The sequence below is a fragment of the Leptosomus discolor genome, chromosome 3, assembly GCF_034619465.1.
Source record: "Leptosomus discolor isolate bLepDis1 chromosome 3, bLepDis1.hap2, whole genome shotgun sequence".
Taxonomy (NCBI): Eukaryota; Metazoa; Chordata; class Aves; order Leptosomiformes; family Leptosomidae; genus Leptosomus; species Leptosomus discolor.
Genome location: NC_141393.1, coordinates 46142289 through 46212985, shown reverse-complemented (window position 1 = coordinate 46212985; position 70697 = coordinate 46142289). Strand labels below are relative to the sequence as shown.

Sequence of the window (70697 nt, the reverse complement as noted above, 5' to 3'; positions counted from 1 at the left end):
TGCAATTTTGTGAAAATGGAGTAAGGACTTTTTTAAAGGTTTAGTGCTTTTTATAAAAGCCTGGAAACGGAGGCCACATTGACCAAAGGAAGGAGATACCGTATTGAGAAAGTTCTGTTTTTCTTTAATTTTTCTTTAGACTGTGAGTTAAATTGTTTGGAGAGGCTGTGCTACTCTTATGTCTCTGCAAAATGAGTCCCCAAGAGAATCTTCCCATATGATAAATTGCACTTATACTAGAGATACAATTGTGGAAGCCTCCTGGGTTTTACTAAGATGCTTGAGTTTGCACCAGTATGGCAATGGAATGTCCTCACGTAGCTTTGTCTTCAGAAAAGGTAGTTTGGTGCCTCCCAAATGCTGTTCACTGTGGTATCAAGAGGAGATATCATTCACAGTGAGTGGTGTGGAACAATGTGATGCCCCATGTGCTCAGTTGTCAAATAACTGATGAAGCAGCTAATGACTTTTGACATGTACATGGCTGTCGTTGGACATCTGAGTTAACATCATGCAGATAAATGGGATGCTCATCACCCCACAGCTATTGTTTCAAGCTCTCTGAAAACTCCCAGGCGTTGTGTTTTGCTTACAGTCTGCTTGCATTTATAACTTCCTAATAACTGTCATGGCCCACGATGGTATGTTTGTTATATGCACATTTATAAGTGAAGGGCAAGTGTAAAAGGTGAGCGTCAGGGTGGCGATGCATCCGGAGGGCAGGCAGAGCACGGGTTGCCAGCACCATTTCAGTGGCCAGCAGCCACCTGCATGTTCCGAGGAGCCCCACTCGGGATCGCAGCTGGGCTAGTAGGAGGTTTCAGCTCCTATTTTCTGCTGCTGAACGTGCCATAAGCTGCTTTGTCAGGCTGTAAATGGCTGCTGATGATGGGGTGCGTGTTGGCTGCTTCTGTCTCTTACGAGTCTAGAGGTGACACAAATAGCCAGAAGGCTCAAACATCACTGCAGCCAACTCTGCCAGCAGTGGATGGACCTTCTGAGAGGTATTGCCCCAGACATTTGGAGATGATGCTTCTGATGCCAACCACAGCACATGTGGGGACTGGGTTTGGCTGTACGTGCTCTCTTACGGAGTCAGGAGCTCGTGTGACATGTAAGTGACAATGAAGAAGGAGGAAATAAATTGTCATTAGAAATATATCTCTATCAGTTCCTGTCACTTAGTTAATGCTACAGTGGTAATTTAAAGCTTTTTTTGCCTGACTGTATCACGGGTAAGTTGCTTTGTCAAGGGAGAATGGGGTTTACCCAGTGTGACAGGGCAGGAAATCAAAGCTGCCTTTCCTCACCGTGTTGAGTCCTGGGTGGAGCGGCTGAGACACAGTGTCACTCAGAACATCAGTGAAGGCTTTGCATCACTTATTTTAAGACCTACAGAAGTAAGTTTGCTTTTAATTTGTGAATTTTGAAAAATATTAAGTGAAGTGGGGACTTAGTTTAAGAGCTACTAGAATTATTCTCACTGTAGAGATTTCTCAGGAAGCAGGTATGTAAGAGGGGTATATATGCATGTATTTGAAGCTTTTTTTCTTGGGCTTATGAGTAAGAGCTGGGATCAGTGAAAGGTGATAACTATTAAAATCAGTATTTTATGGTAGTATTACCCTGTAAGTACTGAAGTGGGTTTGGGGAGTTTTGCATTCAATTGCTAGCTTTGTGCCTAGCCTGCATTCTGACAGTGGGAAGTAGCTTGATTCCTTGATTCCTGTCTGCCTTTCTTCCCCATCTGTGTAAGGGTGGTAATACAGCTGATAAGTTTCCTCTTGTAGAAAAAGGTGATAGAATATTTTATTCTGTGCAGAAACCGGTTTCGTGAAACTTTGCGTTCCTTTTCAGAGAAACCTGAAGATTAAATGTTTCCATTCTGGAGAGTTTATCTTCATTTTTTCCCCCCTCATTTCTCCTCCTTTCTGTGACAAAGCAGGAATGGGGAATGGAAGAAAAAAAAAAAAGGAAAGAGGTAATCCAGAAATTCTCTCGCCTCACAAGAAAAATTTCCCATCAAAAAATGTCTTACATTAAAAAAAAATTGAAAACCAGTTTAAAAAAATTGAAAACCAGTTGATTTTTAAACTTGCAGAATATGAAAAAGGTTATTATTTCTCTTGAATGACCTGACCTGTTTGAAAGCCAAGGTTTCTTGCTTGTATTGCTGTGCCTATTTAGTGCAAAATCTTGAGAGTTCGTTTGTGAGAGGAGCCTACATGTAGGTCAGCTGCTGGCCAGGCTTGTGCACAGTAAAGATAATGATAATCTAATGGCTGATTTGTCCTCTGTAAAATGACTCATTCTCTGGTTAGCTCCTAATGGATGTGAGCTATATCCTTGGCAGACATTACATTTGTTGACAGTACTAGAAGATAAGAAACTAGGGACTGAACAGCCTCGGACAAACTTGTGCTGGAGATTCAAGGCTCTTCTCACCAGCATGTGGCTTGAGCTGTAAGGTAGAGAGGACATGCAGGTGTTTTGAGGCCAGATGACATGGGGGGATATAGTGGCAGTGCTCTGCCTGTGTTTTAGCTTTGGTGCCCAGCATAGCAAGGTCTTGAGCTGAACAGCTGGTACTTTTCAGAAAAAGTGGAGCATAGTACACGTCTGAGTGTCCCAAACTCCCCAGCACTGAGTGCAAAACCAAATAAATTCCAAAATATATTTAAGCAACATAAACTTCCATTTTTAATCGTGCGTGGGAGGTTTATTTTCAAATCCTTCAGCACTCAACAGGTGCTAATTTTCAGATGGGCTCTAGCACTAACCTGAAATTTTAAAGTGTAGAGGAGCTTTACCAGGCTCCATCCCTCCCTGTGGCATGGCATAAGCCAGTCCCTGAGCCCAGGACCGCAGATTCTCCTGGGAACTGGCTGCTCTGTAATTGCCACCTTGAACTGTTTCTGGCACTGTTGGTGACAGGATGTTTGGTTTTATGGCTACGTGCCCCCCTCTTTTCCCCATGTTCTGTGGCAGGGGTAGCTATCAGGCTTGGGCATTCCTTCCTACCCTACTACTATTCTGGGTAGCCCTTGTTAGTGCTAGAGACAGATAGATGGACACCTGGTACAATACAGATGACATGTATGTTGAGACAGAACTTGTCACTGACTCCTCAAACTGACCTAGACCATTTATAAACTTTGTGGCTGCAAAGTACATACAAGAGTACATTTCAAGGAGGCTAAAAATAATATCCTCAATTTTAATTTATTTCTCCCACAAGTATTCAGTCAACAAGAAGGAAAGGAATTAGTTTGTCCTTTTTTTTCCCATGCTTAAGTGTTCAACTCTCAGAATGGAGCTGTAAGTTTATCACAAGTTATTGGCCTGTTAGTTGAGTTGGCTTAGTGTACAGATCACGTTACTGGAAAGTGGAATCTCTTGCCAGAACTGCCTTTGCTTTTCCATTTCCCTTTCCATCTCCCAATTTTGTATGTTATCTGGTAGCAGCACTGAAGGCCAAACTCTCACTGAAATGATTGGAACCAGGAGCTGGCATTCTACTATTCCACCTCCTTCTGCCAAAAGCCAGTGTTCAAAATAAAGACTGTACATTCAGACTCCTTACTTGAATACAATTTATAGTCATGTAAAATACCAGAAGATCAGTACAGCAAAGCTCTGGTTCTCCCAGTGACTTAGTGTGACCACACGGTGGATAAAGTTGAGTACATTCAACAAGTCTTCATCCCAGGAAAAGGGGATAAGTGATGGCAGCTTTTAAAAAGGAGTAATGAAATGTTTTTGTGTTGGTTTTTTTTTTTTTTTCCTTTCTTTTTTCAGATGTAGTTGGAAATGACTCCTTTGGAAAACTTCAAACTAGCTAGATGTAAGTGTAAACCTGAATCCAGATGTTTAGGACTAGCAATATAAATCCCTAGGGGTACTCAGTAGTCCTGAGTATTAGTTGTATGAAGCTAAAAGTGCTGCCTTAGCTGTTTGAGATCTTGGTCTTTTGCTGTGTGTTTTTTCTGTTGATCAAGAATAATGGTAATTGGTGAAAAGTGTAGCAATCTGATGTTTTCTCCTGTGAATAGAAAATCAGCTGCGTGTATCAAATCTGTAAATCATATCTCTGTACTAGATTATTTTCATGAAAGACAGAAATTACAGAAATCTTTTTTCCAAAATCTTCAGAGACCATAAATCTTCATAAAATCAAGTTGAAATTAAGCAAATAGTTTCAGTCAACAAAAGGGTTACACATATGTATTTGTAAACATCAAAATATTTACTTCCAGATTATTTTAATGCAACATATTTTTGTTTTAGAAATGCCAAAGCTGATCCTTTCAACATTTAAAAATGAAACCCACATTTTCTTACTAAAATTTGGTCCAAACTTTTTATAAAAAGATGTTTTGGTTGGTTTGGTGTGGTATTTTAGGGGGGTTGTGTGTGTGCGTTTTGTTTCGGTTTTTAAGTTAGGAAATGTAAAAAAATAAAGTTTCATTTTAGATTGAATAAAACTTGGGGAGTTGATGTGAAGGTATTTCTTTTGTTTTGTTTCAGAAGAAAAATAAAATCTTCCAGTTCAAACTGAAGCAATTCTTCCCCTCAGGTTTGTTTTGTTTTGTTTTGTTTTTAATTATTTTTTTTACCCAAACAACAAAATCTGTTGATCATCTTGCCATGTTCTTTCTGATGATACTGACGCAGAGTAATTTTTCTTGGTTTTTGCTAATATAAAATTTATTTGTGCTCTGTTGCTGGAAGAGTTTGGGGTTTGTCTGGCAGAAGAATGACTATTAGGGCATTACTCTTGCTTCCGCTGATGAGTTGCTTTTGTCGCTCACAGTTGCAGGTAGCCTGTTTGCTGTAGCTTTTCTTGTTCCTATTTTCCCGTCCACCTCTGAGTTACTGGATACTGTCAGTTGCAAGTCAAGGAATAAAGCATGAGTGCTCTCAGTTATCATTAAATGTTTTCTTTGCTAATTCTCTTTTATTGTGTCCCAGTGACTTGCAGCTGAGAATTAAAATAACTGCCCTTGGCACCAGCAGTAGGCTCTGTTTGAAACCTCTGAAGGATATTGTTTGTATTTTGCCTCTCTTGTCTGTATCCCTGGTACGATGCCTTCCCCAAGGAGCAGCAATCTCCTCCCCATCCCAAGTGATGCTATTACTGAGGAATGTTGGACAGATACCATTATACACATAACTGGAGGTGCCCCCAGATTTGGGGTTTGAGCTTGATTTAAAGGGGAGGAGAGACAGGGAGGAAATGTTTTTAATAGGGACCTAGTCTGTAGTGCATTGCAGAACTGTTTTAAATATGCTCAGCAGGCGGGGAGGTCTGTGGGTGCAGGGGAGGGCTTAGTGAGCTTTTCAGATGTTTCCATGCGCTGCTCAAGGCTGCTGTCCCAGGCACGTACTTTCATTAATGCTTCTAGGAAAGGCATTCTGGGAATAATCAATCAGCATTGCTTTGGGTGTCTTCTCAAATCAGAGCTGCTCTGTCATGTCTTTCAGTGCTGCTTGTTTTGGTTTTAATTTCTGAACGAGGGATTGGTTTACACAGACTAGCACCAGGCAGAAGAGTTTGGTCTTGCAATGTGCTAAGCCATCCGGCCTCTTTTCTCTAAGGCACTTAAATGGGTATTTAAAGTTGTAGGTCCTAGAGAAGCCAGTGGTGGTAAGGCTTTGCTGAAGCATGCTCTGAATGTCTCGGTGGTTTCCTAGATCAAGATGAAGTTGTCCCCTGGATCTTTGCTGTCACCTCTGATCTGGAGCACTCCTTGTCTCAGAAAGGACTACCATGCTTTGAGTTTGCAGAGGTGCCATATTGCTGACCTGCCCCTTTCCCCATCTTTCTTTTGTCTTTCCTCTGTCTGCAGATTCTTTGTGCAACTCTGCCACAGTCAACTGCTCGTTGTCTTCTTGTTTTTGTTGAGGCAATATTGCAAAGGGCTTGTTGGGGAGCGAAAGGCCGTAAAGAAGATTTATGTGATTCAAGACAGTCTTTATACATGTAAAAATTGGGGGCGGGGGGTGAGCTGGTTTGACGCAAAAGATAGAGAACTTTGCCTTCCCTCCGAGTGAATCAGTGAATGAACTGGGGTTGGAATCCAGAAGCGCCTGATACCAAGGTTTCAGCTCACACTTCTGACTTAAGGAAATTGCTGTAAGATTGGTGTGGTTGGCTAGGGAGGACACACCTGGTATTGCAAAGGATCTGGCCTTGTGGGACTAGCGCTGCCCTTTGCAGCAGTAGTGGGGATTGCATGCCATGAGGACAGCTGTGTAATGTGCACTTTGGCCAGTCCCTTCTGATGTTCCATGTCATTGTTCACAAAGGAGCAAAGAAGTGCTGTACTTTTTTTTTTCCCCAGAGTTCAGCTGGCGGTGACGCTATATTCCAGGGAGGTCATTCTTTACCTCTCTGAATGAATAACTTTATACTGTGCTATCTCCTACAATAACAGCTGTCACTACTAGAAGGAAAAGAAGCTATTTTCCAAGGCCGTGAGGCTGTATAAATTAAAAGAGGAGGGAAGGCATGGGCAGGGAACTGGGATTACAGCAGGAACCATGAGAATTCCCAAGCTCCAAAGAGTGCTCCTGATTTTAGCATTTTGTGCACCCCTGTGTAGTGTTTGTTTAACATTTCTAGTCATGGTGAATTAAAGCAAAAATCCCAACTGGGTAGTCTTATCAGCACTGTGACAATGAGGAAGGTTAGACTATCTGTGGTTTGCTGTACAGTGTTGTATCATGAATGATGTTTATGGCTCAGATCCTCAAATGATGGCAAGGAAAGTGGGAGTGGGCCATTGTGGCCAGAGGGCCAGAAGTGACCTCTTTTTTTGGACTAGACATAGGTTTCTTTGAATTAAGTCTGGTTTGAGTCAGGGCATCTTAATGCAGCAATTTGTCATACATTTCTTTCTTCTATTCATGATCATTCTTCCTTGTATGTCCGTATGGCAGCTCTAACAGTTGTTTGAGAGGCAGCTGAACACTACAGAAGCTCGAGGAATATACTTCCAGTTCTCTGTTAAATAACTTCATCCTCTGCAATCGGTGTTTTCACTGCCAGTAGCCTGTAGGTCATCTGTGAATTGAAGATGCTCAGGGACAAGATTTGTGTGGTTTTTAGCTCTTGTCCGTAGCTTTCTTAGTTCATGGTGTTTTTTGGTCTTTCCTCAAATACTGACTCTCCACCAAAGTAAGACTATCCAAGTCTGTGTCAACTTCAGCTGTACAGGGGAGGAGAGTGGAACAGGGTGTTATGAGTAAACCTGCCCAAAGCACCGTGAATGAAATCTGGATGTCACTGAAATTAGTGGTAATACTCACCCTCTCCTCACTGGCAGTAGAAGTTTATCCCCTTACCAATGAAGAACTTTTCCCCTTTGTGAATGTAAGGATTGATGAATCGTTTGGTGTCAGCTGACCTTTTCTCCCACAGACCACCTTTGAAGCCTGGTGATGTGTGTGCATGTCCATTAATCACAACATTGGTAGATTTTGGCAGGCCAAAACATACCTCCAGGAACTGAGACTGCTACCTATAAATGGCTAATAAATTTGGAAAGTTCCTGCACTAAGAGGAGGTGGACCTAAGCGAGAGCATACACTCTCAGGCGAGTGCAGAGAAATAAAAGAAAAAAATCACAGTAAGTTTTACAGACTGTCCCTGGCAGTCTGGGAGCAGTGCTGGGAAAGCAGGCAGCCCCAGGGAGACCTGGGAACGTGTTTGTTGTCAGAAGATAGTTGGAGATCTTGCTTTACTCCTGCCTTTGCTCCTGAACGTTGGAAAAGCCCCTTCTCTCCCACACTCTGTGAAGTCAGGGGGTACCTGCCCCAGCTGGGCCTCCTCGGCACTGCAGATCTCTGCAGCACCTCAGTAATGCCCCCTTGCCTGGGTACAGGGCAGCCCTGCACCTCAGCCCCAGCCTGCCCTGCGAACAGGGGCAGAGGGGAGCAATGAAGCCGTGAGCACTTGGAGGCAGAAGCGTTAATCCACCTGATGCAGCTTGTAAGCTCAGAGTTTCCTTTCACTTTGCTATCGTTATTATTATTTATCATTGTTATTGATAGGAGCAAGTGCAGCCCAGCTGCTCAGTGCAGAGATCTGAGGGCTCCCACAAGGTGAAGCGTTTCATGCCACTTAGAAAACCAGCCCTTGTGCTGTCTCTTGAACAAGCATTTTATTTCACATGCATGTTCTGAGCCTCCTGCTGTTGCTCACACTACAACTGCTGACAAGTAGCCTTCATGGCAATGTGGCATCAGAGCCTGTGAGCTGCCTTCCCTCTGTCTGAGACCCTGGGAGAGCAATATGCAGAAGACAGTGACTGTTGAATATTTAAAATAAAGTATTTCCTCTTAAACATGAAAATGCTCTTTGTACTTCATACATATCACTGCTTGGTGACAGCGATTGGCCAAGTCATGCATTATTCCTGTGTTCAGACAGGACTGTACTAACCGCACTGTGAGAGCTTTCTCCTCTCGCCTCGGCTGAGCACAGGAAAGCTCGTTGTTAGCAGGATGCCCTGTTGTACAGCACATACGTAAATGTCTATGATCTTCACTAACTAGGATCAGTCAAAAATAATTTCAAAAAATAGTTCATATTGTAATGCTACGGTTTTTGCTGTATATGTCTGTAGACCACTGTGCTGTTTCAAATAGCACTTGACAACTGTGTCAGTGAGCATTAGTAAAGTAACGGTAATTAACCTTTAGATTGAGATAGCATGCCATATCTCTAATAATGAACCAGGGTTTGAAGCACTGTAAATGTGCATTGCAGAAGTACTGTCTGATCTAAGAACCATCCATTCAACTTTAATATAAGATGAGAAATCAAATTAGTATAATGCGTTGGGGGGGGGAAATGAACACCTGAGCAAAGCCACATTGAAGTCAATGACATTTCTGCTGACCCTACTAGGCACTGGGTATGTTTTTAAATAGGTTCCGTGTCAGGCTTCTAAAAACACATTATAATAATGTCTGTGGCATGGAGCTGAACAATGGACATGAAGATTGGCTCATCTTCATTACTGAAGGAGGACAGCACCTAACTTTGAGCTAATATTAGAAACAAAACTGTTGCAAGACTGAAAACCTGCAGGGCTTCAAGACAGATAGCAGAAGGTCAGGAAACTTGGAAAATATTATTTATGCAGATGTTTGCATCTCTGCAAAATAAGTGCAAAGAGATCGATGACACAAGCGTATTGTTCTGATGTGGCAGTTCACACTTTTTATTTCTGTTTACACGTCTGAAGAATGGCAGAGGATGAAAGATGAGGCTCACAGAGACTCCTTGCGAGGCGACTGTTGAAAGGCCAGGCTGAAGGTTAGAATCTGCTTTGTCTTGGCTCTCTGTGTGTGTATAAATATGCATATATACATACACATGTATGTATGAAAATATGCACACAAAGCTACTGATTGTCAGCAAATAACAGCATTTGCAGAAGCTGTAAGCAGAAAGGACAAGCCCTTCTCTCTCCTACTGAAAGCAAAATTAGACATAAAATTGCTATAGACTGGTATATGGGTTTTGTCATATGAATTGTTTATTCCTCTCTTCTTTCTGTCTTCATAAATAAATTTGCTAGGTGTTTTACCAGCTCATTTGTTTAGTTAAACCAAGTACATGCTAACTAAGGTATCAATAAATGCTATATCTTAATCAGATTTGAGTATTAATATCCCTCTGACTTGTTGGATTAAGCAATTTACACCATATAAATTTTCCTGTTTAAAAGTAAAAATGCATTCCTTTCTCTTCCCTGCTTTTTTTTTTTTTTTTTTTTTTTTTTTTTTTTTCTCTAATATAGACAGTAGGCAAAAGGGCTGCATAATTTCTGGAGTGAAAGAGTGAATGGGAGGAGTGTGCACTTTGGTTCCTGTTGAAATGAAGAGTGGACTAACATTTTTGGGAACCTTATTAGTGTGAAGGAGCTTTAAGAGACAGTGACCAGAATGGAGATTGAGATTCTTGCCTCTGTAGACAGGTCTGCATGAATGACAAGGCTGGGCTGAACATCAGCTTTATTGAGAGAGTAAGGAATCATCACTACTCAACTACCTCTCTATTGGAAAAAAACCCAACTAGCCAACTACGGTAATAAGTGGTGTGATAGGAACTGATTGAACATGCGCAGTATTGAAACACTGAATTAAAAAAAAATGGACCTGATTTCAAGTTCTGTTTTAAAGAAATGTTGGGAGATTTTTTCCACAGCACATAAAATAGGTAGATCCAAAGTCTATAAAGAGCTTGAAGTCTAGTCTCAGATTTTTATTGCATTGTGGATTGGTTGAAGGAAAGAAGTCAGAGAGTTGTAGTCAATGGGACAGAGTCTAGTTGGAGGCCTGTATCTAGTGGAGTCCCTCAGGGGTCAGTACTGGGACCAGTACTATTCAATATATTCATCAATGACCTGGGTGAGGGAACAGAGCACACTGTCAGCAGATTTGCTGATGACACAAAACCGGGAGGAGTGGCTGACACACCAGAAGGCCGTGCTGCCATTCAGAGAGACCCAGCCAGGCTGAAGAGCTGGGTGGAGAGAAATGGAATGAAATACAACAAGGGCAAGTGTAGAGTCTTGCATCTGGGAAAGAGCAACCCCATGTACCAGTGTAGGTTGGGGACTGAGCTGTTGGAGAGTAGCGTAGGGGAAAGGGACCTGGGGGTGCTGGTGGGCAGCAGGTTGACCATGAGCCAGCAATGTGCCCTCCTGGCCAAGAAGGCCAATGGCATCTTGGGTGTCTTAGAAGGGGTGTGGTCAGTAGGTGGAGAGAGGTTCTCCTCCCCCTCTCCTCTGCCCTGGTGAGACCGCATCTGGAATAGTGTGTCCCGTTCTGGGCCCCTCAGTTCAAGAGGGGCAGGGAACTGCTTGAAAGAGTCCAGCACAGAGCCACAAAGATGATTAAGGAGGTGGAACATCTCCCTTGTGATGAAAGGCTGAGGGAACTGGGTCTCTTGAGCTTGGAGAAGAGGAGACTGAGGGGTGACCTCATTAATATTTATAAATACGTAAAGGGTGAGTGTCAGGAGGATGGAGCTGAGCTCTTCTCAGTGATGTCCAATGATAAGACAAGGGGCAATGGGTGCAAGCTGGAGCACAGGAGGTTCCACATTAACATAAGGAAAAACTTTTTCACTGTGAGGTTGACAGAGCACTGGAACAGGCTGCCCAGAGAGGTTGTGGAGTCTCCTTCTCTGGATACATTCAAAACCTGCCTGGACACGTTCCTGTGTGACCTACTCTAGGTGGTCCTGCTCTGGCATGGGGGTTGGACTAGATGATCTTTCAAGGTCCCTTCCAATCCCTAACAGTCTATGATTTAGTGAATCCACAGGTACAGTATTCTCTAAAGAGTTTAGCAATTTGTTGAGCTTCAGATCCTTTGGGAAACTAAAAATATTAAACAGACCAAAAGGCAGTGCCAAAAGAGGCATAATTCTTTTTGTAAGGTTAAACAATTAACCCCTTTTTCTAGATTCAGCGCCATTCAAGATTCAGAACTTAAACTAATGAAAGGGAAATGGTACAAGATTAGTGGACTATTAACTGCTGTCTTTCCCTCCAGCTGTGGGACATCAAAGATGTATAAGCCTTCATTTTCTGTGGCTTTATTGAAAATGGTCTCTTATCATTCTGAGTGATGTGGAAGGGATGGGATCTTACAGCTGCATTTGGGTGTGGACTCAGTGCATTTTGCTGGAGTTCTATGACATTGCAAAAGCTTCTTTTGCCCATTATTGGGTTTTTTTGTTGTTGTTCTTTGACAATTTGCCTGGAAAACAGGTCTTGGTTGCCTTCAGGGTGATTTGTGTGATAATGATGAGCTAATGTAGAGGCAACATCATATATGTATGTTTGGAGTTGGGTTAACTGAATTAAATTTTTTAAATGACAGTATATCAGCCTATCAGAACCAAACCCACCCTGACATCACTAATTAGAGGAAAATAATTAGGATTGAATGCTAAATTTAGATTCAACTGTAATTTACAGGAGGGTTTGTTTAAAGAAGAGCCAAGAAAAGGAATTTTGGCTCTGAGAATCACCAGGAAAAAGCCTTTTTAGAGAGAGAAAGAAAATAAATACTTTTTTGTGGCTTCTGGATCTGGATGCTTCTGTGGTTACTTTTGGTTCTTAAGCAATGCCAGCCTGGGCTGCTCAGTGTCACTGGCCCTTTGCCTCCAAAGCGAGCTGAGGCTGGTCAGTGGAAGGAGAGCCTGAGTGCAGTGCCCCAGCACTCACCCCGTTGCTCTGGGACAGCAGTGCAATGGGGCCTTGCCAGAGGCAGATGGGTAGATCTGACAGGGCAAAAAATTATGCTGTTACCTTGATGGGAATTTCTGAGCGGGTAGTTACTATCCATGCTCCCTGTAGAAGCTTTCTGCTGTTTCTGGTATATCAGTAGGCCTGCAGCTGGTTTTGGTTCTGCCTCTTGAAAACATGGATGTGTCACTGCATTGCAGTTGGAGAGTATCTTTCAGTGTCCAGTCGGAGTGCTCTGTGGAAGATGCTAAGATCTAGCTAGTTACTGGAAGATGTTAAGATCTAGCTAGTTGTTTTATATACTATTCACTCCAGTACTATTTTTTCATCTTCAGTTCCCAAATGCTTCCTAACCTGTACACAATGGAATTGCAAGTGGCCTTTTGAGTAGGGACATAAGCGAAACACTGATGCCTTTCACTGAAAAGCATTGCTTTCCAGTGTCGAAAGATTGGGAACGTTAATCTGTATAAAACATTGCATCATCTTTAAGTTAGGGTCAGGGAGAAAAAGTGTGTTCTGTTTCACCTATCTCATGATGTAGGTTTTGAAATTTTAGGGAGATGCTCTTCTCTTCTGTTGGTCCAAAAATATAAACTCTGCTATAGTTTTAAGTAAAGAAACAAATAAAGATACAGATCTCTATCACTACAAGATGCGTTCTCCAAGAACCACCTTCCTTTGGCCTGGTGAAATTTTTAGGTCAATAGCCTAGCAGTTGGGTTGCTTGTGTTCCCTGGTGAGAACTGGGAGGACGAGGAATGCCAGCCTGAATCTTCTGTGTCCCAGGTTAGTGTCCCAGGTTAATGCCCCATCAACCACATCTCTGGGTAGTTAAAACTTTCCCTCTTGTTTTGATTAAAAGTTCCATCCTGAGTTCACAGAATTATCACAAAATGCCTGTTTTCAAGTCTTAAAACAAAATGAAGCAACAATTCTCTCTCCTCAAACAGCAAGATTCAGGCTTCATCTGGAAAATGCAATAAACTCTCAGGAAGCCCATGATACTCTGTCCTGCAGAATGATAGGAAATAGATGAGTAGTCCCCCCAAACTCAGCACGCCTAGAAATGCTGTGTAGGTAGTTGCATTTGGTTAGAGTTCTATTTCGTGTAGTTATGAGAAAATAAGCAGCTGTTCCTGTATCAGAAGTTCATATATGAAGAGCCCTAGATAAGCCTGAGATTTCACTGTGCAAAATCCCACTTGCACAGAGTTTATACTGGAAGGCATTTTCTTTTTAGCTAAATAGAAGCGTAAACCTGAGTTGTAAAGGTGGGTTGGGCAGCAGAATACAAAAAGATGAACAGGTTTCAAGAAGTTACAAAATATATCTCAGAGCTCATGTTTTCAGCTTCTGGCTAAGCTGTCTTACAAAAAAGTGGCAGTTCAACCTTTTTTTCTGTCATTTTTGTTTCTGCTGAGGAAAAAGAAAAAAAAGCTAGTGAAAGCACATCCCTTCAGATAAGATCCGTCTCTTTATGCCACCTATATTGCCAAGGTAGGTTTGTGTTGTGTACAGCCCTGGGTAAAATTAACTGGATATCCAGCATACCCTGGGAACATGCTTGCTAGGTTGACTAATAATGAAGAAAAGATGAACTATGCTCTTACAAACTGACTGTTCACTGTTCTTGGCTGATCCGCTTCTGCTCTCTGTTTTAATTTCCTTGTCAGCCTGCTGGCAAGATGCTGAAGCAGCACCAGCCATCCAGTTAAAATAGAGAGTAGCCAGAAGCTTCAATCAACTCAGATTTCCTCAAACACTTACTGGACATTCATTCTGATTCCTATAAAAATGTCTAGGCAATTCATTGCTTAGTGTTTCACCTCATTTTGTAGCTGCTACTTTACACACTCTGATTTTAAAATGTAATTTTACAAGTTTTAGTTTTACTGACTATATTTTCTTCTTCACTGTGCATTTTTAAATGTCAAGAGTATGAGCAGGGTGGATGGGGGACCAGTGTTGTAACAGGTAATACAGAGTTCTGGTCATTCCTGGTTCTGCTGCTGTGAAATATTTTTCCACTGCTTCAGGTGATTGTAAAAGATAGTATATCAATAATACTGAAAATATATTCAAAAAGCAACTAATTATTTGGGAAGAAATGTTCTGTGTTTGGTCAGATTTACTATAGCTAAAATCTTTGCTGCTCCTATAGCTTTGGGAAAAATATTTCTATTTTCCTTTTCTGAGAAAGGCTGTGTGAATACACAAAAGTACCTCTGATAAATCAAACTTGGAGAGGATTTTTCCCTTATAGACACTTTCGTCTTTCATAAAGCTATGGGGTCTTGGATCCAGCAGCAGGTGGGTGCTTCGACGCATGCCATAGATGTATCTTCGGAAGAGTCTGGGTGGAACGTGGAACCAGAAGAGGAGGGATGTGGTGTGGGGACTGAGTGCCACAAAAAAAGCACCGCGAGGGTGCTCAGAGCAGGGCCCATCCTGAGAGGTGCATGTGATCCTCTCCTTTGATGGAAGGGGCTTAGAATGGAATGGCAAAGGCGTTTGTGCATTAGGAGGATAGCTGGCTCTGTCCCCTTTGCAGACAGCCAGCATGCCTCCCATCTGTGGCTTCCTGTCCCTTGCTTTCCTGAACGCAACCTCCCCAGGCTCTCCGGTAAACTTATGAGGAAAAAGGGGGGGGGGGCAAAATGGTTTATTGACAATCTTATTCTGAGTGGAGCTGTATTAATAAGCTTGCATGTCTAATAAAAAAAGCCACCCTCAACATGATGAAAAGTAAATCCCCCTGAGCCTTCAGCATCCTGCATGAGTCACTAATTCCCCGAGGCAGAAAACAAAGCAAGTAAAAAAAGTTTGTTTTCACATAGCAAAGCCAAAACACGCCCAGTTCTGATTTAAGAGGAGTCCTGGGAGATGTCTCAATTTTAATGTAACATAGGGCCAGTATAGGTGAGTTGACAAATATACAAATTGATTTTTTTTTCTCATCTTTTAGAGAAAGCACCGATTAATTTCAGTGGGATTCATGCCTGCATGCATTTTGTGACTGGAGCAAAGCAGCCCTGGGTAAAATTAACTGGTTATCCAGCATGAGAACCAGCGACTGCTAGCACTTAGGGCACAGGGAGGGTTTAGATGTGCGAGTCAGATTTTCCACAAGCTGCTTGCCTGGCTCCAACAGCTGGCACCAGCGGGACTTTGTCCTGTCCTGCCTCTCTGTCTGGCTGCATGGGCTCTCCCTGTCACTCCTCTTCTGGGTCATTTTGCCCCTTCTTGAGGTCCTGGCAAAGGCTTCAGCATCATAAGGTTTCTACAAATAGTATCTGCAACTCATGGGGGAAACAGCAGAGTACTGCTCTAGTTCCCTGAGGCTTTATAAATACTTTCCCAACTAAGGACAGTTTATAAATATACTAAGCTCCAGAATTGCACAAGTTTGATGGAAATTCTCCACTTATGATGGGATAAGAGAGCAGAGAGGGAGACGTTGTGCTAGCAAACGACCCCTGGCTGGAAGCAGTCTGTTAATGCTTTTAAATTAACTACTACTGCAGAGCTCAGGGCTCAAGCCAGAAGCACAATAGAAGGTGCATTATTACTGTTCTGATTATGGCAGATAATTTTGCTGTTCTAATTTACAAGTTTAATGGTTTGTTAATAATGTCTGGTTTGGGAATATAGTATAGTCTGTCAACTAAGGGTGGCATAATGGCATTAATAAGGGTAATTGAGGTGGTTGCTATAATCTTGTTTGCTCTTTTGTTTGTTAATTGAAAATTACTTATCTTAATATATGATAGAAACACTGTTGTTCCTCTGTGAAGACTGGGCATCTTGAAGGAAAAAGGGATGTGTCAGTCAGCACTGCTTATATGTTGTTGTGCGATCTGTACAGCACTGAGCATACAGAAGTGCACCACACTAATATGTGTCAGGTATTGTGTGTCTGTGTTTATATTCTGTATAAATAACAGCATGTGCTGTTACTTCTGGCTGCCTGTGTCTCTTGTGGCAAGACAGCATGTAAGACTGTCTGGGATACATGCGATTGATTGGAGAGCTGTTATGGGGGGAATGGAAATGAGAGACAGACAGGCTGCTGAGTGTTTAACCCTGGAGAAGAAACTTGGCGTTTCATCTTCTATCAGTGTTTGCCCGTAACTACTATTAACATTAATTATGGAGATACTTATGTGAACACCCTGTTAGCCCTAATTAGAGTTAATGGAAGATAAGTGTGGATGTTAACAGGACAAGAGACAACCAAGCTTCCATTTCTAAGGTTAAACATTAACTAGCTCCCTCTTAGACATCTCCAACATCCTATAATAATGCAGTCAGACTTACACAAAGGCAGAATAGTTTCTCCGGCTCCCCCATCCCACTTATGGCCATCTATTTTTACTTAAAGAGCAAACAACAATGTAGCAGTGACCTCAGTTACCTTTACTAATGTAACCATGCTACCTCTCCTCTATTCATACTGCACCTCAGAATCAGATTTTATTAGCAAACTATTTGCAGTCCGTTTTACTGTCCTTTTAATGAATGCTAGTAGAGTCACTTAAGAGGAGCTGGAAGGACTTGGCTTTGTTCTAAACAGAGACCTTGTGATAAAGAGCTCAGGGCCTGAGCTCTTGAGTAGCTCATGTAATATCAGAGGTCTGTAAAGTTCCTATTACTGTACTACTGTTTGAAGCCGTAAAGACAAAAAAGACCTTCCTCTTGCTTGCGCTTATTACCTATCTTCGGTATGTTGAAAAACAATGTCACTGAAGAATTGAGGCTGCAAAATTTACAGGTTGTCTCATTATCCTGCTGTTGTGTATGATAGCACATCATACACAACCCTGCCAGTACCCTCTCCACCCAGCAGGTCAGTGTCCTCGTGGAAAGTGTCTTTTCAGGTCTGACTTGGAAACTTGTGACCTCCCAGAGAGCCCTGAGCCTGCCTTAGGTGGTGCCATACACTCCTCAGGGCAGGGTGTGCTTCTTTCTGGTCTGTTTCCTTTGCCACAGACATGCATGATGATCTTAGGTGGTGTATTGGGCAAAAAGTGCATTTTTTTTTTCCCCCCAGATGATCTGTTACATAGTTATGGGTCTGCCCGTTCATCTGATCATCTCTTATTACTATGTAAGTAAAGCCAAGGGCCCCTTTGGCTACTGCTTAGTTGCAGCCTTATTACTTACAACCTGTAGCTCCTGGGTGCTTATTGGCTGGAGCCACGGGACTGGTGTTACCCCAGCTTTCCAGTCGCAGTAGCTTTCTCCTTTTTCTTAAAGCAATTCCAAGCATAAGAACATCCATGTTTGGCCCAGGTCTTGCACGTGCCTGTATGCAGGAGCTGCCTACTAGCCCATTGCTGGCCAAGGTGCCTTGTGCCCACATGGGCGGAGCAGGAGGCTGACGAGGAGACCCTGGGATGGGGCAAAGCACTCGACTGCTGCAGCTGGGTGGGAAGTCAGTCTCTGCTCACGTTTACTTGGAGGATGAGCTGGGGGAAGGTTGGTAGATTTTGATTTAGCCATTTGTTAGTTTATTCTCTGATGTTTCTATCTATTCTTCCAATTGTGTCGTTACCAGTGCCTGTTTTATTTTGTGGTAGTCACAGAATCTGTTTGGCTTTGTAATTAATACTACTTTCTTGTTTTAACATGTAAAGTAAAGTTTTCACAGGTCAGATCTGCATGGAACTTTTTTTCCTTTTATGGTCTTTTTGGTTTTGGTTGGTTGGTTGATTTTGTTCGTGGGTGTGTATTTTTTTAACGGCTGTGTAAAGCTTGGAGTGCCTGTATTTAAACTGGTGGGACTAAAAGGCTTTTGATAGTATTTTGCTCTGGGATTTGTAGTAAGCTGTATTGGGCTGGTAGCTCTTGCTGGACATTGTTTAAAGTGGACATATTTTAAGAAACCTTGTTCTGTGCTATGCAGTGTTAATTTAACTCTCACCTGCATAGTTGAAGTGGCAAAATCCCCTGCTGCAATATGGCTTACTCCACTTTATGGGAAAGAACAATTTTTTTCTGGTGTATCTACATTTATATCTGTTAACAAAAAGGATAGACACATCATCTTTAGAAAGGAAAAAGCCCCCACATTATGAAGTTTCTATTAAACTGCTCACTAAGCCTTCAGGTACAGTAGGAAAGAAACCATTGCTGTAAAGGGAACATAGTCATGACATATCATTTTATTTCAGCTAGAAAAATGTGGCCTCACTTGCAGCAGAAGCTGCCTCTGATGAGGCCATGGTCTTGTTGTGTGGTTGGGAAAATGAAACATAGTCTGAGCAAAAATACTGTCAAACCCACCGTTTGCCCCAGGCGAATGCCCTTGATCTTTAAGCCACTACAGCCAGGCTGTGAAATGGAGGGCTCCATGCAAAGCTAAGGTAATAACCACAGGTGGTAACTTAAAGCTGCCTTCTTGAACTAAATCCTGCATTTTCTGTCCTTAAAGTAAACAGAGGATGTGTGAAGTGAATTTCTCCCTATTTTGCTTATGACTCATATAAATGTATCATGCTTCTTGAAGCAGGTATTCAAAGTCTTCAGCCAAACCCTTGCACATTGATGCCTTAATTAAAATCAGTTTGTTTTGTAGGTTAATTGCTGATACCTTATCCACCAGTGTAGTAATTTTTTCCTGTTAAATGGATGAATGAGATCTGACATTTAAAAAATACCCTGTCATAAGATGGATTTTTACCAAAAAATATCTGTACACCAAACAGTAGTCCAGTTGAAGGGACTAATTTCAGAATCACTGAGCCAATAGTAAAGATTTAAATAGCGATAAAGTCTTTATTCTGGTATTCTGTCAGTATTACATTGATTTACAGAAATGAATCCTCCCCAGTCTGTAATGATAGGTTCTGTAGTTATCTGGTCACCTCTAACTTGCCTTCTTTACCAGAAGGATGTCCTGGCTGTTACCCCAAAATGCTTTGGAGTCACCTAATTAATTTGTAATCTTCTCAGGATAGCGGGGAAAGCAGCAGATAAGTATTAGCTGAGAAACCTGAGCAGTTTTTCCCTGGGATAATGGAAAGTTAATGTATTATATGAGAAGGTGTCATCTCACCAAAAAATGAATTTCAGGAGCTGGTATTTCATACAGGATATGTAAAGTGCTTAAATGGGGGCTTGCTTGGCGTTCATCTTTATTATTACATTCACATTTTTTGACTCACAGATTTGTTTGGATGCTTCTGAGCAAAATCGAATTTGCTAAATGACAACTCACGCAAAAATCAGATGACAAAACAGATGACTATGGTACACGATATATGATGCAGATAACAGTGTCAAGACAGTGCATTGCAGAAGAGAGAGGAAGTTAGGAAATAAAAGAGAAAATACAGTGCTTCAGTCAAAATTTGAAGCAGTGGAATTGATGAGGAAGAGAAATACTAGCAAGCCCCTCCTTGGGGGTGGTGGTGGTTTGCTCAGTCAGGGCAAGGTGAGCCCCTGCTCATTTCACCAGCTGCAGAACTGGGGAAAGCCTGCACATCTCAGCATGCTTACCTTTCTGGGGCTCAAGGGGCTGAAAGAGGGAAACTTGGCTCTCGTCATAAGATGTGCTCAGCTCCAACAAGTAGCAGCATTTAAATAGCAAAACCGGGGAAGGACTACACATGGCGTCACAGCTGTTCTGCAGGGTTTTACAGGGTGGGCCAGTGTCATCGCCTGCTTTCTGCTTGGCCCATAGGGAGTGGGCATGCAGAAAAGGAGCGCAGCCTATGGAAACGACAGCTCCCTGAGCACATCTCCTGCCTCTTGTATTTCTCTGTGCATCTCCTGTACTTCATCTTCCATCTCATCTGAGCCAATCTGCACTCGCCTCTAGGGCACCTGGGTGCACAGCTTGAAAGGATGGAGGTTTAATACGGGCCCTGAGTGGGAGGATGCTGGTGCCAATAAACAGAAACAGAAATACTGGAAGGCCAATTTACATGAGTGCACCCTGTGTCCAGATTAATATGCTTCATCCAAAGTATGTAAGAACAAACCTGTTTGCCAAGGGCTGCAAATAGGTCATCCCTTGTTGGAGGAGGTTTTGCACTGCAGCTTTTCTGCTTTGAGTATCAGGTAGTTGGAAGTGCCTGCTTCAAACTCCTGATCAAGTCTGTGCTGACTGGAAAACTACTGTTCCTGAGCTCCTTCTGAAGGAGCAGCTGTAAACCCCTGCATTTTCTAAAAGCACCCCCACATCCACCCCTCAGACTTTATTAGCAGCCTGGGCAGCCAGGATACTAATCCTTGATCCCAAATGCCCTGAAGACTCTCATGAATGATCTTAAAGGTCTTTTCCAACCTAAACAATTCTATGATTCTATGCCTCTGCTGACCTCCTGGAAGAGCTAGTTCACACTGTTGTCAGTGGGGAACAGCAGGCAGGGTGATATGCGGGCTGCTGTGCTGAAGGTGAAGTTTCAAAATACACTGGGTTGGCAATAGCTCTCAGCTCCTAACGAGAATAACCTTTGCCTCCAATACACAAACGTCTGTAGTATATCCTCAGTGCTGCCCAGCAGCCCTGGAGCACTGGTAACACTGGTCAATGAAGAACCTCAACTGTGTCATGGATGGCATCTGCTTTCAAGATGAAGTCGTTTGCTGTGTCTTTCTTCTTATCAATAGATCGTTGACTTGGGATCCTCCTAGTGAGGAGATGACAGTGTGAACCCGCAGAGGAAACTTGCAGGGGATGTCTGAGGGTTGCAGGAGAGTGTTTTTGGAGACATCAGCTCTAGATGGATACTTCCACAGTTTTGAGTACATCGTTGTGGGGGACATGGCAAAAGTGGAGTACAAGCCATCTGATCTTTTTCTGTCGAGTTGTCATGAGTTCAGAACTCTGTGGTTCATATGAAGAACGCCACCTGGGGTTTTGTACCTGAACATTTTAAAATAATACTGGTAGTCACTCAAAATGCTTGTTGTCATCTAAAAATGATGATATTTGAATACTGTCATTCTGGGTACCTCATTTCTCAACTGAAGGCAGCCTGGCATTCTCATAGGATACTGAATTAAATCTCTCTGATTCCATGGGTGGCAGATAAGTTTTGTTGTTAATTATATTAAATACGGGGGGCAGGGGATGATGATGACACACCAACTTGAAATGACTTGCCAGAGTTGTGAGTTTCTGTGAGAGATGTTAGCAGAACTGGAGCTATAAAGTGGTCCTAGCACTGGACAGGGGACCACAGAAGCTGCCCAGGACACTTGCTGGGTATCCTGGAACAAAGCCACGTCAGCTTTATAAAGGACACTGAGTTACATAAAGGGCTTTCAGACCGTAATGTGGAAAGAAATGGCATTAAGCTTAAGTGGCATTAGTGTTCTGATGCAAGGTGGTTTGTGTATCATCCAACATGCAGAATGGTGACCACAAATCTTGTTTTGAAATCTGTCATAAAATTTATTGTCACATGGGTTTGCACAGCAAGACTCCGTGATGTTTTTAGAAAGATTCTTCTCCCCATGCTGACAGCAGTGATGGGAGAAGAGGCTGTTAAATGCTGTGTCACTTGAGACAACTTATTGTGTCCTTAATGCAGAGCTGAGAACAACTCTGCAGCCTAACAGGGCGAATGCCCCAGAAGGGCTGTGTCTCCATGCTGGGAATAGCTTGAACATCCTGTTGTTCCCTATGTTTTCTCAGCCTAAACCTGGGCTGCTTTGGCTGTTTGCCCTGCAAACCTGGTTTTGATACTTTCAAAGTACACTTTTTTTTTTTTTTTTTTTTAGCTGAAAGATAGCATTGCTTTCAAATTTCTTACTGATCAAGAAAAGAGACATAGCAAAGGTGGGGGTATAGTGAACTTCAGCCACTGAAAACTGATGTGATTTTGCAGTCAGAATTCAGCCCAGTCCTGACTGACATGGAGGTTAGTCTATAGAGTCCTGCCCCTTTCAGGAAACTGGTCTTATCATTATGTTCTGTTGTCCTCCCTAAAAAGGTTGCCTAGACTTTGTAAAACTAGGAATTGCTAGATTGGATCAGACTGCATTCTTGCTTCTTTTGGGTGCAAAGAGCAATGTGCTCAGCATCCCAGCTACAGATTGGTTTTTGTGCTGTTTTAGGGCCATGAGAGCTGCTCATGCCTTCATCCTTTGCTAAGACATTTGTAATTATTCCAACACGCCTGATTTGAATTAGAGGAATTTTTATGTTGCCTAGAAGTCAGTTTCTAACTCATGACTTCTAGCAGGTAAAATATCAGTGAACCATATAATCGTTCAGGTTGGAAAAGACCTTTGACATCATCAAGTCCAACCATCAACCCTACTCTATCAAGTACACCCCTAAACCATATCTCCAAGCACCACGTCTAAATGACCTTTAAATACATTAAGGGATGGTGAAGACTGAGTAAAAGAAAATTCATCAGCATCCATGGTATTTCCATGGTTAAATTTGTTGTTTCAGTTTTGAAGGAGTCCTTGTGCTACTCTGTCAGCACATGCCGATTCTTACGTATATGTATGATTGATGGTGCTTCAGGTTTCGCCCCAGGCTATACCCAGTCTGCTTGCAAGTGATGCTGGTAGTGAAGTTTCCACTGCTGCCGTTATGTTATTTAGATTATAATAGAGCTAAAAACCTGAACGCTTCACAACAAAAGATACAATCTTTTTCCCCCAAAGCTCACAAACCTTAAAACAAAGCCTACCTGGGGAGACTCTTTGGCATTGTATTAAATATCCTTGCTGAGAAATGGTTTCTTACAATTATGGCCTTCCTAATAGGCACCGTGGGTAGCATCATCACAAAGCTATCTGTATTACATGTTTTGACCTGCTTTAACCCCAGCCAGTCTGCTGGAGATGTAGAAAATATCTGTTCCATACAAAGGTCTTGCCTTTCAGGCAAAGTAGAATCTGTTTATTTAGAGTGCTACCCTTCTAAGAGGAGACGTTATCCTTTCTGTGGGTGAAAGTCACCCCACTGAGGCTATCTGAAAGCCTGTGCATCCACATCACCAGCACATAAGCTACTGCCTTTGTGTGCAAAAATGTATTGCTCCCCAAGTCTCTCTGCTTGAGACTGCTTCAGATGCACTATAGTTAGGGAATAAGGATATTTTGGTAAAGCAGGTACGTTGTTCCTGATGTTCTCTTTATTAAGGGAAAAAAAGGTATGCTCTTTTAGCTAATATGAAATAGTTGACCAAGATGCAAACCTTACTGAAGACTAGATCCTAAATTTTGCTAGTGATGTGCACGAAGTGCAATTTTAAATTTTTTTTTTTTCTTTTATTTTCTTTCTCCCCTGAAAGAAGTTTTAAGTCTGTCAGCAACATAAGTGGGATTTGGATCAACCTCTGAGCAGTTAAGTGCTAAGGGAATTTCCATAGGGTTACGCAGTTCCCCTCCCTGCACGTGGAAGGGTAAGGTTATTATGGGGGAACGGTTATAAGTGGCGATGGAAGCAAGTTACTCCATATCCTTACCTCAGCAAAGTAAAGCTGTTGCCTCCTTAAGACTCTCCAATGTACATACCTCTCACTGCCTAGTTTTCCTGCAGCATGATGTGGGTGCCCCCAACCCCACAAGCCCCCAGAACAGGGTGTGCAGAGATGCCTGGAGGCTGCATGACACCATGCTGTGCTCTGAGCGGGACCACAGGGCTGCCCATATCACTTCTTAAACACAGTCGAGGCATCAGCAGAGGAAGTTGAATTAGGCACCTTTTATTTCTTAGTTCCTGGCCGTGCTGAAGTGTGCTTGCCTGGGCTCGAGGGCAGCCCAGCTCCCCGTGACTGATGCTGGGAGAGGTGAATGTGTTGCCATGGCACTGGGAGGTGTCTCCAAACCCCACCGCTCCCTCCAGCAGCTGAGACAGCTCCCAGCAGCATGTCCTAATTGCGGCTGTGCAGCAATGAAGCAAATACTCCGAGATTTCCATAAAGGCTATATAATCAAAGGAGCATCTCAGGCTTTTTAATATGTGCTGAATGGGTTCATTTGTAAGCTTATTACGACTTCAGAGAGAGAAGCTATTAGGGTGATCGTTAGCTGCCTGTGCAAATAGCGAGGAAAACCATGGCGTGTTCCAGAACCTCCTCCTTAATATCTGCACTTTCAGATGCATTAACAGTAAGCAGCCATGCTGTCTTTCATGTTTCCCTGGCCATGAGTAAGGACAAGAGAAAGAAGAAGGGGGACAGTGAACTGCGCCCTTTCGAAGTAAGTTCAGATGGAGAGAAAAATGAGGCGTTAAGAGGGCAGCAAGTTCACTATCATGACATTGTATGTCTTAGTGCAGTATTTGTTATCCATTGGGAAAGCCAAAGCAGCTGGGAGCCAGCCTGCAAGTCTTGGCTCACACTTAGTCCCTCTACTCCTGTCATCTATGTATGAATTGTGCTGAGGGTCTTTTGTCTGCCTGGAACCTGATAGTTGCTGGAGCGCTTAGGTTACACATCTTTTGAAGGAAGAGAGAACGCTTAGAAACATGTATGCCAAGATTATGGGATTTATTAACTCTCACTTATTTTCCAGCAGAACATCTGAAGCTCTATTGTAGGCTGTGGCCATCGTTACTCTTTCTTAATCAGAAATATCTGTAACAAAAGATGTTGGATGGTTGGGTGTTCATACCTTAATTGAGACAAGTGTGGTTGAGATCAGTCACATTTACCTTTCAAACCACATTAGCTGCAGTTTTACATCTTAGCGTAAGTTAAAGGTGTTGATTACAGTGAGACTCAGTTTAGGTTTGCACATGGAATATGTGTGAGATGTGTATCGGTTTGGCTAAAATCAAGGTAACTTAGACTTTGTGTCTGTCTCTCTTCTATAGGTTGCTTCCTATGACCTTTGCTTCATTTAAGTTTTCCTGGACATATCACACCTGTAGCTTGTGAAAAGTATTTATTTCCTAAATAAAAAAATTACTCTGAATTGTGAGCTCTATGGGATAAAAAATTTCCTTTTGTGTTTAGGATCCATGGCACTTTGGGATGCATTACTATTATTCTTGTTAAAAACATTTAAAAGATGACCAGAATCAGCGAAATAATGCCACTTCTCAGATTTCTATCAGTATTTTCTGGTTTATTTACTATTACTGAGGTTCATCATTTAAGATCTGCCTTTCTTACAGGATGTTTTTCCTAACCTTTGCTTTTCTGGACTAACTAAATCTGACTAGACTGACTGACTTGGTTTTGCATCTGTGTAGGCAGTTACCTTGAACAATGAGAGTTTATTTTTCATTCTTTTGTAAAATAGTGCATTTAAAGTTCTGTTTGGGATTTCTTTCTTAAAAGCAATTAAGATTATTAGTCCTACAATTAAATGGTATTAAAGGGTGGGTTTCTTTTTCTTTTCACCTCGCCTTATGAAAAAGCACTGAGAAAAATTAAAAAAAGAAGTTAACCTACTGATCTGGAGCTCCATTCTGTATTAGCTGATAAAAGTGGGGGTTTCAAATTCCCTTGCCCGTGGGCAAGGCCTGTGCCTCTGACCAGCTGGTCTGGGGCTGCTTTTCCTCCCTAAGGAGAGATGATCATCATCTTTTTGATAGGACAAGGCCCTGTCGCTCATAATAATCCATTTTGATTGCTTCCTTACTTTAAAATCAATCATGTTCCTCCTCTGCAGTGTTTCCCTGAAGCCTGCAAAGTATCAGGAAACTTCTTAAAATATTGGCAGTCATGGTCTGAGGAGGACAAGGTTGCCACAGCAACTGCCCAGTGTTTCTGAGATGTATTCCTGCATCTTTCAAAACAATCATGAATGCCACAAACTGCTGAGGCATTTGCTGCAAACAAAGCAAGGCTATAGAGCAAGAGAATAGCAAAGAGCACTGAGGAGTTGGTCCTTGTAAAGGTGAGGTGTGTCAGGCTCAGGGGAAAAGTGGCAGGCATTTACACTTCATGTTGAATGCCCTAAGTGTCTGGAATGCCGTGCAAGCATATGGAGTGTTTCAGCACTTGACAGTATCTGGCATGACAGTGGATAATGTCACTTGGCTTGTGATGCAACTCCATGATGCATTTGGGAGGGTGACATTTATTCCATCCTGAAGGGAAATATTTTCAGACATAGGAGGCCAAAGTTAGCCACCTCCCTTTCTGTATGCTAAATAGACTTCTTTCTGGGACAGAAGGTGCATGTCAAAGAGTGTAACTTGTCAGCCAGAAGTGATCAGCTTTTTCATGGGTTTGGGACTGGTCTTCATATGGACTGGTGGACAGAGGGCTATATTGTGGGTCAGGAGATCTAACATATCCATTCCCCTTTTAGCCTTGGTTTTCTTACCTGCTAAGCAGAATTAATATTGTTATATTATCGGTGCATATAATCTTTCGGTCATCTGTTTAGAAAGACAGACAATCAGTACCATATGTACTATAGTTAATACAAGGGAAAATACACCTGTGAGCTATCTGAGGACTTTTTTTGGAAGGAACAGAACTTAGCGTTGCAGGCTATCAGATGTGTTGGTTCTGGATGCAGTACCTTCTTTTCTGAGACAGCTGATATCTGTGTGTGAAAAGCTGTATGAAAGAGCCAGAGATTATTTGCTTGGAAAGGGGCCAAAGTGAGCAGTTCATGTTTTGAGCAGTGCTGTATGCACATTTACACTCGTTGAAGTGGAGTGGTTTGTGGCCTGATGCTATATGGGCACTTCAAACACTAGCACTTTTCCAAACATTACAACACTTGGGAGAATAGATTCTGCTCTGTGACTTCTGAATTTCCGTTTTGAATGTCTGCGTACATGTGGGAGATTTTACCTCCATATGATCTCATGTATTCTCTGCACACATTGTGTGAAGTTGCAAATACAAAACATAGATGGTAAGTACTGTATTATTGGTTTTGTTGCAAAGCTGCTGTTATTTATATGAAGTTTTAAGAGATTCAGTCCAGCCCTCTTTTTCCTCCTGCATGTGACTGATGTGCTCTTATGCACAGCCTTTTGGTGGCAGAAATGTGTCTTTGTTAAAAGCAGGCAGACGAGGCTCAGGAAGGGATGTGGCCCAGTTGTCCCAAATGCTGTGCTTAGGTAGGAAACTTAGGGTAGTTTTAGCAGCAGCTCAGATTCATTCAAACACCATCCCAAGCCTCATATGATTTTAGGGTTATAAAAGCCAATCAGGTTATTGTTTAAATGTATAAGATGCCCCTAAGGGCTTTGCTTATGCAACTGTACTGAGAAATTAAATGTTCTCAGGCAGTGCAACAACTTCATTCCCTCCAGTGTTGCAAGGCAGTCATCACTGGTAAATGGACCCATGTTACAGTGGCATTAGCATTTTAATGCAACTAAAGAGGAGGTAGATTGACTGTAATTCAGTATCTAGTTGCATGGCCTTGTGCAGGTCCCCTCATCACTGCTCCACAGGGGCCATAGTTACACAGTGCACTTTGGAATCTAATTTGATTTATTTGCAGTAGTGTAGTCATGTCACAGCAATGACTCTGCTTGGCAAGCACTATGAAATTCCAGTGCAATTAGTTATTTATGTAGAAGCAATAGTTACAGAATAATGCATGGGGCTGACAGCTTGTGCCAAGCTCCAGTTAGGAGCAGCAAATGTTTTACTTTTTTCTGAAGGCATTGCAAGAGATTAGTCTGATCTTGCTTCCACAGAAATGTTTCTCCTCACCCTTCACCATAAAAGCACTGACCTGTTGCAGGGATCTAGCAGGACATGACTTCTGTTTTCAGCTTCTCCTTTGGCTGAACATACAGGCTGGCATGTGGTTCAATTTCTTTAGATCCTGCACATGTGGTGAGCAAAGGGGACTGGCAGTAGCTAGAAGCACTGGTGAAGCAGGACACCTGTAAGCCAGTCATCTGGTGGCCCTTCTGCACTGGCTAACATGCAGGAGACTGGATTTCTTCCAAAGACAGGCCTTGCTTCTCCACCTTGCACTCTATTCATTTCTTGTTTCACCTGCTACCTGTTGACTATATCAGCCTCTTTGCCCCCTCCCTCTTTGCTCTGGCTACCCAGCTGCCTTTCTTGCTGCATGAGACCAGCAGAAGTCATGAGTTTGCCTGCTCCTCACAAAGAGCTGCTCTAAAAGCAGCGAACGTGAAGAAAAGCCAGTGCTGAGCCAGAAGACTTGCCACAGTGGCTGTAAGATAAGCGAGGAGGCAGGACAACGTGCCAACCACTGCTGCTCAGTCAGCTGGGGCAGCAGGGCTTGCACGCGTGGCCCCAAGGAAGGAGGCTTGGCCTCAGCCGTTACTCCGGCTCCCACAGTGTTTCCCCAGTGACCGTAATTAAAGGCATCAGCTTGCTCGAGTCGCAATTAGGCATGGTGGTTTTGCACTTGCTGCAATTCTCCCTAATGACAAAATTGTAGCCATTAACCAAAGAGAGTCTCTTTGGCAGGATCTTCCACCCCTTTAGGGCCATAGAGTAAGATGGAGCGTTGCTATTGTTTGGCACCACACATGCTCTTTCAACCCTTCTGACAAAGCACCTGCTGGTACCTACTGAAGCATTTAAGTTCTTCCTCTCTGTGGTGCTGTAATTTCTTTAAAATATTGTGACTTAAGAGGAATAAAAAAATAAAATTCCTCTCCCATGCAGACCTTTGAGGGCTTGTAGGGATCTAATTATATGCACATGCAGCAGGAGCAGGATTCCTATCATTCTGGTTATTTTCCTAATGATAGGTTTATACATCACAGTGTCATCTCTGCTTTAAAGTTAGAGCCATCTTCTGGCAGCAGCTATCCCAGGATAGTGGCATCACAGGACAGGACAACTGAAGAAATTTTCTCTCAGTTGCACATGCAAAACACAGGATGAAGTGTCCCCGCAGACAAAAGACAAAGATAAAAAGGTAAGGGTGGGCACTGAGCTTTACCTGTCAAAAGGGGGCTCTCTACTGTGAGGCAGTGAAACTGTCTCTTATCCTAGCTGTAGACTCATCAAGCCCCTCTCCAGAGGTTCCTGAGCCTGCTGCAACCATCTCCCAGCCAGCCACGTAGCAACCTCTGAACTTCTACATTGGTGGTAATGCTGTACTGATCCACGGCAGCCTTCAGTCACAGCACTGTAAAGTGGGGCACTTCAGCCGCTGCTCAGCAGATGCCTTCAGTGCTTTGCAGCAGAGATGGGTCAATTGCTTACAGGTGTTTGTATCCTCCAGATTTCAAAAGGGAAGCTGTCCCTGCTCATCATTCAGAGGTCCATAGCGACAGAGGAAGGATGTTAAATGTGAGGGATTAATGCAAAACAAAAAGTCTATCAATATTCATTGTATGTTTTATATTGTAATAGTTTCAGCCACCTTGAAAGTCTTTGTTTGCTTCCTGCCAACAACAAATGATAGGCTTTTATTCACAGAAGTCTTAATGGGAGGCAGTTTTCAAAGGCACATTCAGAAATGTTTGTGGGAAACAGATGTTAAATGCACCCTCTCCAGAAACCATGGTGAAACGCTGGCTGTGAGACAGGGATAGACCCAGGTGACTTATCTGATCCCTCACAGGGAAGCAGTGGCCTCAGTAAAGCTGCGAGTATTCCAAATCGATTTGTGAAGGATGCGTGAGTCCGTTACAGTGCCGAGCAAAATCCTATGTGAATATTGGACCCTTGTGGCATGGGGTGTGGTTTGCACAGTGAAAGGTTGCCCCTTCCCCCCAGGGCCCGGGGCTGTGGAGGATGGGTGGAAAAAACCTGGGAGAGGATGTCCTGAGAAAGCAACAGTCAAATAAGCACGCTTTGCACCTCAGTCTGTAGTCTCACCTCACCTTTTTCTAGCCAAAGGCTGTTATTAGCATTGTGAGGGCAGAAATTAAAATTTACTGGGAAAACTGTAACTGACACCTCAAGGGCAGTGGTGGTCTGCACCTGGGTCCTTCTGCCTGCACCCGTTTATCTAGTGCCTTTGGGCGGGCGGTGCGATGGCTTTGCCATTGCTCTCTGTTGCTGCTTCCCAGGCAGTGACAGTGAGGCAGAGGGAGAAGAAATAGTTTGCTTGACTTGACATGAGAGCTGCCTGGAAGAATGAGGGATAGTGCCCAGCATCTCAGGCCGTTGCTCCTAATGGCAGGGCTGGGCTTCCCAAAGATGAATTCCATCTCCTTTCCTCTGCCTTTTCCATTTTCCTGGTAAATGGGCTGTAAAGTCACAGCAGATTAAAGTTTGTCTAAACCTCCTATAAAATATTGAAGGTGCAGCTGGTATTAATCTAATACTGTTGTGGTATGAGGTGCATGTGTAATGGGTCTATAGATTTACGTGCGGTCTGTGGGCATTTAGAACACCCCAAAGGTTGTTAAAGAGATTCTGAGGAATTGGATCCCTCACTGGGTATTAAAAGCTCTTCATTAGTGCTAATGTACACTAAATTAAGGTGGCAATTAGACTGAGCATATTCATCAGGATGGTGTGTTTTAATAAATTGTGTATTTAACATGATTGCATTTTATTGACTTCTGCAGTAATTGCATACTTTTCTCTTATAGGACAAGCTTGGCTAGAAAGAGATACGTCGGACACACAGACAATTAAAGGCCTGAATAGACACTGTGCTTCAAGTCCCGAGATTTGTGAAGGTGAGTCTTGTTTATGGCGCTCTCTTTCTGCATTCCAGATGCTTTCTCTGAATCTCTGTAGGGCTTGTTATGTGTAGCTGTGGTGTGCGAGAGGTGGGGTAAGAAATACACAGCTCATCTCACCATCATATCAAGGTGTACTGCAGCAAGTTGTTCCCCTTTGGTCTCCTAATTAAACTGCCCTTATCTCTGTTCTATCTAGAGGAGCAGACTGTGTGGAAATAACAGTCTCAGAGGGTTTTCTGGAAGGCATCACCTGTTAGATATGTTCTCTTAGCAGACCCCACCACTTTGGTTTAAAGGAGTTTGATATTGCTTGCAGACAGTGAACAAAGAAATCCTCTTGGGAGAGGGGTGCTCTGTGAAGGAAGGCAAGCATGCTGAGCCAAGTGTCGATGCCTGCAAGCCAAAGGGTGGGCTGCCACATTGCTGGGGAGAGGATGCAATGGAGCAATGCCAGCTTGTGGTGGTCTTTCACCACTGGTGCGGCGTAGAGCTTCAGAGGCATTTCTGGTGATGACTTAGCTGGGACAGCCTCTAGAAATTGATGCTTTGACCTGGAAGAGAATCTGGTCCACATTTTCTAATTCCTTTAAAGGCTGGCTGGCAGTGGTTCTGGAGAGCTTCAAACATGTCTTCTGCTTTTACTTGGTTACATTGCATATGAATATGAAACGAGGTGTGAGTTAGCACCATTTGCTGCTCAAGCTGTTGCCTAATATTTTGTAGGAGGTACTGCAGATTTGCTCTTAGGTTTTAAAGGAAGCAATGGATCAGTTCATTGGACACGGTCTTCACGCATGTTGACAGCAAGGAGATATTTACGTGAAAATAAGATATACATGGACAATGTGGTAGATGCAAAGTGACTGAAAAAGTGGTTTGTATGAGGTTTGGACAAGGTGACCTCTAGGTATCTTTTCCAGTCTTGGTTATTATGTGATTTTTATCAAGTATGCAAGATGGGGAGACTGTAATGTGCCATCAAGCAAGCGCACAACGTCAGAACTTCATGTAGTGAAATACAAATAGTCTGCAGGGGTATGTTAGGGGTAGGAATTACACAGTTGGAATGGTAGGCCAAGAAAATGGTTCACACACTTGTTTTCAGCAGAGGGTAGGAATGGTATGATATGGAAGATGCAAGGATTGAGACTGGTGAAGATAAGGTGCTCCTGAGAGTTCTGATAGACTGGCACATCCGAGGGATGCTCTTGTTCCTTTTGCCACAAGGTAACTTGGACACACCTTGGACAGCTGTTTTGGAAAATATTTTCACAAGGAGGGTGAAGAGGTGCCCAGGATAACTGGGGAATCTCAGACCTTGGAGATATTCACAACTTAACTAAAGGGACCCTGAGCAACCTGGTCTAATTTTGAAGTTGGATCAAACTTTGGAATTGGCCCAGGTTGGAGGCAGTGGGTGTTTGTGCTCAATGACATCCAGAGTTCCTGTCCAACCTAAGTTTTCCAGTGATTCCATCTCCAAGGCAAAGGTAAAGGAGCAATCGAAGTGAAACCACAGGTTTCAATCCTGTGTGAAAGGGATATGGGGGTAGAGGGAAATGTCAGTGGTAGCAAAGACAAATTTGGCAGTTTTGGGGGGTGTGGTTGAGCAGCTGCCTTTAGATATGTGAAGTTCAAGGTAGCTGCAAGGCATGCAAAAGCAAATGTCAGAAGGAAGGAAATAAATGGTGGCTGGAGAACAAAATTGCGTTGCCTTGAAAAACTAGACTTTATTCCTAACTGATTAGAGCAGCTGGGGTATGTTTCCTGGCTATGCTGCTGGGGATTTTTAGCCTCCCCATCACTTTGCAAGATAAAATTCATATTAGGGGGGGAGAAATGTAGAATAATCTGCCTAAGAAAAAGCTGAACATTTATAGCTACATTTCAGACAAAGCCAAATGCGTCTCATATGTCTCACAGGTCTGAGATGGGACCAGCCAGGGAAAGCATCTGTCAGCCGCTGTCTTCTGCAGTTATGACTGTTAATGTTTGCTTAGCATTAAATGTCTCCTGCAAAGGAGAACTTAATCTGTCACAACTTTGGGGCCTGGAGGAGGGGAGCGAAGATATTTTTAAAAGGTAGGTTAAGGCACATGCGTTCAGTTTTTATCGCACTTGCATCAGTATGTAATAGGAGTAACATAGAAAATTTGCCTTTTGTGTGTATGGCTTAAAAGGAAAAGTGGGAGGAAAAAGCAGCTCTGTGGGTCAGGATTGTCCTTTCATGTCAGTTATTTTCTCCATGCAGCTTGTCATCAGGGCCTTCAGGTAACTTCAGCTGATTAGTAAGGCAGCAGTTGGCACAAATGGTTTCACAATTCCATTATTTGTAAGCAACATTTGCATTTTGCTTGCATTGTTTGTAAATAGCATTAGTTATATACTCTTCAAAGACTAGAGCACTACTGCATAGATGAGCTAGATGGTAATATATTTCATATATGCTGGAGTGCTGGAGCTCTGACACAAAACAGTTTTAAGCGCTACGTAACAGGTCAGATCATGCATTTCGTTGATTTGCCCTGTTTTAATCAGTGCAATCACAGGATCCAAATGGTGATCTTGCATGTGCTGTTTGGGAATCTGGGTACCCGCAGAAACAGGAAGGAGTGTGTAGTGCTGGTATGTCCAGGTCTCTCTTAAGCTCTATGTTCCAGCACTGAAACAGTTGCTCAGAGCTGACATTTCTCAGATCAGATCAATGGGTTGGCATTTTTTGGAAGTTTCCATTGAGCTCTTATGATGTGGAAGCTCAGACATGTTCTGTTCTTGGCTTTGCCAGGCCAGATCTCACACTGTCACCACTGGCTCCCATTTGCACACCCTGAGTTGAAGGACTTTGGGGTTTGTAAGCCCCACCAGGTATGGTCCTGGATTGAAGCACAGCACCATTGGTAGGGTTGCCCTTAGTTGTTGCTTTGCTATGTGAAGCATGGTTGGTTTAGAAAGGGACAGGCAAATTTCTTGCCCAGGCAAACAAGGGAGTCCTCACTTGTCAAAGCTGAGTGGGCACACGTTCATGCTGCTCCCAGGTTGTTGTGACTGCATGGCCCCGACAGTGAGGTTTTCAGGACCTGATTGCTCAATGGATTTAGTCTCCAATCCCTGCTCACACCTAGAAGACATTTTAACATACTGAGTGGATGCACAGGCAGGAGCAAGGAATCGTAGCTTAGGTTTGTCTTTGAAAAGAAATGGAGGCCTGTACTTAGCTTGGGTAAATCAGGTTCTGAGGGAGCCTGCTTATCTTGCAGAGGAAGCAAACCCAGACATGGAAAGCGAAGTAAGACAGAAATGTGATTTATCAACTCTACAAAGCAGCAAGGGAGTGTTAGACTCAGGAGCTGCTGCTTCTTGGACCACAGGCAATGTTTTTCATGTGGGTGCTTCTGCAGTGAGATGTGAATGATGTGAAGTAGCACAATACAGCTGAACTGGTTTGCTTTTTATTCCTTTTTTTGGCCTAAGACTACTATGATATAGACCATGTGGGTGGATGCTGAAGGCAGCAGGACGTAGAAGTTTCTCAGATAACTTCCAGACTTTAGCTAATAAACTGAGATCTACCCATCCTTTTTTTCATTGGAGCATAACTTTTTTGTGTGGTGATGGGAACATCTGGGTGCCACTAATTGTGGGGCTCTTGAAGTTCCAGTGTCTCATCGATTTGCCTGTATTTTCATATCCCTCTTTACTATAGTGTCCAAGCTTAAGGGTTAGTGGAGCTAAAGGTTCACCTTTCCCATGAAACTGGAGAATTGCCTCCCCAGCTCCTTACCCTTCTGGACTTCAAGATCTCCTTTCTCTGTGAGATTTGCAGATATATGTATTTAAAAACCATGAGGAAGCTCTGGGTATCAGAGCTCTGTGCCCTACTCCATCTCCTACAGTTGTGGTCTTGGCTTTGAGTCTCTTGGGCAGAACAGTTGTGTATCAGAGGTATAAGAAAATAAACATTGTAAAGAAAAACATTGCCCTCATTCTCAGGTTCAGATTCAGGTTTGTGTTTCTCCAGAAGCAAGATGGACTATAAGACTAGCTTTGTGGATCTTCTTGGGATTCCTCTAGCAAAGAGTATTCCCTCGGTATTACTCAGCCTACGCAGCTGTCCTGCCCCAGGCAAGTGAAGATGCAGAGGGAAAGCAGCTGCATGTCCACATGATCTTCTGCATCGCACCATTTGTGTCTCTGCCTGTTTTGCCACTAGGAAGGAACTGTTTTGATTTTTAAACTGAGTCAAAGAAGTGTAGCAAACACACACTGTGTGATAAAAATCTGACTCTTACCTCAGGCAGCCCCTTGCTGGGAGCTCTGCCTGCCATGGGTTTTCTCAGCTCTTTGGCTAAAGCAGAGCAGTTCCCATGGTCACAGAGGGAAGCACCCCATGAGGCTCTACTGTGCTCCCAAGTTCTGTAGATTAATAAAAGCAATGAAGGAGTGAAAGAAAGGGTTTTATTTCTGGCCTGGTGAAAACCTTGGATAATGTCTGTTTTTTCTTCTAAGTGAATTGAATGTGCTTTGCTAAGCAGTGTATCATTGGATGCAGGTCTATTTAGGGAATGGCATTTGCAGTGGAGAAAGGGAAAGAGGTGGGTTAAGAAGCATATGGGCTTTGGGAAGGCTTCTCTAGGGAGCTAAGCAAGCTTGTGTCTCTGTGTTTGCATATGCATCCATCCATCAGTGCATGGTGCCATGACTGCATTATCTTCTGTTTCAGTGAAAATTTTACTATTTTATGTATTTATTTGTCTGTCCCTCTAGGGTACATGGTGATATAATTGCAGTAAACAGCAAGCAGAAACTTTCTTCCAATGTAGCCTCACCCGGTCAGGATTTATAGCTGCTCTTCCAACAGAAGTACTGTCCTAAGCAGTTTGTTGTCTAGTTCAGACATGGAGTTTCAAAACTGGTTAAGATTCCTTAGCATTTCTTCCTGGTCTTAAAAGCTTACCAACGTTGATCCGTGGGCTCTGCCTGCGAAAGACCTGTGCAGGGTGGGGTGTAGAGCACCAGGACTTCACTGGCACAGCAACATTTCACACAGTGTGACAACCAGGCTGAGCAACTGTGTAAGGACAGCCTCCTCAGGCCCTCCCATGTCCACACACTGCAGTCATTCCCAGCCCAGCTCCTTCAGGTGTCTACACGTTTCCCTGAAAATGTTGTCCATGTTTGTGTGGCATTCATTCTGTAGAGAAAGCTTGTATGGAGCTTACTGTCCCAAACGCTTGCTTGTGAGTCTTTCAAATGGGCACAGCTTTTTCTGGCTTCTGTGACCTTTCTGGCGTGAAGTAGGCAGGTACATTCAATGCTTCTTAGACTTGACGTGCTTTACAGACTGGGGAAAAAAGTATCATGTGCAGAGGGGTATTTTGTCCCCAGCGTGCTGCTCTGCAAGCAAAGCTAGAGCTGTCGTCCCCTGCAACCTTCCTCTTCACATCTATGTTCCCCTTTAGACCTGGAAGAATGGTCTTAGGACTTAGCAGCAATCATTATCTCTTACTAGCTTGTGCTATGTTGCCTTGTTCAGGTAAGAAATGAGCTCTTCTATATAATGAACTCCACAGGATCTCGGGGGAAATACAAATGGAGATAAGATTGTGTCACTCCAGTAAAAATGAGTGTGCTAAGGAACTGCTGGTGTTTTGCAGGAAGAATTGGATCCAGAAGCCTGAAGACCATGGAGGGAGACTGTCTGAGCTGCATGAAGTACCTGATGTTTCTTTTCAATTTCTTTATATTTGTAAGTATTTAGAGTCCACTTTCTCTCCTGAATCATCCTGTTTCCAGCAGCCTGCTGCTCCCCAGCAGGTTAGGCTATAATTTGGTAAAGTTGCCACAGTACGGTATATCCCCTCAGCTTTGCACTAGCAATCACTGTTTTGTAGCATCCAAAGATGCTCAGACATCCAGCGCCGTGGTCACTGTTGTCTGTGTTATTCCTGTCCTTGGCAAGGGAGACCAGAGGGAAAGCTCTAAGTAGTAGTGTACATGGTCTGTCCTTGAATGGCAGAAGAAATTGTCCTGGGTGCCCTGCTGAGGTTTTCGCTAGGAAACACAGACATTTTCCTACCATATGTGGAGTCAATCTTGGTGACCCTGTTGCTTTTGTCTTTGACAGGAAGGGTGCGAGCACCCAGCCGCCCTGGCCTCTGTGTTGGGGATGGTTCATGTGTGCCTCTTCACTGGGCTGTCACCTACAGATGTGGCAGCAGCTCCACACTCTGTCTTTCAGCATTAGGAAGGGAGTAAACAGTTGGTAGAGTGATATGTCAAAGAAGACAGGTGCTTTTGCTGCAAATGGTTCATTTAATGAGCAAGAGATACTGAGAGTAGCATGTCAGCAGTCACCTGCTGAGCAGAGAATATATGCTACAGAGAAACACAAATTCTCCAAGGGAACACCTTTGATCAAAAGATAGCAATGAATTTGGTCTTTCTGCAGCAGTTGATTTATGTTGACCTATCTCCTTCCCTCTTCTCTCCTTGTGCCATGACAGCTGGGAGGAGCATGCCTGCTGGGAGTTGGGATCTGGGTCATTGTGGATCCCACAGGTTTTCGAGAGATAGTGGCTGCCAACCCTCTGCTCTTCACGGGAGCGTACATCATGCTGGCTATGGGAGCGATGCTCTTTCTGCTGGGTTTCCTCGGCTGCTGTGGTGCCATCCGTGAGAACAAATGCCTCCTGCTTTTTGTAAGTGTCCCAAGAATGGGGATGACTGGACAGATGGTGTTGTGATAAGTGTGTGAATGAGTATCTGTTATTGTAGCCCATTATTCCCTTGCATAATAAATAGTCTTAGAGTACTTTTACACACAGCTAGAAATAGAGAATTTGCTTTTCCCCTATACCAGATTTGAGCCCAGTGGGTACGAAGTCTGGGAGTGTACTTTGACCTTGTTAAGCTTTGTTTCAAAATGGTCCTGTTTGGTTGTTTGGGGTTTTATTACTTTTATAAAGTGGCCAAAAATAGTCTTCTTTTAGCCACCCAAAACCCCCTGCTCCACTTGTGGATTCATTCCTCTGTGGTTCACAAAAAGCAGGGGGAACATGTAGAGCAAAGCATCTGTGCAACAGAGCCCCCATGTCAGCAGAAATACTGGGCTCAGAACTCCGTGGTGGCCTATCACTGCAGATCTCAATAGCTGGTCACTCCCTCATGCAGCCTGCTCTGCCCCTAAAATTAACCAGATTTGTTATCATCAGGCAAATTTTCCCCTGAATCATAAGGTTAAATTTCAGCCCATCTGATCATCAAGTACGATTTACAAAGAGCTAGCCTCTAAAATAAGTCACTTCTGACCTCCGTTGTAAGTTCTGATACTGCAGGATTTCCAGCTATTATCTCTTACCAGAAGACATTACCAGTTATGTACTGAAAGACAAAAATAATTTGTTTTATTTTTCATTTTTGTCAAACATGACCTTTTGTTTCTCCCTCTGGGTCTGTTGGGGCTTTGGGGTTTTTTTCTTTTGTGTTTTTTTTTTTTTTCTTTAAATCTTGATCTTAGGGTGTTTTGTTATGATTGTATCTTGCACAGCTGCTTCAAGGTGCAAAAGAGGCTTGTCTCTAACTTTAAACGGAACAGGAAAGTCCTCTTTCTTGAATGCAAAACTGTTTTTTCCTAGAGATGAGAGTGGCTTCACTGAGATAAATTCTCTCTGGCCCTTGGCTCACTCACGCCTCATAAACTGCAAATGTGAGCCCTTTTCTGGAAGCTGTTGTGGGTTTGATTTCTAGTGACTTACCTCAGAAGTAAATCAGAAAACCAAATGTATTGCCTGTGAAGTCGTGGAGATCTGCCCAGAGGAACATAATAAAATGCAAAGGATCAGGCCCAATGAGCCTGAGGTTGCTTCAAAGCCTGTCCTTGTCAGATTAAGAAACTGAAAATTATGTTTGATGAGAAGTATTGATTGTAAGTGAATGGGAGAGTAATATTTTCTGTTTGGACCATGTCTGCTGCATACAGATTGGAGACCTGGCTGGAGGAAGGGAGCTCTGGGCCATGCTCTTTCCCAATTTAACATCACAGAGTTACATCACTGTTCAAATGTTCCTCCTGGTGTTTTAGTTATATTCCAGTGCACTCAATTTTGTGGTTATTACTTTTCTGACTCTTAGAGATAGTTCTGAGCCCTGCTGCTTTATTTATTTACTTTTATTATTATTTTATTTTATACTTGGAATGTGAGAAATATACGGGCTTGGGGTAATGCCGCAGACTAGGAGAAACTCTAAAAGTAATTACTGGATGAGGAATTAGTGCTCCACTTTGATCAGGTCTTCCAGGGCTTCTGATATCAAAGTCAACTCTGTTAAACAACCTGCTATCTCATGTCCAACAGCAGTGAAGCATTTGGACAAGGATCAGTGCTGATACCAAGTGAGAAGAGATAGGTTGCTAATGTCTGCTTTTTTGGGGGCCACACTAGCTGACGTTAAAATGCATAAAACATCTGTGAGAACAGAAGTCTGATGGGAGCAAGTTTTAGGCATTGAAAAGGCAAATCATTCATGAGTGTATGCCAGAGAGGCTGGGAATATGTTGCAAAATGGAGTGTTAGACTTCAGGGGGGTGGTACTTGGGGAGAAGTTGCTAGATCAAATCAAGTCTGCTTACAAAGTCGTTAAAGAATTGATGAGCCAGAGAGCTGCTTGAGTGAGATTTCACAGAGATGCATAATGTATATCTGAAGCTTTTAGTCCAAATGTAAACAGAAGATAGAAGGGACAAGACAGATGCAAAAATGTATGTTCTCTAGGTTCTGGCTTCTGTGTTTGCAAGGACTTCTATTTTTCATTAAGCTGCTTGTCTTTTAGTAAAAAAACATTACTGTGGAACCTAACATGTTGCATTAAGTAGAAGGCTGTGAAGAGTTTCGAGATTTCCCAGCATTTGAAGTTGGCTCACAAAAAGCAACAACATTGGCCTGCAAATCAGGCACTAAATAACTTCTGTATTGTCCTAAGGACACTCTGACTCCAAAGGAACACAGTAAAAATCAGAATTGAAAATGTTGTTGAGTGTACAACGTTGTACCACAGGACTGAATTCAGCTTTGCAACAGGAACAGTCCATGTTAGCTTCATTTGGCTTAGGTTTGAGTGCAGATGTCCTGTTTTGCACTCTCGTAAAATGGATGTGGTAGCCCCTGAAGCTTTGCAGCATGAAAATGTGTGTCCTTGGGTTAAAGGCAGTTGCTGCTCTTTTTGGAACAGCATTGCTGAAACTTGAACAGTAGATGAGTTGTGAAAAAGAAACATGAAATATTGATTTGTAGAGACTTCTGATAAACCGTCACCAGGAGCTGAGGCAGGATTCTTGACCAACATGTGAGACCCCACTCCTCAGGATGTTCACCTTGGATGTGGGGGGTACCAGTGTTCAACTGTTGGATCTCAAGCATGAATTTGAATGGGAAGCCGCTGTGTCCCATGCATTAACCAGCTGGCCGTTTAGTGCTCTCATATACCAGTAATCAGTTTAATTTTGGGAGGCAAGACATAATAGGCAGATTTTGACTCTCCTTAGAATGCAGTATGAGAGCAAGGTCTGAACCACTGATGATCCATCTTCTTTTTCTCATCAGCCCTAATGGCTGCTCATGTTTTTTCTACAGTAACCGTTACAAATCTGTAGTGCAGACTGCACAATGGAAGTGTAAATCAGTTTGGGAATGATAATGAAGCTTATCAGAGATAATCTGGGAATGGCTGCTTCCACTTCTACAAGACCTGTGCTGGAGCTTAGGTGAACATGTGTCTCCCAGTAATCAGTAAATGAAATGCAATTAGCAGGGTGATGGGATTAATCACTTGATCACCACCTTAGACCTCTTAGTGACTATGCTGAGATCCCTTGATGGATGATGATGTGAATTTGCAGAGCATCGTTCATTCTCATCACTTGGTCTTTGCCCTCCTATGGTGAAATTAAAAACAAAACAGTCTCTGAGCAGGAAAAAAGAAGCCACGCAGAAAACTCCAGCAGTAAGAATAAATTATAGAGTTAACTAGTTCAGCAAAATCAAGCAACAGCATTCTGTTAGCAACCAAAGTCCCTGGTCATCTGACTCTTCTTGTTTTGCCATTTAAGCCCAGGCTTCTTTTCTTTTGTTTCCACTGCAGAAGCAGGAAGACAAATGGGACAGGGTGGTGCGTGCACTTTTCCAGTGGGGAAAAATCACTTACAGCTCTGATAATTGACAACAAAACAACATTTTGCCCATTCCAAGCAAGTAGTTTGAATTCTCTCTCCATTACCAAAATGCATGGCATGTAGCATTTCAGATGTTTATGTCATTGCTTGGGGATCACAATAGTACTTCTGGCCCCATCTACCTGCCTTCTGTTTCAGAAAGACCTTCAATAACCTTCTCACACAAAAAAATCCATCCAGACTTCTCTTATGTTTATTTCTACTTGTTACTTCAGCCACTTTTGTTGGTAACACGTACCGCAAGTTTATTACCCTCCATGTAATGTAGTCTTACTGTGTTCTCCCTTCACTCCTGTTTTCTCACATGGTGCCAAAATCTGAGTTAATTTCTACACATTCACTCAGTTTTGCAAAATCATCTTTGAGTCTGTAGGCTAGTTATTGGGATCCTTGAATTTTAGAAGGGCTGACTCTTAAATGGTGATTTCTCTTTATGGCTACAAGAACATAAAAAATGTACCTCTAGTTCAGACTTACAGTTCTTCAAGCCCACTATTTTGTCTCTAAGAATGGAAATAAATGCCATTTTGGAAGAGGGCGTGAGCCTAGCCACTTTCTGCTCTGTTCCCATAGGAGTTCCTCAGCACCAACAATTGTTGATTTAAGGATGTTAGAGGACACATCCCTGTGTATTCCTTTTACTGTTTGTTATGGACTGAAGCAGCATCTAACTAGCATGAGGCATCAATGTAAATGAGAATCAGTCCCAAAGACAGGCTGAGTTCTGAGCTCTTTGATGTCAGTGAGTGCTTTCTTGCCCTGGGAGATTTGTTCCCGTCAACACTCTTTTCCTCTCCACTTGAGTTTTACCTCTAGCTGTGTAACAGTTTTCTGTGCCGCCTCTGGGCAGGAGGGTCCGAGCTGGGAGCCCAGAGGAGTCCCAGCACTCATCACAGGCAGGAAATGCTCCACAGTACCTGGGCGCTCGGGGTAGACAAGGTCCTGGGGACAGCACCCTTGCAGCAAGACATCAGTCGCTCTGGGGATGAGACCTAAGTGCATCTGATTTAATTCTGTGGAGTGGGTGGTGAAGGCACAGTGAATCGCTCAGGCTTGGTAACATCACAGAAGCAAGATGCTTTTAATAAGACTGAAGACCAGACTGTTAGACCAAAGCAGCAGTAGGTTGCAAGGGCAGCAGGATAAAAATACAGTTCCAGCTTAAATTGAACAACCACATGCCTTTGTTTGCTTTCATTTCTCTTCCCTAGAATTATGATGACATAAGTATAATGGTTTTACTTCAGACTGGATGCCTGTTTCTCTTCTGCTACCACTCAAGCTGCTGGCTATTGCTTTCTGTCAGGTCTGCAGTCTGCCCTTATTTAAGGATATGAATGTGCACACTTTGGATACTATACAAGACATGGATGATACTTGTGTAATCAAATTAAAATTATGATGGTGTGTTATCAACTTTCTGCAGAGGTTCTGCATAGTTAATACTTAACTCAGTGCATTGTGTGGAGGGGGATATTAACCACCTAATTTTGTCCTGAAATGCAGAATAATCTGTAGAGTCCACTTTTGGTCATAGGTGTAAATATTTGAGTACACTACCTCCTTCCATACAAAATGGGCCATGGTCATATTACATTAAAATGATTATGCTATTTATGTTGTGAAGAAGGGTGTGTGTGCATATGTAGGTGTATGCATGTGATGCATACACCTGTGTCAGGACAGTTTAACCCTGTATGAGCATCTACACAGTGATATTACTTTTTCCATCAAAGTAGGCTTTACTGTTTTAACCTGGTGCAGATTTATCAGGGGATGCTACAAGTCCCGAAGCCTTATTCCCTTTTACCCCTTAGAACCAGATAAAAACATCACAAGCTCCCTTGTCCTGTGACATGGTCAGAGAGGGGCTATGTCTGCTCCAAGTTACTGTCTCATAGGGTTTTTTTAATTGTCAAGGGAAAAAAAGTTTCCTCAGTTATTTTTTCCATCTTTTTGGTGACTAGCAAAACCCTGTGTTCCTACTACCTATTGCATGCACCTAATGGTATGTCTGTGGTTTGTTGGTTTGTTTTTTTTTTTATCTTCTCTCTTCCAGTTCTTCATGTTTATTTTGTTAATCTTCCTGGCGGAACTTTCAGCTGCAATCCTGGCTTTTATCTTCAGAGAAAACGTAAGTATCCAATGGTGGGCAAACTCTGAACCCCAGTGGGATTGTACCCAGCTGCAGCATGGTGTTAGATGGTGGCTGATTCGTTTGTAGAGCGACTGTTTGTTTCAAATACCACCAAACCTGTTCATTACTAGCCTCAGTCTGCAGAACTGCCAGCAAGCCAGTGAAGGCTAACTAACCTGGCATGTGCAGGGTGGATGGCTTATGTATACAGGAGCTATATACTGGGGGACTACTTAAATCCTGAAGTTTTTAGAGTCTTCCTGATTCTTTTGCAGCCAAACCAGCTGCACATTCCACCAGAGAGAAGTTTTATAATAAAGTCATGCTAAGGTTAAAAGCAACCCTTTTCTTTTTTCAATACAGCATGTGTTTAATATTACTATTAATAGTGAAACCTCCTGTTTTCCCAACAGAGCCAATGCTTGCTCTGCAGTGCAAAAACTCTCTTGTGAATCTTCTGATCATATTCCTGCTTGAATTTTCCTGTTCTCATGCTCACCGGATTTTTCTCAGTGCTGCTTGTAAGATATCCATTCTGACCTGCCCTGAGCAAGTCTCCCCATGTCCCATTTTGAGTCCCAGCAATGGATGCCTTGCATATTGCCCTGCTTACAAGTTGCTGGTCCTTCCCTCCACAGCTTCATATGATGTAGCCTTTCTCTGTTCTGCTGCTATGCATATTATATGGCCATCATCCCTCCCCTATACTAGTAGTAAGCTTGTACTACACTAGTAGTAAGCATAGTCTCATTTGTTTCTAACCAGGAAAGGTTTGTGCATTTTTTTCATGTTCCGCATGTGCAAAGGAGAACCTGACTGAACTAGCTCCATCCTTCTCAAGTCAGACCATCTTTGGAAATATGACTCTGAGTGATGGCTGTAAAAAAACATTGGCCAGTAGAGGTGGTCACTACTAGTGACAGTTTTTATTTAGTTTATTTGGCCTCTGCCAGCAGTAAGAGTATATTCCCTGTACTGAATGTGACAGAGATGTAACATGAGCATAGAAGAGCCATGTATAATGATGACTTTCTTGAGTCAGAATATACTTTCAATTTTATTAATATAAAAACGTTTTGATAAGGAAAGAATCAAGACTTAGGAAGCTTACAGCAAGCCAGTGTGGTGTTTGTGCAGTAGGATGGTCTTGGGGGCAGGTAGTGAGAGCATTTTTTTTCCCCCTTTATAAGCTGGTAGTCTTTTCCCTTTGTCTCAGATCTGAAGGCAGTGGAGAAGGGACAGCACTCTGTGCACAGAGTGGGTTCCTTGTTCCAGCTTAGGCTTTGAGACCATGCCCTCATGTGAACAGCTACTGCTTCATAAATAGCTTGCAGCATGGGGGGTCTGGTCTGTTCTGGTCATTACAGTTCTGCTGTTGGGAGTTTTTAGAGAATCCTTTTGGTTCAGCATAAGCAGCAGACCGCACACATAGAAACTGCCCTGCAGACCCATGTACAGGCTTCACGACAGAGAGAACACGGTCCCTGGTGAGCAGGGGCTGGGCGAGCAGCCAGCAGCTTACTGCTCCCACCTCCCACCTTCCCTGTGAGAAACTGGTAAAAGGTAGAAGAAACTAGCCAGGCTGGTTGTGAATCCTGTCTGCAGGGTGACTGCTGGGCTGGCTGTGTCCTCTTCCCTCGGTCATGAGGAGCCTGCTTACGTCTTGCTTCTGGGCAAAGCATTGATACCTTGCACTCCCACAGAAGCCGTGGGACACGTGAGGATGTGTTATCTTACAAGATAAGGTCACAGTGGTTATTCTAGACTTCTGTGGCATCTGGCAGTGTTTTGTGAGATAAAACTTGAAGGGGAACAAACTTCTATCTTTCTTGAGCTTGTCTCCTTGTTTGTATCACCAGCCTCCCACTCTTGTCAGAATGACTGACAGGAAGGGATTTTGTGTTAATGGGAAGGAATGAAGAATGTCAGATCCTAACATAGCTGGAGGTGGCTCTGTGCAGAAGTTAAACTTAGTTTGCAAATTCTTGTGGTTTGTTCTCTCCTCAGGTTTCTTCTGGAAAAAAAAAAAAACACAAAAAACCAAAAAACAAGCCCAAACAAAAAAACCAAAACCCAAACCCCTTGTTTTGCTGTTGCTATGTATTTTGGTGGTAGCTCCTCTGGCTTGGTAACTACTTGTGGCTAATTTTGCTGTCGTCTTTGGGGTAGGGTGAGGCTGGATGGCTGGACAGGAAGTCTGTGGGGACAGAGATGGTCTTTCAGTGACCCCATGTCAGGAAGATTTCTTCAGAGTAGCAATTTAAGGTCGGGTTCAGATGTGCTTTTCTCTTCCCTGCAAAACAAGTTACTTTTGAGGCGTGTGGTGGTAAATGCACATTTAGGCAACCTGAATTTCTTGGAAGCTTACCAGGTAGATTCCTGTGATGGTCAGTGCACCTGTCTGTGTGGCTGTGGCCTCACCGGATGCATAAAATGAGACAAAAGAGAAAGATAGTCTATCTGTTCGCTTTCCAGATAATGTTTAGTGCAGCTTTCTCTTGTATAGTGTTTTACATCCAAACTAGCTCCCAAACACTCAGCAGAGTTAAATTATTAATAGCTGAGGAAGTGAAAGAAATTGAGACAAAAATAAGGGAGAAAAGAGATGTTTTCTGCTGAGATTTGACATGATAGGAAGAGTCAGTGAAGCAGAATGTGGTGGGGGGATGAGTGAAAGTGGTGTTTGCAACGGTGAGCTACTGTGATCTGCAAGTCCAGTTGTACTCCCAAAGAACCGTTTAAAAGCAGTCTGCAAAAGAAGGCTGTTGTTAATCAGCTATGGGAGTACCAAAGTTTCTCTTCCTTTGTAAGGGAGGTTTTGGAGGGTGGAGAACCTTTTTCCATCTAGAAGACCCTCCATAAAATAATGTCTTCCATGAACAATAGAGAGAAGCTGTGAAAAAGCAATTTGACTCATGTACAGGAATTGCTCTTTTATGTGCCCTTCAGAGGTCTGGATGGGAAAAACCCTGGAGCGATATTTGACTCTTAGTGAATTTTCTTAGCAAGCAAGAAAGTAGGATGGTAGGAACAGATGAATCCAGTGTCAAGGCTGTGGACAGAGTCAGGATGTTTGGATTTTTAGCCCCAGTTCTGACACTTGATAGACAAGTTGCTTTGGTTCCTGATACCTCTGTTTCAAAAGGCATAAGGCAAAACCTAAAGAATATGAACCGTCCATCCCCGAGTTGAGCAGCTGGAGTGTCGCATTAAAGGGCAAAGGAATTTGGCAGAAAATAAACCCTCTTGCATTCCAGCTTGTCCTCAGATATCAGAGGGGCTGGGGGCAGCTGGGCTTAGATTCTGAGTGATGCCCAATTCTGCTCTATGAGTCTGGTCACGTCCAATATCAGTCTAGTGGTGCTTAACAGGTCACACAGCTAGATTGATAATTGAACTATCACGATTAGAGTCGCTGTATCATTAGTCTAGCAGCGCTCAACGAAACTCACAGCCACATGCAGGACTGTGGTTGCATTCAAAAGAACTCACATGGCTAGATTAATGATAGAGCAGTTTATTGGAGCAGCAACAGATACACAAGTTCTTTGGAGTGCTGGTGATAAATTCACTGTCTGCAAAGCTCATGCAAGTTTCAGATAAAAATAACAAAGCCTGGCTATACAACACACTAAGTTATAAAAGCAACTCTGTGTAGATTTCTAAGTTTTCTGGGGAGCACTTGGTATAACCAAGTGTTGGAGTCTTACCCAAAGGCATCCCTATGGGGGCAAAGAGAGTCTCAGCCCATTGACTGATCCCAAGTCTAAGTGGTGTGTGTCTTGTCATCGATGGTATCTTCCCTAACATCCTTCTATTAGCTATTTTTATACTATTTTTTACCTTTCAGGCGGAGCTTGAGTAACTCTAGTCATACATCCCTTTATTATGATTGGTGTAAAATTCTCTCACTTTGCTTTTAAAGGTATAGACTAGAGGAATTAAGAGCGCAGGCTCAGTGAGGGGTGGTCGTACCTTGAAGGTGGGTAGCTTTTGGGATTATAATGAGATTACAATGAGCAAAGTTCACCCAAAGGCTGGTATTTTGTCAAAGAATGACAGTGTGTTGCCCCAGGGTAGCAAATATGCAGCTTATCTGTTCCGTAGTACCATCAAGTTGCCATCCCGGCGATGGTATCACAGAGCCTGGCCATGGAGTCTTCACTCAGCTCCACCCTCCGTGCTATTCCCTCTCAGAGTCAGCACATCAAGCTCCCCTGATGTTGCCAACACCTAAGTTGCCTAGGGACCTTCTGTGGAATGGATTCCTTGTGTACCCGCTGCCCTCTGCTTTTGTACTTTTCTTTAATGTGTGAACGGTGCTGTACCTTTAATGTAAGTTTAATTCCCAAGTCATCTCAAGCAATTATTCCCCCTGGAGGTCTCTTGGATGGAAGGCACTGTGGAAGTCAAAAGTGCAGCAGTGGTGACTGTACCTACAATACAGGCGTCATACGGCTTCAGAAATGTTGGGATGCTCCAGGCAGATGCAGATGGACAGTGTGTGTCCTATTTTCCAAGCAGACACCACGAAGCCAGCTTCTTGCACAGCATTCAGTATTCTTGAACACAGCACTGCATGAGAAGTCTGTGACCTTCCTGGCCAGTGCCAGCGCACCTGTGTTGTGCAGAAATGTCCGCTTCATCCTAAGTTCCCTTCATCTGACTGCAGTAATCCCAGCCAAGCTATTTTTTGAACCAGTATGACAAAACAGTCCCACTTCATTCACTGGCATGTAAAAGTATGCATGCATGTGCATCTTCTGTATTGAAGACATTCCCCCCCGAACAGCTAGAAAAACCCCACAGCTGAACAGCTGTTTATTGTTCATGACTGTGGCTGGTATAACTGTGTTGTCAGAAGCATGTGCGAAGATCTAGTTTTACTAGTAGGTCCTACGCTTCTTTTGAAGAGTTCTTGCCATATTCCTCTCATGTGCACAGACCTCATCAGTGCTGTTACTAGCTTCAGGGAGAGGGAGGCTGTGGGCATGTGAGTAGGACTGTCTTACTGACTTTTATCCTCCTTTGTCAGCAATTTTTTTAAAAGAAGAAAGATGCTTCTGCTGATTGATTGTGTGTTTGGTTTTTGTTTTTTTTTACATTTTTCTGAACTTCAGACACTCCGGACAAACAGTCTAAGAGCAACAAAATGGAATCAGTTATTTTCCTGGCAAACTTATCCTTCCAGCACTTGCCTTTGTTTTAGGCCAAATCTTGTAAAAATTACACACAAACTCTGAACAATTTCCTCTGGGGTTGCTGCTGTCAAAATAAAGGTTTCATTTTATATTTAAATGACTCTTTTTGTTTTAGACCCCGCCAAAGGCAGTCAGCTGCGATTATTACCAATGGTAATATCAGTTTCAAAGTCTGGGCTTCAGAAACAGACCAGCATCAAAAAAAGTGCTTCTGTCTCTGCAGGGTAGGATGTTGCATGGATAAAGTACTCGGAGAAAGGGAAGAAAAGGAGAGCACTGAGGGCATATTCAGTATCTTCTAACCTGATCCTCTCTCAGTGCACCAAATTCCCAACGGAAAATGCCATGTCCTCTGGTATTTTAATATTCAAAAGCAAAAAATTAGTTAGTATCTGTCCCATGAAAGTGATTTAGGAATTTAGCGGCATATCTAACAAAAAGGTAATGAGATTGAGCTACCTGCATAATTCAAGTCTTTATGATGAAGTTTTACCCAGTATTGATTTAGTCATTAAATTTGGCCTTAGTTTGTACCTGTAAAAGAAAAATCAATTTTAAGTGGTGTTTGAGCACTCTTTGAAAGAGTCACCAAAGCCTCTTTTTTCCTTAAATTTTGTGACACAGTTAAAAAGGAAACAAAGAATTTTGTGTTTGTGCTTTGGTGCCCACCCATATGTATGTGTATGTGCGATATTTCACGTTGCATATCAAGAACCTGAAACCAACTTGCAGCAGTATATGCTACTGCATCTGCAGTGCTGTATGAACAACAGAAAAAAAAAAAAAAAGGGGGTCTTTTTCCAGCAGCTTAACTCCTGATCCTGCAAATATGCAACACTAGAGCAACGCTGTATCCAGCCAAGTCCAGCCCCCTTCACTGAGGTTCTGCAGTGGCAGAGAGATTTTGCCTGTGTGGATCACAAATCACAAGGTGTTTTGGAGAAGGTACCACACAAGTCAAGACCTATTGGGAACCTGAAAAGGAGATTCCATGAAGTTTTCATCCTGAAGTGACAGAAAAGCAACAAGATTGGATTGGGGTGTTCAATTTAACAAGACTATTAAACTTGTATATTTGCTAGTCCTCCAGAGAGTGATGCTAAATAAATCTAATTTCAAGATGTCAATGTTTTGAGATGACTCTGAGCCAAAATGTTAATTCAGTTTTTCTGTTTTTCTGTAAATGTAAACAGGAGTAGATGAAATTCCATTCATTCATGTTGTTGAACTTGGGAAAATGTTTACATTATCTAAACACTGGAAATATAAAGAGGATTTTTTTCTTCATGTGTGTGGGTTAGTTTCGATAATCTAAAGTGTTGTCAGGGAAATGGCCTTTTTTTCTGATTTGTAAGTTGACTTCAACATTTCATATTAATTATGTGGTTTTTACTTCCTTTTCATTTACAGAAGGTTTCATATTAGGGCTTCATCTGTTTTCTCACACATGGAAGTAAATTCAGAGCAGTTCCCCTATCTTAGTAGGAAGTTAACTGGTTTCAAATGAAAAGTGAGGGGAAAATCATGCTTTGATTGCAGACCTGAGTAAATTAAACTACTATTTGGGTGTGGATTTGAAGATCTTTCTAAAATCTGGTTTAGTCCTGTTTCAACTTATGAAACACTTTCAAATAGTGCTGAAAATTTAAAAACTGAACCAACCTTTAAGTGTAAATATTATCTTACAAGCATAGATATAATTCAATCCCTGATTTTTAATGAGCAGCAGTTTTATTCAACAGGTGCCATTCACCCTGGATATAGTTCTGGTTCAGCCAGTGGCTTTTCCCATGTTTCTTCTCTGAGGTTTGCAAAAAAAAAAGAACAAAACCAATCCAACCAAACAACCCCCAGCATTCACAGAAAGGAGCTTTGGGAAGGGCTTTGGAAAGGTGTTGGCAGTAGCCTTTACATTTCTGTCGGTCTGTGTGTTTCAGCTGACCAGAGAGTTTTTCACCAAGGAGCTGAAGAAGCATTACCTGAGGAACAATGACACGGACGTCTTCTCTTCCACCTGGAACTCTGTTATGATCACAGTAAGTCCAGCCATGCCAGTTCCATGCTGCCCATGGTCAGTGGCCATCAACACGGTGCTCAGCCCACACCCTCAGCTCGCCTGGGGTCAGCTTGCTTCAGCCATCCTGTGGTGTTGAGCATAACACTGGGGTTTGTGGCAGTGGTGGGAGGGAGATGAGAATTCATCTGGCAGCCGGTGTTTCTCAAAGCAAGCTGCCATCTATCCTGAGAGATGCTCCCAGTGGCTGCGTCAGCCTGAGGTGTTCGACCTGACTGGGTACCCCCAGCTTTCAAGCAATGAGCACAGAAAGCTGTGGAGCTGTCTGCAACTGAGCATCTCTGCATTTACCCTGGAGCTTTCACCTTGGAGGCTACTTCAGAACAATTCCCAGCCAACAGCAGACAGAAAGTGGTGCTGACTAATGGCTTTTTGTTAGCTCTTGTGAAATGAGTTGGTAGGTGGCAGATTAGGTAGAAGTGTGCCTAATGGTATATTTTCAGTGTAGAAGTATTAGCCATCAAAATTTACTTTGTTATTACAGTCCTAATCAGGCAGGTTACAGATTGACTGTCATTGGAATTGGAGTTGTTGTTATCTACTACAAGAAGTTCTGTACGTGTGTGTGTGTGTACACATGTGAACTTGGTGCTCAGTACAGCCCATGGTGTATCTCTTCAGGAGCGAAGAGCAGGATGTCAGGCTCTGCCAATGAAAGTCAATTTTAATCTTAAAAGAAAAGATGATTGCTGCCCTTAATGCTGATTCAGGACTTTAATAAAGACATTTCCTTTTGCTGACTGAAAGGAGACAGAGTCAGAGAATGACTTGAATCCTTAAAAAGGACCTGACTTGAATTCTAAAAAGGGACCTTACTTGAATCACCTGTCAGTGCCTTTGAGCAGCAACAGTCCTGGCCATTAGCTATGGGGAGAACGGGTGGTCGGGAGCCTGGATTGTGCTGCTGGCTCCCTTACAGACTTGCTAGGTGATCTCAAGCAAGTCATTCTGGATGTGCTCCAAAGCCCTGTGTAGTTCGCGGCAATATTCCCAGTGGTACCTTAGAGTCTACAATATGATATGGGAACAGTGGGACTTTATAAAAAGGCTTTGATGAAACAGAAGCTGCAAGGTACAAGCACAACCCACTTCTTTGGAAACAACGGTTGTTTTGTCTCTGCTTTGACTAAAGCTTTGATCTCTACAAGAATAGGTCTTTGGTAGATTTCTCATATGTGCTTTCAGAGCAAAGTGTCAGCTCTGCCTTCCTTTCTTCTCTTTGCCTCTCCCTAGTTTGCCTGCTGTGGAGTGAACGGACCAGAAGATTTCGAAGCTGTCCCTCATCCTCTATACTCTTCTTTGGAAAAGACACTACCAGAGGCTTGTTGCCAGCGAGAGCTCCAGAGCCAGGAAGGGGTGTTTGTCGACAAGGAAGCCTGCCTCACAGGCATTGAGAGGTTTCAGAACCGACAGGTAAGGGAAGCTGAACACTGAGAAAAGGAGTTTCAGAGCAGGCAAAGAGATGGCTGCAATGGTCATGGGTAAAGCTGGCAGGCCGTGCCATTCTGACTGTAGGTCATATCCTAATTTCACTTCTGCTCACAGCTTTTGAAGTCATGGCATATGTCTCATTTTAAAAACCCCCTTTCATTGTGTGCACTGCTAAGTCCACGTTGTGCTGGATCAGCAGAAATAGAAGATTTTCCCAAGGGATTGAGAGGTGAGATGGAAATTTACATCAAGTTTTATTGTGTTTCTGAAGGTTAGTACTATCTGTGAGAAATTAGTTAGCCAAACCAGCACAGGTCAGCAAGGATGGGATGGAGTTCACTCTTACTGGCTGCAGTAGTGCCTCCAGTTTAGTTCACAAAGACTCCTCATCAATAACATATGCAACTAAGGCATCAAGGGTTAAACAGCCACAGAAAGCCATGTTGGTTTTTCAAGGAAGAGTAAGTGTTGGAAAGCTGCATTTCTTTGCTCTTGTACTCTTTACAATAGAAGAAAGGCAATTTTTTGCCAGGCCTCTTGACGTGGCGATTTTTCCCAATTCTAGACTGGAACAAGACAGTTCAGCATAACGTCATTGACACTGATACTATAGTCATCGACACTGATACTATAGTCATCTTTCCTTACAATGTCACCAAGATGGGATGTTTAAGGAACTTTCTAGCAAAGTTCCTGACTGTGTTCACCTCAGCATTGATAAGCCAGCTGAGCTCTGTACTGACTGTATGTACAAGCCTCCTTTTCTCTCCAGACTAAGCAGTGGTCCTCTTTTCAGCACTTGACTGTGCACGAGAGTAAAGGAGTTTGGAAGCAGCATGTGAGCTGTTCCTTGCCTGGCAGCTGGAAATGGTTGACAAAGGCACTCTGGGTGAGAGATCATGGCAGACAGCCCCGTACTGCTTCTGCCAGGTCTGATTGCTGTGAATAGAAGGGGGAGAGAGAGAGGAGGGAGATGACAAATAGCAGGGAGGGAAAGAGAAATGCATTTTGAGAAAGAGGGTTAAAGCAGATAAAAGGTTTAATTTTCCCTAAGTGATGATGCTGAGGCCTACCACATCGAAAGGGAATGTTGCCTGTGAGCCCTTGTCACCACAGAGTGTTAGTGGGAGAAGCCATATGCACAGCCAGTGTCACCAAGCACACAGTGAGGCACTTCTGTAAAATGGGAGAGACACTCCCAAGCAACTGATGGCTGAATTCAGGCATTCCTGGGCTGAAGTCAAGCTCTTGGGACACGATGCTGGTAGGACAGTGCCGGCCGCACTTGTGCTCATCCGCATTTGTAGCCAGCTCAATGGTACATGCTGGAAGTTGGGTTAAAGTTGGAGCTCTGGCAAGCACCCAAACATTTTTTTGCTGGGCTGGATGCTTTTCCCGGAAAATTGGGCTGAAACGTGTTCGGAACAGAGCTGCTGCTGAACTATCTCATGTTGACAAGAGTGTGGTTTAACAGCTCAGTTACTGGCCCAACAGTCTGCACTCCCTGGGTCTGCCTCATGAGTGGATCCTCTCTGTGCTCTCCCTTGCTGTCCTCTGGTTGCGTGTCACTTGCAGTGAGTGGGGTCTGGCGTGGACACCAGTACATAACAGTTGTGCTGTCTTTGAAGTTCAGACATTTTCTTTATGGGTGGAAGGAAAAAGATCAGGTGACTGAAACATCCCAGCAGTATGGATGGGATTAAACGTGTGCGTGTGAAGTATATGCTCAGTGGGGAGGAGAGCTGGTTTTTACATTGGACAAACTCCAATCTACTTTTCTCTTTATGGGTGACTTATTTGCAGAAATTTGCTGATGGGTTGGAATTTTAGGCTAGGAGAACTGAGGATAAGCTGGTAATTTCCAGAAACATCCCAAAACCTTTGCAGAAGATCTACCTGCTGTTAATTGTATAAGCAATAATAAATTACATTAAAGATGATGGTGGCTGTTCTGCGTAAATAGAAGGATTGCTGTAGTGCATGGCCCTGGGTTCCTGATGAAATTAATTCTCCTACAGCCAGAAGATCAGCAGGTGTTCATCCATGCTGCTTTGGGGGAAAGCACAGGGAAAAGGTCCTGGGATGTAAGAGAGGATTCAAGAATCTCCTGTCTTGGCGTTAAATAAATTGTCCTTTTCTCTAGCTAACCTGGGCTGCCTGTCATCTGCCCTGAGGGTCCTTTCCTCTGTGCTTGGTCTCCACCCTTTGCAGAGTGCCTCTCCTGGGCTGCTCCTCTCTGCCCTGCAAGAAGTCACAGTTCCTCATGGTCAGTGAGGGCGTGAACGACTCCCATCCCACTACAGCAAAACCTTCCCCTCCCAGCACTGTCCTGTGGGTCTCTGCCTCCTGGGGTTGGGTGAGGAGGTGAGAGGGAGCTGTGCTTGTGGTGCCTAGATCTGAGAGCACCTCTTGTGCTAATGAGAGCTATGCTATGAGAACAGCACAATGTGCTGGTCAGGTGTGTCTCAACATGTTTTGTCCTTCCTAGGGCTGCTACACTGTGATCCTGAACTCCTTTGAGACCTACGTGTACCTTGCAGGAGCCCTTGCCATCGGAGTGTTGGCTATTGAGGTACTTACCCTTGTGTGACTAGAACAGGAGCAATGTCAGTTGTTGTCTAGCAGTGAGGCAAGCGGGCAGGTGCTCCCTCTTGCCAGGGGAAGCTGCTCCTGCAAAGGTTATAAACTTGTGGTTTTCCTTTCCTGAAAAGGGCTGGGTGCTTGGTCCTTTGCCACGAAAGGCAGGGAAATAAGGGTGCCATGTGCCCGCAGTGCCGCGGCCCTGCAGTGCTGCCTCATGTTGGGTCCGCCGCGGAGCTCGCACCCTGCCACGCTGTCCGGAGGGGCTCTGGGCACCCACCGCCTGCCCCAGGGCCCCACACGGTCACTGCCCTCATCACCCTGGCAGCTGACTGAACTCTCACTTGGTTAATGTGTTCACACTCTGCCTTTGTTCTAAACTCCTGTTTAAAGACTGAAACACTACTGGCTCCAGAGCATCCTGCATTAGTACCTGGCGCTTCGGTGGTATTTCTGAGGAACAGGCTTCCACCAGACATGATATTAGCCTAGAAGTGATGTCCCTGAAGCATTGCCGGGGCAAGTCTCGGTGCTTTCCCCTGTCCCCTGTCTCAGGTAAAGGAGAGAGGTCTGGGCAGAGAGCCCCAGCAGCCTCCACAAAGGCCGCGCTGTGCCTGTTCCAGGCAGTGGCAGTGATGTGCAGACAAGGTTGGCAGAGCCTGCTCCCCTGTGACACTAAGAGCAGTGTGGGAGTGAAGTCAGGCTGCTGCTGTAGCCACAACAGCTGGGGGGGGGACAGGGAAGGAGGGGAGGGATTGCCTTCAGGAAAAAAAAAAAAGGTTTGACAAGCCTCTCCTGGGTGGTGAGAAGGGTTCCCTTCGCTTTGTCACTGACTGCTGGGCAGGAGGGAGGGGCAGGAGCAGTCCCAGGACCAGGGAGGGCTTTGCCAATGTTGTGGAAGATGCAGCTGACTCTTGTGGTTCTCTGTTTTGTTTTTTGCCCTCTTCTTCCCCTCTCTTCCTAGCTGTTTGCCATGATCTTTGCTATGTGTCTCTTTCGAGGGATCCAGTAAGAGGTGGCCCATGAACCACCATATTCCCCACATGCTCAGAAGAAAGAAGGAAAATCAGAAGAAACAAAACCTGAAAACACCCAAAAAACTTTATTTTTTTTAACAAAATGGGGTAGGGGGGAAAAAAAAGAAAAAAAAAAAAAAGAGGGTTGTAATATATGAATGACCAAAAGGATTGTACTTCAGGGGCTGGAACTTTGAGGTGATGTGCACTACACTGTACAGCGGACCCTTGCCCAGAACCACCAGCCACAGCCGTGGAGCAGGAGTCCAGCGCAGCGGATTGCACTAGAGACTGACAGAGCCGGCGGTGGGGGAGTGGGAGGACGAGCACAGCTGCTTCTCCCGCAAGGCCATGCCTGCCATTTGTAACTTTATCATGCTTTAGACAGCAAACGAGTGAAGAACAAGTACATGGGGGCCGGATAAGGCAACAGGTTGGCTGAAGTCCGTGACTGTCCAGGTGGGTTTGAAACAAGTGGTGACAGCTCATCTAAGAAGTAGGTAGTCATCATTTGTGCGGTTCTGTCTTTAATTCCCAGCCACAGAACGAAAACACACATTCTTCAGTGGAAGCTTCGCCCTTGTCTGCTGAAACCTGTCAGAGAAGTCAAGCACTCCAGTGAGGCTGGCTTTTCTCTGGAGCCCCAAGAAGGGGCAGCGTGGTCTCACGTAGCAATGGGACTCAGCTAAGGCTGGCTGATGGTCAAGAGTTTGGTGCCTACCTTTCTGTTTTTACTAAGATTTACTGTTCATTGTTGTGAAAGAGACCAAATCATTCCCTGCTGTGTTCCCATCTCCTGGGAAAAATAATGGCTCTGGTCAAGAATCATTGATACTGCTACCTTCCTGAGAAGTGGAGGAAATAGTGTTTAAGTCTTGTCAGCCTTTGCCTTTCCCTTCATACTTGCAAAAAACAGTTTGTGGTGCTCTGTTAGCATAAGTATTTGCAGTGGTTGTTACATGCTCTCTAGCCCTAAGGGGAGGTCCAGGCATGGTGCATGGCTGGAGGAGGCTGAGGTTTGTCAGCCACTCCCATGCTATTTGTCTGAAAACAGTCTGGTGGCGTCATTTCTGCTCAGAGGATTTCCCCTGAGGTTCTCCCATGGGCTCATGATGAAAGCATCAAGTCAGAATTATTTTAATCTGCCTGTTAGTTGAGAGTGTTTCCTCCGTTGAGATAATTTGACATTTAACTAACATGTCATCTACTTAATCATTTGGAGTGAACTTCAGAAGGATGCCTGGGACTGGACCTTGGTCAGTGATAAGATGGAACTGCTGAGACCACAGGCGGGCTCTAAGAGCATGCAACGTGCAGCTAAACTGCTCCAGCTGCTGCTCTAGTAGTCGTGGTTATCGACCTGGACAGGTCACTGGTTTCTCTCCTCTGGAATCATCACCGCCAGTTGCCTTAATTGTTCATCTCGTCACTCCCTGACCCCAAACTCATTTTACTTGGCGGAGGACAGAAGGGGCTGTGGTTTCTTGTTTAGCTTAGGTCTTTTTACAGATTGTATAGGCTCAGATTGTGGAGCACTTTTATATAGGCTTAAACCAGCCCCTCTGAAAGTTGTAACCGCTGGCAAGGCAGGAGATGGGGTAGAAGGCAGCAGCGAGGAACCGAGCAGTAACCTCATGCCCTCGTTTTGCAGCAGCGGGTACATTGTCTGGCAGTTCCCTTACACTGTGGAGGCTGTGTCCCTGCAGCTCTCCCAGTGGTACTGCACAGGCTGCAGGGAAGGAAGGAAAGCAGCAGAAAGCCTGGTCCAGAATAGACAAAGCTCCTGGCTAAATATCCAGGTTGGGGAATCAGGATACTAAAACCAGGAAAGAGGCATTAGAGCTTTTCCAAACTTCATTTGAGAATAACAATTTGCTCATCAGCAGGAGAGGGCCCGGGCAGGTAGAGCTGCAGCCCCCCTGTGCCACAGTCAGCATATTCCAGCAATGAAAGAGGCAGCCAGGGCTGCTGAGTGGCCTCAGATGTTGCATTAAACCTTGTGGAAAGCTTTTCTGAACTATTTCCCTCTGGACCTTCTTTTAACGAGGCATTTTAGCATTAAATTCTGGTCTGTTGTTCAATGAAGGGAAAGTTTTGCTAGCCAAAAACCAGCAGTATTTGTACCCGACAGCAGGTGCTGCACTTCTTAAGATAGGAAAAATCTGTTGCATCTATGAGTTGCGCAGAGAATGGGCCGAGCAGAAGGCGAGCTTATCGGTTTTGCTTCTGCCTCAGGAGCTGGTGTCAGTGACTATTCCAGAAGAGTGATTCCCAGGGGATGAACAAAACTGTCAGCAAAGATGGTAATTTGGCTGGGGCTGAGTGAAAGAAGTAGAACTGCCTTCCCCACGTCTCCAATTTTTTTTTCCTTTCCCCTCAGTTTGTTATGCAAAGGCCTGGCTGTCTCAGGTCAGAGCCTGGCAGGTGAATATCCTGATTTGTGCATGGTGGGTGGCTGAAGGTAAAAAGAAAAAGCCTTAAAGCCTTTTTCTGCCACCAGCGGCATGGGGGAAAAAACTGTCAGGGCCAAAGCAGCTAGAGCATGGAATGATAAATAGATACACATGCCTCAAGTGGGATCTCTGCCTGCTTGTTTCTCTTTCCCAATTCTGTACTCATGCCTTTTGTCTGGTTTTGGCTTTCTCACTTGCCCTCTCTCTCCCTAATGGCAGTCCCTGTATCTTCAAAAGGCTCTCTCACTCCTCTGTTATTCCGGCCTTTGCACAGTTGTTTGTTTCTCCTCTCTCACCTTGTCTGATCCCCCATTGCTCTTTTCTGGATGAAGAAAGACTTCAGATCCTCTCTGCAGCTGGCTAGCATGCCTCTGGGAACGCAGCTGGAAACCCCAGCAAAGGCCAGGCAACACAGTTTAAACAAGAACTGAGAGAGCTGTAAAGCTAGGTGCAAGTCTCAGAGGACCTGTGGAAGTTGGTAACAGGCAGAAGGAATGTTCCCCGGGGGAACTTAACGAACAAGAAAGCCCAGAAAGCAGACTCCAGCTGTATTGCAAAGCATGTAAATTTGTTGGTTTTGTCCCTTGGTTATGTGGCTGCCCCCTCTGGTGTACAGTAGTTTTCAGAACAGGAGGCAGGAGAAGCAACTGTATTTTTGTTTGTTTGTTTTCAACAGCTCTGGTGAGTATTTTAGGGTTTATTTTAGTGTTCATTGTTCACTGGAGAGCTCTGGGCAGGCTGGGGACTCAAGGGAGCTGCTGTGCTGCCACCTCTGTAGCACAGTGATCACAGCCTGAGTACCTTGGATGGAAGGAGTGGCAAACTGCCCCTGCCTCCCCGCTGGTATTTAATGCTCCAGTGACTGTCACAAATGCCTGGGAAAAGGGCTGTGTGTGAAATAATGTTTGAAATCTATTTTAAAAAAACTGTAAATGTTCTTTTTATTAGATAGTGGAGCTAATTTATCCTGTATTCCCTACTGTAATGCTTTTTTATATTGAAAAGAGGTTTTTTTTGGTAATATAAACCAGAACATAAGCCTGAAGCACTCTGCACGGTTTTTGTGTGCGTTTCTTAAAAAAATTAAAAAAAAAAAATAAAAGAAAGATATTGTGACAGTGAAGTGAAACAGCTTTAATTTTCACTATTTGCTTGGTGTTAAGTACAGTCACTTTCTTACCAGAGGAGGAAGAATAAATTCAGGTACAGCAGCTAAAATGAGGTATAAACTGAAGTGTCCCATTTTCCCCTGCCCACCCCCCCACCCCAAGTAAAAACTCTTGACCAGAAAGGAGAGGCCAGCTTAGGACAGACCATGCCTGTCCTTTGTCACCAGCTCCAGTTTGCCAGATACCAGTTAGGTGTAAATAAGGCAATGTAGGGAGTTATGTGAATGATGAGCCTTCTTCACCCTCAAAAGTGAGGGCTCTATGAACGTAACGGTTTGGGTCCTTCTCTGGCAGAGAAAGGGGGTGGGGGGTCAGCCTTAGTCCTGGCCTGTGCCTGCTTGGAGCACAACCCTCCAGGGACCCTGACTCCCAGCCCTGCACATTGTAGGTATGCAGGTAATTCATTGCAGTCTCCCTTGGGAGATGATGTCAGTCCCAGGCCTTTCTCACAATTTAACAGATAAGGAAACTGAGGCCTGTGGAGATGGAGTCTGTTTCTCAGCAGATCAGTAGCAGAGCCTGAAGTGATGCCTCAGGCTTTTGATACCACATTATGTGCTCAGCTGCCACCTGCACTTCTGTCCTTAGGGAAGCAGTTTTGTACAAGCGGTTCAGCATCCTCCTCCCTTGCCCCCCATTCACAACAGTGAGGGCAACCAGGCACAGGGGGTTTCTGGGAGCACTGGCACCACCCTCAGAAACTCACTCCTAGACCTCACCTGCTACAAATTCACCTCCTCAAGTGGGCCTGGCCACATTTCTCCTGCAGCACCTCGCTGACAAGAAGGGACCATGCCAGGGACCACAGCTAGTTGCTACCTGGTTTTAGAAGAGGTGTAGAGCCCCAGCCCACTTCCATACTTTCTACATCAGCCATTTCTAGCAAGCAGCATGAAAATAAAACAACTTCATCTCTCCCCTTTCAGGACTAGGTGCTAGCATGAAACCTCTTACATGGCCAATCCCCCAGGCTTTGCTTTATGTTGGAGCAGAAGACATTGACTGGCAAAACTAGAAGTGGCTCACTGTTTTAAGTTTTGCAGAGGCAGCTGCTAAGCAGGGGACCAGAGGAATCTGACCTCACCTGATTTAAAGTTCCTTTGGAAAGCTGTAACTGCTTCCCCCACCCTCCCACCTGATTTAACCATCAAATCATCTTTGGAGAACTGCTCTCCCATACTGCGCTAACTGATTTCTCTCACCTGCTGGATGACATTTTAAGGTACGCTAATCAAGCGGCCATCTACAGACCCAGAGTCATAACTAAGTTCCTAAGACCTGTGGCCAACATGGATGGAAAGTCAGCATTAAAAACACCCTCCATTTCCATCTTCTGCAAGATTGCTTTTGCTGTGGTCAGTTTTACTTGTCTTTCCTAGAAACGTGGTTTCCCACCCCCCCAAAACCAACAATCAGTCTGTGTATACATTCATGTGACCCCCAAACACAGAGACTCAAGCTTCATGTACTTATACCAACAACTACAGCCAAAGTGCTGCACTGAAGCCATTGCAGCTGCCCATGCAGGTGCTGTGCAGGGTGAGAGCAACAACCACAGCATGCCACGCTCCAGCTCCCACACACAGCACCACTCTGTCTAATTTGTGATACTCTCCAGGCTGCACTTGATCATTTCCTGCCTCACAAAGAAAAGGTTTCCCTCTTAGAACCCAACTCTTCCACCTGAACAGGAAGGCTCCACTTATATTTAAGTTTAGTTGTTCACTATCATATTTTGAACATGTTGGAAGCAGTTTGGCTGGCATGTGTTGTTGGGCAGCTCCAGAACATAGCCTGCTGTTCCATGGTGCCTCTCCATTTGATTTACTTCTTAGGAAAAAAAATTAGTTGTGAAATTTCCTGGTTCAACTCTTTCTAATATTCTTACCTGACAGACATTTTGCATGGCCAGTAGGTACAATACACACAGTGCCCCAAGTTTATGCAGCTGCTTCTAAATGCCAAAAGCACTAACACAACATAAAGTAACTACCCACTACCTTCTTTAACTCTACTAAGATACTAAACAGCAATAGCTGTAAATCCCAGTTTCACCAGTGGCTTGAGGGCTGTTGTTCACAGCAGCACTTCTGTTTGCGTAGGCATCTTTCTACTGGGATTTTGGGACGTCAGCTCTATTCCAGGGCACGCATTGATCCAGTCAACAGTAGCACGTGAGTAAGAAATCCATATCCTGTACAGACCTTTTGGCTTTAGTCCCATGGAGAACAAAGCGCTGCCTCCAGCTGTGGACAGGGAAAATCTGCAAGGAAAGTGCTAGGAAGTAGGGCAGCCAATGCTGTGAAGCCCAGGAGGTGTTGGAGAAACTGGCCAGTAAGTACTAAAGCACATTTAGTCTATCCTTGACACAGCTTGAGAAGGCAATGCCACCTTCATGCATCCCACTCCTTGCTGTTCTTCATCCCAGTTAAGTATCTTAATGCTACAAACTTTGGTCCTTTCTTAAAGGCAGAAGAGCTGTGATGCCTGCACATTAGCAGAGCTGGAACACCATCTCCCACAGCTGGGGCTCATCTCTAGAGGCTGCTCACTGAGCCAAGCCACTGTACTGATGCTTGCTCTGCTCTTACTAGTGCTAACCTTAACAGCACTCCAGCCCCTGCTTCACTAAAGCATCAAACGCTCCCTCCCACCCACCACTGCTGCTACCATCAGTAAAGCTACCACTGTAGGAAGTGTCCTGGGGTGAAGGGGACAGGACCCCAGCCTTGAAACTTCACAGAACATCCCAAGCAAAGGGACGTCTTTGTGCTCAATGGGCTATTTCTGATAGTTTCCTCCACATATTGTAGTTTGAGCTGCTCCGCTGTTCCCAGTGCTGCCCCTGAGACAAGCAAGAGGTCTCCCTCTTCTTTTGCTGTTTCCTGCCAAGCTTTGCACAGCACCCAGTGCAAAACTACAAACGGTGTGGCACCTCTGACAGGGAGGAAAGAAGAGCTGTTTGCAAAGCACTGAACTTGACCTAGCCCTGTCCAGCTACCTGGCCAGTCAGTACTTGCTAAAAGGGGAATGGGCTGTACACGAGGGCATACCCCACCAGGCAGGTGCAAGGCTTACCAAGGGGAGTAGCTGAGGCCTTCGCTCGTTGTCTTACCACCCTGTCTCTCAGGGATTTGGTTTCAATGTGCTGGTCTTCTTTTGTGCTTTGTTCCAGCGGGTTCAGAGCCTGTGATCCCATCAGCCAGTTCCCCCTAGGAAACTGGCTCTTTTCCCTGAGGCTGCCAGGCCCACACACCTCCCTGAGCCTTCCTCCCACTGCTCCTCACCTCCTGCAGAGGGGCTGGGGGGTCCTGCCCAACGCTGCTCCCCGCCCCATGTCACCTGGCAATGCCACCAGCACCGGGTTACACACTGATTCATGCCGGTAAGTGGAAAAGAAGGAAACCACTTTAGAACCAAAAGGGACTAACAAAAAAAAAGTTATAATTATAATGCAAAATTACCGACACAAACCCCCCCTCCCACCCTTCCCATGACAAAAAGCCCAGGAATTAGACTTTCTTGGGACGGCGTCCAACTTGGTAATAATAATAAATGCTGATGAGGATGAAGAGGGCTCGGCTGACCAGGAGGAACATGGCACCGGTGGCTATCCGGCTACTCTCAACCAAGGAGATGGTGGTAACTGGAGGAGAAGGAGGGAGACAAGGCAGAGGTTGGTGATGAAAAAACAAACGGAGACAAATAGCAGAAAGCTGATTTCTGCTGCCCTCTAACGCAGGACCTTGGCAAGACCCGCTGTGCCTTCCGAACACAGAGGCTTTCCGCACGCACAAGCTTTCTCACAGGCTCACCCGCACAGCGGCCCCATGGCACAGGCTTTTCACGAGCTTTGCTACACAGCCTTGAAGGTAGCCACAGACGCACGGGCCCCAGAGCTCTCACTGACAGAAAGCCTGTTTTAAAGGCAGCCCCATGTTTTAAAGGCAGCCACGGCCCAGAAGGGTCACTTGTGCAGATGCGAGCTTCTGTCATGCTCAGGTGTTGACTGTGGACTCTGCATCTTCCCAAGTTTGCTTTGTGGCTTGACCACTTCTGTGCTGATTGATAAATGTTTTTCAACTTTAGAAACATCTACAAACTGAGCATAGTCCAGGGACTTTACCTCTTTTCCAAGCATCTCTTTTTTTGGCTACCAACACTGTATCTAAACCAGCTCCCTTACAACATAGTGAGCTATCAATATACATGTACAAGAACCCCCTTCATTGTTAAATATAGATAAGCTCCCTAGAAACAAACTGAACTGTTATTCTCTGTTTTGGTAAGACAGAACATCCCCCTTTTTAGGCTACAGCCTTTTCTTGTTAGCCCCAGCATCTAGGCAGCCCGCTCCAGGAGCTGACTGGTGCTGGCTACAGAGGCCAGGATGGTTTTAGGGAGAAAAATAAATCGTCAGATTAAAATGTTTCACCTGCACCTGGGCACCCTTCAGTGCCCAAGGCAAAGGCTGCTCCATGGAGAATGAAAAGGGAGAGCATCTGGGAGGGATGATGCTCCCAGGGTCAGGTTATCTTTGCCAGTCCTGCACAGCAAAGGAGCAGTCTCCAGCACAAGACAGGCAGAACATGGGAACAGCCAGGGACTAGGTGCCCCTCTGGCTGTACCAGACAGGTGCCATCCCATCAGCTGAGTCCACTACGATGCCCAGGGCCTTGCCCCACAACTCCCTCAGCCAAGAGGTTACTCCACCACACCCAAAGGTACTGCTCCAATTCTGCATTGGGTCCCACGCCGGTTGTCCTGCCCACCTCCACTTCTCCTCCCTCCTTCCCATCTGGTGGGGGTATGCAGCGTGCACCCCCATTCTTTGCATCCTCCTCCTCCTCCTCACTGGGTGGCTGCAGCTACTCACCCAGAAACTGCACAGAGAAGTAGCACGCCTCTGTCAGCAGGCTCCAGCGGATGATGACTTTTTCGGCAGTGTAGAGGGCATTCCACATGATAAGCGAGATGCCTGCGGAGGGAGAGCAGAGCGCAGCTGCCCGAGGGCCAGGGGGACTCAGCGAGAAAGGTGACAGCAGCCCACCCACCCGCTCCCGGAGGAACCATTCCGGCCTTCCGTAGGAGAACGGCGGGAAGCAGTTCCGCGCTGTGGCCACCGCCATTTCCATCCATCCCCACGAGGTGCTGCTGCAGGCTGCGGGATGGAGCTGGCCGCCAGCCCCGCCTGGGCCAGGGCATCCCACCCAACTGCCTGCCCTCAGACCCAGCCGCACCCCCCCGCCCCGAAAAAAAACCCCACTCCTCGAACCACCTGCCCGCCCTGGGCAACACCCTTCGCAGCCTGCCAGCCCCAAAGAGGAACTTGTCCTGGCACCCCGAAGGTGCAGTCCCCGCAGCCTGGGAGCACTAGTGGCTGCAGCGTGGGGTGCAGAGCTACACAAACCCCTTGTGTTTAATATTCCTCCGTCCAGTTTTTTTTCCAGACCATTCCTCTAGGCTCCCTTCACCTCCTTTGTCCTTTGCCCCTCACCTCTTGGGCCCCTCGCATGGGGCCCTCCCAGGATGCCATCGCCTGCCCCTTCTCCCACTCCCACAAGGAGGGTCTGGCCCCAGCTGCAGCCCAGCACCCCATCTCCCAGCCCATCTGCAATCTGGGGTACTCCCCCTGGTATTTAGAGGGTGCACAGCCCTTCTTACCCACCCTGCAGCTAGTCTTAGCCCCTGCTAAGATAAAGCAGCAGTAGCCGAGCTTTTCAAAGTACCCCTGAACAATTCCTTTGCCAACAGCAGACATTCTGCTCTCCAGCTCCAGTTGCCCAGCTGGGCACAGACTTTGCCCCCTCCTGCCATTTTGGCCTCTCATCCCCTTAGTCTATGGGGCAGCAGTGTGCCCCAGGTGCAGCTGCACAGCACTCACTGAGGAGGGCTCCTCCATAGAGCCGGATGGGAGTCTTGCTGCTCACCGATTCCTCGTCGAAGACAACGTCGTAGAGCTGATCAGGGAAAGCGAGGGCCTGGCAGGGGCAAGGGAGAGGCTCAGCAGCCTGCACCAGCCAGGGCCATCAAAACGTGCCCTCTTGGGCAGCAGCGCTCAGACATTAAGCATTTATGGGATTGGAGCCACTGGCCAGGGAACTGAAAATTAAGGAGGCGCAAGAAATACCAATGTGTCAGCTACTGGCTTCACGGCCAGTTTCTACGGCCGAGGCCACCATGGTGTGCGTGCTCTATGACCCTCCTAATGAAAAGACTCCAGTGACGGGAAGAAACTGCCAAACACACTGCTGGCAAAGCCCATTACTGAGCCAAGGTGAGGGCTAAGGCCTCACAAGAGGAAGCAGCAGCAGCCGCTGGAGGCAGAGGAAGGGGATAAGTGCCAGGGGCCGAGGAGCCACCCTGGGGCAGCTCTTTCACAGCTGGGAGCTGGTGGTGCCCAGGACTACTCACTTACCATGATGGCGACCCCTGAAAACATGACGGCGGAAACCAGCTGCCAAACCCTGCATGAGAGGGAAGACAGAAGACCTGGTGTGAGTGTGGGGGCAACCCCATCACTCATACTTTGCAAAGCATTCCTAGCTGCCTGCTTTGTCATCAGCCTTCATCCTCTTGCCTTGCACAACCAAGGCAGCCACAAGCCTCCCTACACCCCTCTAGCTCCAGCCTCAGCATGCAGGCCGGCATCTCTGGCCAGACAGAGCTGAAATCCCTCTCACCCACGCCGAGGAGGGAAGTGACCCTGCCAAGAGGACAGCACAGAGCAGGGGGGGGTCCCCACAAGACACTCCATGCTGTCACATGAGACCAGGAGCTCCTCCAGCCCCATGCAGCCCCTCTGGTTCCCAACACCTGCTGTGGGACAAGAGCTTGAGGGTGTCAGGCTGATATAAGGGGGAAGAAAGCAGAGGTGGTCTGGTCCCACAGCCCCCAAGAAGGCCCTGAGGGGAGCAGTGATGCTGGTGCAGCAGCAGCACCAGTATAAGCGGCCAGAGATGCCAGGGATGCTGTGGCCAAAGGCCCTCAGATGACACAGCTTCAAGATGGCCCAACATCTTACCTGAGCCCCAGTGGTTCCCGGACAGCAAACTTTATTTCATTTCCCAGCACTTGGCTAATCTGAAATTCAAATAAAAGACACAAGGTAACTGAGTAGACCCTTATCCTGCTTTTTGGCAGTACTCACCAGACCAAAAACGCATACCTGACCCCATGTGGGAGTTCATCTCTAAGAGGGCTGGAATGAGGACCAGGACAAGGGATTTACCCGTGACCCGTTGGTCCCAACACCTGCCAAAGGCTGCCTTGATTTCCATCAGGAGCTGCAGCAGCCTCCACTGCTCCCTTACCATGATCAGCCACCTGCAGCATGGGGCTGGGCATGAGCTTCTCCCCATGTGCAGGCAGGAGCTGGGCCATGCCCTGCCAGCATGTTCTCTGGAGAGCATCCAAGACAGGGCTCCTGTGGGATTCACCCTTGTCCTCCAGCTCTGGTATTTTGCTGAAACAGGTTGATTGCTTGCAATTCAAGCCTCTTCTGAGAGGCACCACTTAAATTGCTGCTCCAGTGTCCACACCGCTAGCTGGTGGGCATTGGTGGTGTCACGGTCCTATGGCACCAGTTCCAAGTAAGCTCATGGGTGTCTCCGCAATACAATTTCAGGAATGGGTTAAAGCAGCCTGAAGGCAGAGCTCACCCCATTACCATGAAAAGCCATTTTGGGCAGCTCCCATGCACCCAGCAGGCTGCATAGCCCGTTACTGCTCAAAAGCAGCATTGCTTGTGCCACCATAGCCTTCATCCCTCCCTTTACAGGAGCCCCATGGAGCTGGGAGCCCTGTTTTTGACAAAGAGGCTACAGAAGTTAAATGCTTAAAAAAGAAACCCCACACCACCTCAGTTTGCCCAGGCAGCAGGTCTCTTTTCAATCATTATGGCACCTGTACTTCCCTCACCTTTGAGCGATGGACCTCGCCATCATCATCCTCCCCGCCGACCCCCAAGATCTTGCGCGTCTTCAGCCTGCTCACTAGGTCAGTCTGGCTGTGCTTCTTCATCAGTGGGGGGGGCTGCTTCGCCGCCATGATGGTGGCCCTCCACCACCAAACCCCTGGCTGTGACACAAGGTGGGTGAGGGAAGTGACTCTACCGTCACATCAAATTTCACAAGGGGCAGGGCAGCGTGTGTGGAACAAAACTAGCAACCACCACCACCACCAAATCTTCCTGTTAAGCCAGCAGACGACTCCTCATTGTCCCACAGCAGGAAGCCCTGGCAGCAGGGCCGGCCCCAGCTACAGGTGGTTCATCTCAGGGTGATGCTGCCTGCACCGGGATCTGTCAGGGGGTAGGAAAGAAAATAAATAAATAAATAAATAAAAGCAGCAGCATGTCTTTAGCATGGGCATTTACCTATAAATGCTTTTGACCTAAAAAACATAGTCTGGCCTATCCCAGCATGAGGCAATGCCCATCAGCACCTCTTTGCTCTATCCCAGATCAGGAGAATCAAATGCTTTCCAGACAGGGGGAATTGAAGTCATTAAGCGATGCTTTGGCTTCTGTCTTCCCCTGTGCCATACATCACACACCCTTCAGCTGTCATTTCAGGCCAAATACCACACAAGTCTCAGGTATTTACTTGTGGACACCCCTCAGACACTGCAGCCCCCACGTTGTGCCAGAACGCACCAGCCCCTGAACAGCAAGAAGCCAGAGGCAAGATCTTCCTTGAGGATACACTGCTTTCTGGCAAGTGGGAGATTATGGCAACTAGAAACTACAGATACTATCTGTGGTAAGAACAAGACAAAGATAACTGACAGAAGCTATGGTGGAAGAGACAACTTCTGCCTTGGTATGGTGATATAAGGCAGAGGTGTCGAGGGTCCCATGAAATCACTCTGTATCACCCTGCAATCACCCAATAAAATCCTGGAAACCCTCAGTTCAGAAAGTCTTTTCTTCCAACTTGTCTTCATTTCACCTTGGCTTAGCTGAACACAAACACGTTCTTCCATTTTCCACCTCACCCTCCCAGAGACCCATAGACAAATCCCCACAGGCACAGCTCATCCAGGCCAAGCAAGCGCAGGGCTCAAGCACCAGCAGTCCTGCGCCCCAGCCCAGCCTTCCCACGGCTGCCCCAGGAGGAGAGAAGTTATGCTTGTGTCTAAAGAGTTCACAAGTCTTTGGGGAGTAATGAAATGAGGTGCTGCTTATTTTGGCATTATGCATGCAAGTGAGGTCCCACTGCCTTGTGAGGGACTTCCCTCTCGCAGGAAAACCCTTCCCTGTGGTTGTCCAGACAAGAGCAGACAGTCATGTCTGCAACTGCTCAGCGTAACTCCTGTAAGGCAAAGCTAAGAGGTCTCGCTGGGACAGTGCAAAGACTGAATCCCGTGATCAAGGGTTTAATAGGATCTTTTCAGCAGACCACAGGCAAAATGCTTTTCAGTGAGCCAGTTCAGCTACTCAGGGCTTTGCAGGTGCTTCTTTTGGATTGTAGGGGGTTTTGTTTGGTTGCATTGGTGGGTTTTTTGGGTTTGTTCCCCCGCCCTTGATGCCACTGAACAACTAAGACCAGGTTCCTGAAAAGGCAGCACAGAGCCAGATGCAGCACCCAGGGTCTAGAAATATTTCAGAAGTGGGACAATGCAACACAACCGCCCAGGAGGAAGGCAGAAGCTCTATAACCATGCCTACACTTGAGCGCAAGGTAAGAAGCTCAAAAGGTAGCTGCTAGTATAAAAGTTTGGAAGACTTAGGTCTGAAGTTTGGCAACCCAAATTGTCTCAATAACTTTTGGGATACTCAAATCTAGATAATCTGCACACAAAATCCACCCCAAAGCCAGAGTGATGCGTCAAAAAGCAAAGCTTGACCTCTTTTTAATTTTTTTTACTACGGTTTCTGCAGTCCTTTGTGATCCTGGCAGACCCAGACTCACAATATTGGATGCTAAGTGGTTTCCCACCAGAAATGCACCGCTGCTGAAACTAGAGACAACCTGTTCCTGGGGTATTTCCAGCCCGGCATTTTCTGATCAAAGCCATTCAGGCCAATCCTGAAGCAACACCCTGCTGCTGATTGCTCCTCTCACGCTGAACCTCAGGACCACGCTGAGGCCAACCCACATCCCTCACCCAGCCCAATGCAGTTCCTGGGACACAGGGGAGGACAGCCCCAAGCAAAGGGCTGATGCACAGTGCCTGAGGTATGACACTATTGGGAGGACCCTCAGACCCCTGTAAAGGCACTGGGTAGCTATTTGGCCACTCTCCCTCCCCTGTATGCTTTGGTGGGCAGTCCTTCCACAAAGACTTTCTAGCTGAGAAAAGCCTGGCACAGAGCATGAGCAACAGCATCCTACTAGCCCTGGGCCACCAAAGCCCTCCCTGGGGATGAGAGACTCGAGGCTTGCTGGTCTTGATAAGACTTGGGGTGCTGGCTGTACTGTTAACACCAGCCTGGCACCTCTGGATCCCTCTTGGTTTCCTCACAGGAAAGTCTGCTGCCTACACCTCCTGCTCTGTCCTCTTCACAGTCAGAATTGGCAGAGGAAGTGAAGATGGGGGGGGAGGGGGGGGGCACAGAGAAAAGAAGGGGAAAAAAAAAATGTATTTTTTCATATCTAGAGACTCTCTCCTGCAGGCAAAGGATGGTGATGGGGGCTGAAGAGCATCTCCATGACTCACCGATGAACAGCTCTGTCATTACAGAGGCAGTTTTCCAACTCTGACCACAGTCTTAAAGATCAAAATTTGCCTCCTTCAGTTGTCTTGCCAGTTGCTTTCAGTGCATGAGTTGGTGGAAATTTATCCACATCATCATTAGCACTCCTCTCCCATTAAGAATTTCCATTAATTGGTAAACCACTGGCCAAGAGCCAGGACAACATAGGCCAGATACAAGTGCCAATAAAACAATCACTGAAGGCCATTCTGGTACATAAAACCACACTGCCACCATGTTAAGCACAGCAATGGTATGGCCCCACAACCAGTCCCACATCTCATTATCCCTGTCTTCTAGAGAAGCAGCCAGTCTAATGAGTACTCAATATTAACAAATAATAAGCTAACAAGCTAACAAATGCATTAGTGCTAATTCAATGATATTCAGATAGAAGACGCCAAGGATTTGAAAGTGTTATACTTACATTAATGTGTCCTGACACACTGACAATTTAGAGGATGCTTTCTGTTAGCCTGTACGTTTTCAAAGGGGAACCTCCACCTCCTTCTCCCGCAATTCTTTTCTCCTTAATCTGTTTTCTGAGCATCCCAAGGGCTGCGCAGATCAATCACCATAAACAGGCTATTCGTACTCCCTGACACAGCTCTCTGATTGGTAGTGCCTACATGCAATTGCAAGTTTTTTTCCTCCAAAATCCCTTTTCTTTGCAGACTCCTTTCAGAATCTGTTCCCTTGCTCAGCAGCTCAGCATACTGCACTCAATTTTGATAGCTACTGCTTCATGGTGCAAAGAAGCCTCACTGGTGCTAGGCTAATGATAGCTCAATCTCTCCCCACCTCCACAGCTCTTCCCCCAGCATCTCCGCTTCCCTCCCCACGTCTGGATAGAAGAGAAGGTCTGCAGCACAGGAGAGGGGAGACTCAACCGCACACGCAATGATGCT

At 44.9% G+C, this 70697-nt stretch overlaps 2 protein-coding genes across 2 annotated transcripts; one reads left to right on the top strand and one right to left on the bottom strand.

Moving 5' to 3' along the window:
* Positions 1-36484: 36484 nt before the first annotated feature.
* TSPAN18 (tetraspanin 18) lies at positions 36485-55464 on the top strand. Its single transcript, XM_009947674.2, has 7 exons — positions 36485-36547; positions 37305-37499; positions 43089-43163; positions 50305-50403; positions 51675-51854; positions 54361-54444; positions 55417-55464. The coding sequence occupies exons 1-7, from the start codon at positions 36485-36487 to the stop codon at positions 55462-55464; spliced, it is 744 nt and encodes a 247-aa protein (XP_009945976.1).
* A 7138-nt stretch (positions 55465-62602) lies between these two features.
* TP53I11 (tumor protein p53 inducible protein 11) lies at positions 62603-67139 on the bottom strand. The gene is made up of 6 exons (XM_009947663.2): positions 67011-67139; positions 66115-66173; positions 65509-65557; positions 64975-65071; positions 63967-64068; positions 62603-62736 (listed from the first exon to the last, which is right to left on the bottom strand). Exons 1-6 carry the CDS (start codon positions 67137-67139, stop codon positions 62603-62605), a joined length of 570 nt encoding a protein of 189 aa, XP_009945965.1.
* Positions 67140-70697: the final 3558 nt, after the last annotated feature.

What these genes read in the sequence shown, in the direction of transcription:
- TSPAN18 (XM_009947674.2), top strand. Translation starts at nt 36,485, where the DNA reads ATGGAGGGAGACTGTCTGAGCTGCATGAAGTACCTGATGTTTCTTTTC. An exon ending in TTTTCAATTTCTTTATATTT is followed by an intron (nt 36,548 to 37,304) that starts GTAAGTATTTAG and finishes GTGCCATGACAG; the next exon opens with CTGGGAGGAGCATGCCTGCT. An exon ending in AGAGGTTTCAGAACCGACAG is followed by an intron (nt 51,855 to 54,360) that starts GTAAGGGAAGCT and finishes TGTCCTTCCTAG; the next exon opens with GGCTGCTACACTGTGATCCT.
- TP53I11 (XM_009947663.2), bottom strand. Translation starts at nt 67,139, where the DNA reads ATGGCGGCGAAGCAGCCCCCCCCACTGATGAAGAAGCACAGCCAGACT. An exon ending in GCGAGGTCCATCGCTCAAAG is followed by an intron (nt 66,174 to 67,010) that starts GTGAGGGAAGTA and finishes TTTGAATTTCAG; the next exon opens with ATTAGCCAAGTGCTGGGAAA. An exon ending in CTATGGAGGAGCCCTCCTCA is followed by an intron (nt 64,069 to 64,974) that starts GTGAGTGCTGTG and finishes CTCCCTCCGCAG; the next exon opens with GCATCTCGCTTATCATGTGG.